The following is a 69,613-nucleotide window of genomic DNA, read 5'->3' on the forward strand; positions in this document are numbered from 1 at the left end:
GGGCTGGGTCACTGTCGTTCTGTGCTGGGGCTCTAAGAGCCGCTTCCATCAGCACCTTCTGCCTGGACGGCTGCTCCGGGCATGAGCTTCCCTCACACCCCTGTCTGCAGCCCGGACCAGGCACAAAATCCCTTGTTTCTTTCTGGATTGGAAATAGTTCAGTCCAAACAAGAAAGTAGCTTTTTTTTCTCTTACGGGTTTACCTTTTCCCAGTACAAGCCAGTTGTGCAGTGACGTCTGACAAAAAGGGTGAGGAGCTAGCACAGGAGGCTGAGGGGGTTCAATCCTCAGCACCGCATCCTGGGGCTCTTCTGTTGAACTGTCTGGCCCAAATGGCTAAGTACCATGGGGTACACACACACACACACACACACACACACACACACACACACACACACACACACAAAGTAAGTGTGTCTGGGTTAAATTACAAAAATATATATATGTACACAGTTCAGTCCAAAGTGGATAACGTACAAGGCTCATCAGCTTCTGGACTGTCCATCTGGAGTCAGCTCATACCTGTAAAACATAAATTTAGATCTGGGTTAGGACTGATGAGCCCAGTAACCATCCAGCAGCTATTTGAACCGTGGGAACGTGAAGATTATTACCCGTGTAGGGCAATGGATGCTCTCTAGATGTGTGCATGCAGCCTGACTAGGACAAAGTCACCCACACGCGCCATAGACTCAGTTATATGACAATAGCTAAGGGAGGCTGAAGGACTGCGCCTACGTACCTTAACGTAGGTGGCAAAGGGAGGCTCGGAAGAAGCTGCTAACGCATTACTTTAAGTCTCTAACGCAGAGGCAAGGGGGAAGTGCTGCCGACAGCCAGAGGTGTCTGCTTCCCACGGCCCAAGCCGTCAGCCGCCGGTAATGACAAGGCCAACTAACCTTTGTATTCTCTGGATATGTTGGGTTTCCCCAGCAACAGCTGTGGCCCCAAAGAAGTCGGGACCGAGGGTTCCCCCACAGGCCCTGCACCCTCCAGTGTCAAGGGGCTGTGCCAGGGCTCCAACAGGGCACTCCACCTGCCTGGACTTCTCTCTGCCCTCTCTGCAGACTGACACCAAGGTAGGTTCTTGGTGAGAATTATGGACCATAAAGCCTTTCAAAGTGATTCTCTTTCCAGGGCTGGAGCGATAGCACAGCGGGTAGGGCGTTTGCCTTGCACGAGGCTGACGGGGGTTCGATTCCCAGCATCCCATATGGTCCCCTGAGCAATGCCAGGGGTAATTCCTGAGTGCAGAGCCAGGAATAATCCCTGTGCATCGCCAGGTGTGACCCAAAAAGAAAATAAAAATGTGGTTCTCTTTCCCGCTTCAGACCTGAAACTCTGAAAACGGAAGTTTGGAGGTAGAATATGGAAAACTGGCTGAGGAGCTTAGTAGTGTTTTAACACAATAAAATTAAAGGTCACACTCACCACTGTGAGAAGCCCTTAATCAGGTCTTCTTTTGATAAGTCAATCAGTACCTAGACAATCACAGAGAATCAGAATGAGGCACAGATTTCTTCCACTTCCAGTAAAAGCCCATCACCACAGAAGCCCTGATGGGATGAGGCCGCGGCCTCGTGCTGGGCTCTGTGCAGCAAAGCAGCACTTGTTATTAGATTTAGATTCTAATAACTTGTTATTGGATTTAGATTCTTGCAGTTGTTAAAATGGAGTTCATTGGTTTAATTTATAGACCTATACTTTTCAGTCCTATTTAAAAATCAAAATATAAAAACCTCCCAGTGAGACTCCCCCTCCCCGTCCCGTGAAGTTAGTTTTGGTAATGCACTGGGGTGGAGGGACCCCAGTGGTGTGGGGTGGGGCAGGGCCCAGAGGTCTCCGGTGCTCACTTTCCCCAGCTCCTTCCTCCGGTGAGAGCCCAGCGGCCGACTGTTCTTCACCGCGATGTCCAGTGACCTCTTCTGTACTTCTTCCATGGGAACAAAAAACTCAAATCTTTAAGAAGCAAAAGATAGGAAAGAAGGTTTATGCACATTGTTGGACCTAATTGTGTTTCAGGGGGGCCAGAGCGATAGCACAGAGGGTGGGGCGTTTGCCTTGCACGCGGCCGACCTGGGTTTGATCCCTGGCATCCCATATGGTCCCCCAAGCACTGCCAGGAGTAATTCCTGAGTGCAAAGCCAGGAGTGACCCCTGAGCATCGCTGGGTGTGACCCAAAAAGCAAAAAAAAAATTGTGTTTCAGGGTCCAGGGGTCCAGCTGGTCAGTCCCCAGCCCAAGCAGCACCTCATCCTCGGGCCTGAGCCCCATCCACCTGCCCAAGTGTCCTCAGGAGTCTCCTCCGGGCCCTAACGTCAAACAAGACGAACGTGTTTCCTTCGTTTTCCTGCGTTAGAAGAGTAGCTATAACTAAAAGAGGATCCAAACAAGTACCGGCTCACAGTGCTCCCCAAATGCGTCCTGATGACGGACAATAACAGGGTGTCTGCTTTCTTCCAGTGCTCACCATCTGCAGCCCCTTCTGGGTGGTGTCTGCTCAGTCCCTGGTCGCAGCCCCTTCCTGCCCGTTTTTTTTCTTTTTGGGTCACACCCAGCGATGCTCAGGGGTCACTCCTGGCTCTGCGCTCAGGAATTACCCCTGGCCGTGCTCAGGGGACCATATGGGATGCTGGGAATCGAACCTGCATCAGCCGAGTGCAAGGCAAACGCCCTACCCGCTGTGCTATCACTCCAGCCCCTCTTCCTGCCCTTTCTAAGTGGCCTGTTCTGACAGCTTAGGCTCCGGCCACGCAGCAGAGAGGGCTGGAGTGCGCAGCAACCCTCCTGCTGAGCGAGGTGAGCCTTGGCCAAAGTGTGCTCACAGGAGGACGCTGAGCCAGGTTCGCTCCTGGGTCGGAGGCAGGGAAGCCCCCCAGAGAAGTAGCTTCATTCCTAGGTAGGGGGCTGGCCCCCTGAGAACTAGGCTCATTCCTAGGCTGGGGGAGTGGGGCTGTCCCCCAAATACTGCAGCCATGTTTCGCTGTCCCATTTTTAACAGAGATGGATTTCCTCATGAAAACCAGACCCCTCTCCTCTCATTCCCCCAAGCCCTCTGCCCCCGAGCCGCCTTGAGGATGGTCTCTTTTATTTATTTATTTATTTATTTATTTATTTATTTATTTATTGCTTTTGGGGTCACACCTGGCGATGCTCAGGGGTCACTCCTGGCTCTGCACTCAGGAATTACTCCTGGTGGTGCTCAGGGGACCATATGGGATGCTGGGATTCGAACCCGGGTTGGCCGCGTGCAAGGCAAACGCCCTACCCGCTGTGCTATCGCTCCAGCCCCGAGATTCTGACTTTTGTTGAGGCCAACGTGAGTAAGAAGATTTAGAATATGACCTGACATCACTGACCCATCCAAAGCAAGAAAGGAGGGCCCAGGGCGAGAGCGCAGTGGGCAGGGCAATGATCCGGGGTGACGCCCAGCACTCCCTCGGCCCCCTTACGTCTCGTCAAAGAGGGGCTCCAGGGTCTTGCGCTTCACTGAGGTCTTCTTCCGGCTCGCCCACCTCCTTTCCGGCAGCAGGTAGACGCGGACGTAGGGGTCAGCTCCGCTGCTGGTACAGGGAGTCAGGTTTCTGGGCCAGTTCCAAAGCGTCAGGGAGAGAGAGGATCTGGTCAGCATCAGGGCAGGCCAGGCACTGCCTTCGCTGCCCCCCTTGCTCCTACACGCCCCCCTCCCCTAGGACTCCCCCTGTTCATTTGGGAACCTCGGGGCTGGACGCCTGAAGGCGGTGGGCTGGGGCTCACAGACGCCCAAGCACTGACCTCAGCCCCGGGGAAAGGAAGGGGCTGGAGACTCTGCAGCCCACCGCCTAGGAACCCCCTAACAGCAACTGTGGAATAGAAGGGAAGATGAAAGAAAACCAAACTCAGAGCAGACTGATGGCTAACCAGGGGAGAGGGGCTGGGCAGGAGGGAAAGGCATTGGGTGGGGGTGGGGTGATCTACAGATGTCTACAGATGTCAAATCACAATGCTGAGCCCTCGAAATATACACTGAAAATCAATGACAAAGGCCAGAGCAGAGCGCGGAGGGCGCTTGTCTTGAGTGTGGTGGACGCAGGTTCCAACCCTGACACCCCGCATGGTCCCCTGAGCCCTCCAGGAGTGATCCCTGAGTGCAGAGCCAGGAGTGAGCCCTGAGCACTGCTGGGTGTGGCCCCTGAACAACCAAGAAAATCAAGGATGATAAATAGAAAACAGGAAAGGGGCGCCTGGTTTGAAACCTTGGTACTGTGGACAGAGCTGTCCCTGACCTTGGCCTTCAGTGCCAGAGCTGCCCGGCAAGGCCCGGCTCCCGCCAGCAGCACGGGCTGCTGCCCCGTTTAAGGAGCGCTCCTCAGCGCAGAAACGTCTGCAGGGAGTATCATCCAGGTCCTGACCACACCATTGGTGATGTCAGGGGACCAAGCGAGTCCTCGGCAGGACCTGTCCGGACTCGCAGCCTCCCCCAAGGCCGTGCCTGAGCAAAGCAAGGGGCGACCCAGCACTGCCATGGAGCATCTGGCTCCGTCCCCCCCCCCCCGCCCCCCGTCGGTGGCCGCCGCCCTCACCTGCAGCCATTGATGAGCACCCGGAGGCAGCGCCGCAGACACACGTAGCGCACGGTGAGCTGGATCTCACCCAGGCCGCGCTGCCGGAGCGCCCCGCCTCTGTGAGGGGACAGCGGGTCAGCGATCCTGGCCCCGACCACCCACACCGCGCCTCTGTACTGGGGAAACGAGGCTCTGATGGGACTGTCTGGCGGGAGCGCTGCCGTGGGCCCGCCTCCTGGCTAAACTCCGGGGAAATCTTGGCCACCAGCTGCTGCCCAGCCACGTCGTCCCGCATCCGAGTCTGCCCCGCGCGCACACCTGCCCCGCGCACGCCCCTGCCCCTCCGCCCCCCTGCCCCGCGCCCTTCTGCCTCCTTGCCCTGCGCGCCCTGCCCCGCGCCCCCTTCCCCCCTGTCCTGCACGCCGCCCTGCCCCCCCACGCCCCTACCCGCACCCCCGGACCCTGCGCGCCTGCGCTCCAACAGCACACCCCCTGCTGGAAATCCCCAGAACCCGCACACGTGGGGCCATGTTCAGTTCTACTGTGGCGGGAAGGGCCGGCGCGGAGGCAGAGAGGTGCATACTGGAGGTGGAGGCTGTCACTTGTCAGGTCAAAGCAGGAGGAGGCCAGGGAGCTGAGCGAGGCCATGCTGGGGGCCAGCCTCTGGGGTGGCCACGCGAATGGGAAGGCCGGGTTCGGCATGGGCCGGGGTGACTTGATGGGGCCCGGAGAGTGGGGGCCGGGGACAGTCAGGAAGATGGTGGCCGAGCTCCTCTTCTCCCCCTGGGGTGCACGGGTCCCTTTGGCGCTGTCCTTGCCTTTGGGCTCGGGGTGTGTCTCTTGGTGGCCCTGTGCGGGGACGGCAGTGGCGGTTGGGGTGCTCTCCGGGGCTTCTTCACTGACCGCAGGTGCTGGGGTGGGGGGGCAGGGCGGGCCTGCCTGGGCCTGGCCCGAGGGTGCAGCTTCGGGGCCCTGCTGGGTGGGCACCTTCTTAATGAACAGGGGGCCCTTCTTCTGGGCATCGGGGCCCGTGTACGGGCTCCCCAGCTCTCTCTCCTCCACGCGCAGGAACTGCAAGCAGATGACAGCTGGGTTAGGGGCACGGCCACCCCTTTCTCCCGGTTCCCGCTGGGCCGATGGGAAAAGGGTCTTCTCCCTTCCAGAATAATTTTCAATAATTTTCTCAGAGTTCAGCCCTTTGCTGCCCCTGGCTGCTCCCCACCAGGGCTCACCCCCTCACCCAGACACTTGCGCCAGCCACAGTCATGCCTGCTGGGCAGAATCACCCCATCTTCACCCATCAGTGCTGTCCCCTAGGTCTGGGGGCCTAAGCAGACACACGTCTGTGCTCCTGGTGCCCATCTCACTGCTCTGTCCCTTCCTATTTCGAGGGAATTTGCAGTGACCTGGCGTGCTGAAAACGGTCTCTTTCAGAATAGAGAAAGAGAGATAATGGGCAAGAGAGTCTCTTGTCCGCACGCCTGGCTGTCTTCCCCGGGGTCCCTCGGAGGGGATGGGCTCCAGCTTCCCTCCCTGCCCCGAGCAGAGCTCACGGTGCCCGAAGACCACCAGAACTTAGTCACAGCCATGCTCAAGGCCCCTCTCCACATGTTCAGACAGGCCTCACGCATGAAGGTACCGGCAGAGGAACCCAGTTGTGTGTAATCCCATCAACGGCCAACATCCAGAGACTTAAAAGCAAGCTCCCAGAAGATATTTTATAACCTACTTTTCCCTCTGGGAGAAACTCGCAAGCTACTGAGAGTTTCCTGCCCACATGGGACAGCCTCGCAAGCTTCCCATGGTGTATCCATATGCCAAAGCCAGTAACCAACTGGATCTCATTCCCCTGACCCTGAAGCCTTTAGAGGCTTCTAAAATCTCAGGGCTAGGACGAATGTAGAGGTTACTGAGACCGCTCGAGCCACTCAACGGTCAACGGAATTTCGTGATTCGTGATTCAGAATGAAGTAAAGTGAAACTCCGCGGTCATAGCGAGTCAGGAAATCCTACAGCGGGGAAACCATCTTTCCTGAGGGCACTGCATTGGGCCAGCCTGTCTCTGAGTTTGGGGGTCATGCGTAGACCACCTTTGGGGCCTTCAAACCCAGAGTTAAGATGAACAGACGGGAGACAGAGAGGTAGGACGGTGGGTAGGGTATTTGTCTTTCATGTGGCCGATCCACGTTCAATCCCCAGCATCTCATAAGGTCCCCTGAGCATGGCAAGGAGTAATTCTTGAGCACAGATCCAGGAGTAAACCCTGAGCACAGCCAGGTATGCACAACCCACCCCCCCAAAAAAAGTGAATAGGGGGACCAGAGAGATAGTAGAGCAGGTAGTGTGGCCAACCCAGATTTGATCCTTGGCACCCCGTATGGTCTCCTGGGCACCACCAGAAGTGATCCCTGAGTGCTGAGCCAGAAGTAACCCTGGAGCACCACTGGGAGTGGCCCCCAAGCCAAACAAACAAAAAACACCAAAACCCAAAATCCAGAAAAACAGATGCAGGTGTATGCTGTGCTCTGAGAGACAGACTGTGCTGCAGTGAGACAGACTGTCCTGGGGAGCAGACGCCACCAGCCAGGCCTGTCAACCATCCCCAACAGAGTCACAGAGAAACCACAAAGCCCAGAGGTTGCTCACCGAGCCGAGCATACACTTGGCTTCAACCCCGGGCACCACACGGGCCCTGAGCACAGAGCTGGGAGAAGCCCCTGCACGGCCAAGTGTGGCCCCCAAACAAGAAAGGCGCCTGCAGACACAAAAACACTTCGTTTCCGAGGTCTTCAGATCATAGGATTAACAGAGATGGTTCCATCAAGCATCCTCCAATGATTAAAGATAGAGTCGAAATGGAAAACTAATCTTTAAAAATGCAACACAAAAAGACAAGGTCAATTTGGAAAAAGATGAAATGAAAAATGAGGGGCTGGAGCGATAGCACAGCGGGTAGGGCATTTGCCTTGCAGGCAGCCGACCCGGGTTTGATTCCCAGCATCCCATAGGGTCCCCTGAGCACCACCAGGAGTAATTCCTGAGTTCAGAGTCAGGAATAACCCCTGTGCATTGCCAGGCGGGATCCAAAAAGAAAAAAAAAGAAGAAATTAAAAATGAGACAAATAGACATTTGAAATGAAAATGATGAGTTGGGTCCTAACTGGGCCCCATCTCTGCCACTGTCAGGCATAATCAGAGAAGGACTTGGTGGTCTAAGTGGTGCCCAACTGACACCCAATGCCCAGGGATACTCCAAAGGTCCACAGGAGAACATTGTATAAACAGGGGCCAGGGCACCAGACTAGAGGGGCAACTGGTGGGCCAACAGGAAGGAAGGAAGGCCAGAGGGGCCACGGCGAGGGAAGGATGGCAGACTCAGAATGGAGCAGTGGGATAAAGAGACGGAACGTGAAGGGGGTAGTGGGCCCGGGCGCACCAGCAGAGGCTCCAGCCAAGAAGTTCTATTCGGAAGAAGACTGAGAATTTGAAGAGGGGCGGCTGCGGGACCCCCGGCCGGAAGCCAGGAAGCGCCTTCCTGGCACAGAGCGGGCCCTGGGAGCTGGGTCCCCTCTTGCCCTCCCGCGGGTACCAAGGGCAAGGGGGTACCCGAAGCACCAGCCTCATGGAGACAAGGCTGTCCAGGCCCGAGTGGTCCAGCTGGAAGCGCTGCTCGAGGGTGAGGTCGGCGCAGGGCAGGATCTGGCACAGGTCGAAGTCCAGCACGCCCAGGGCACACTCCTGCTCGTCGTCCAGCACCTGGGCCGCAGCAGACAGTCACAAGCCAGCAGCGTGACCCCGCCTCACCACCACCCGAGCGTGACTTCAGCCCTGGGGGCTTCTAGTGGCCTCTGGGACCTAGAGCTCGGCCCGTGGGGCAGAGAGTGTGGCCAGGGGTGTGGCGGGGGGGGGGCTGGGATGGCAGTCATGGGCCCCGGGCTGCCCCGTGCCAGCGGCGCAGGGGCTCAGAAGCTGCCTTGCCCCTGCCCAGGGCATGCAGACGAGGCTGAGGACCCCAGGGACCCAGCTCCATCACTGTGGGCCAAGAGACCCAGGACCAGTCATTTGTCCCTGGGTGAAGCCAAGACACTCGCTCTCTTCCATGTGAAGAGGTTCTGTTTCTGGTCCATTAGTACTGACCCTGCTAGGTGGGTGCGCTGTGACCCTGGCAGGCCTGCCCACCACCGCCTCTGCCCCGCTCTCCCACAGAGCATCGGCCTGCTTTCCTCCGTGGGGTGCACTTCTGGCGACCCCTCCCCGACGCCTCCCAGCGGTGCTCCAGGAGCCCCCACCCCACCCCTCAAGCTCACCTTCAGCTGCAGCTGCTCGGCCGTCACGTCACTCACGAAGAAGGAGAAGGACTGGCTCCACACCGGGTCCTTGCTGCGGGGACACGTCTGGGACGGGAGGGAGCAGCACCGGGGTCAGGGGGAGCCTGTCTGGGTCAGCTCGGGGGCGCAGCAAGCCAGTGCCCAAGGCCAGGGAGCGTTAGGGGGGCCCAGTCAGACCCACACCAGGGCTCATTCCCAGGGCGCTGGGGCCCTCCAGGGTCTACACGGTGGTGGTGGCTAAGGGCCAAGCTGAGGGCACCCCCATCCCCACACCCCACCCCTGCTGCTGCCGGAGATGGCAGACACTGTGAGGCCACTCAGCGCCTGCACCTGCCCTTCTCTGGCTGCTCCCCAGGAAACGGCCGGACCCCCCAGCCCTCCCCCGGCTGCTCCCCAGGCGCTGACCTTGCTCGTGTGGGTCTGCCCGCCCACCGACAGCTTGACGTAGGAGGAGGGGTCTCTGCTGGCCTTGTTCTGCAAAGGGGGCTTGTCAGGGGCTGCTCACCCCACGCCCACCCCTCCTCCATCTCCCCCCACCCCCCCGGGCCACAGCAGGCCGACCAGGACTACCTGTGAGACGAGGCTGAGAGTCCCCCAGGCCCCTGGCCGGCCCCTGGGAACAAGCCCGAGGGCAGGGCCCGGTGGGGGGCGTCCACACAGAGGACAGGCAGGGCTTTGGCTGCAGGCCCCTGCGCCCCGGAGCCATGAGTCCCTGGTGTTCTGGCTCCTACCCTGGCTGTGCCCCAAATCTCTGGGCCCACTTGTAAGAGGGCACTGAGAAGGGGACAGAGCTGGGGCCTCGGCCATCATGCAGGTGGGTGGGGTGGAGCCGGGCAGCCCCCCTCGGGAGCCACAGCTCCCATCTGCCCCGGCGTGAGCACGGATGGGCGCCAGGGGGCCCGGGGCCTGCACACGCGCCCATAGACACATGTGGTACACACACTCATACACTCACCTTGGCGAACCTGGACAGCTTCTTGGCTCGATACTCTCCGTTAAGGTAGTCGAAGGGGTTTCTCTGCGGGACAGGAAGAGGCATGAGGGCGTGGGAAGGGGCTGGGTGGGCTGTGGGCATGGGGCAGGCTGAGGGCACGGGGAGGGCTGTGGGCATGGGGAAGGCTGAGGGCACGGGGAGGGCTGTGGGGGTGGGGCAGACTGTGGGCATGGGGTGGGCGCAGGGCAGGCTGTGGACATGGGGTGGGCATGGGCGGGCATGGGGCAGGCACAGGGCGGGCTGTGGGCACCCGGAGGGTTGTGGGCATGTGGCAGGCTGAGGGCATGGGGTGGGCTGTGGGCATGTGGCAGGCTGAGGGCATGGGGTGGGCTGTGGGCATGGGGCAGGCTGAGGGCATGGGGTGAGCTGTGCCCCATGGGGCAGGCTGAGGGTACGGGGTGGGCTGCAGGGGCAGGGCAGGCTGTGGACACGGGGTGGGCATGGGTGGGCATGGGGCAGGTGCAGGGTGGGCTGTGGGCACCCAGAGGGGTGGGCACAGGGCTGACTGTGGGCATGGTCGGGCACAGGATGGGCTGTGGGCACAGGGCGGGCACCAAGCGGGCTGCGCCACTCACCGGCAGATTGCAGGCGCTCTCCAGGAAGACCACGAGGAGGGCAGTGGAGAGGCCCCCATGGTCCTGCGGAAACACAGACCCTCCCTGGGTGCCTGTCCGGGCTGCTCTCGGGGCCCCCACACCCCAGCCTGCCCGAGGTGCCAGGTCCCACTGGCCTCTCCAGGGGCCGAGGACCCCAGTGAGGGTGCGGGGGGAGGATCCTCAGGGCGGGACCTGGCGCTGGTGCTGGTGCTGTTGCTGTTGCTGCTGCCTCCCGCACCCCCCACACACAGACCTCCTTCCTGTGGTGAGTGGGACCCCTGCACACACCTCGGTCAGAGCCTCGGGGTCTGCGATGAGGGACAGCCACTCCAGCCGCAGGTGCAGACGCCCGCTAACCGTGTCATTCAGCACAAACCACTGGGGGGACACGGCGGGGGTGCACACTCAGAACGGGGCTGGTGGGCTGCCCTAGATCCCTCAGACAGCTCCATCCTGGGGCGTGGGGGGAAAGGAAGGGGAAGGGGAAGGGGTCCCTCAGGCCTACCCGGTCTGCCGGGTGGGCCTGAGGGACGGGGAGAGAAGTTTCTAGAAGGCCCAAGCACCATGCCCAGGGACCGAAACAGCGCTGGGGGCAGGGGCACTCTACCTCATCCACCACCCTGTTGGTCCTGACGTCTCCGAGGCATATCTGCAGGCTGCAAGCACAGGCGTCAGCTCGGCCGGAAACCCCACCCTGGGATGTCGCCAGAGACCAGAGGGGACGCCGGATAGCACTGGACTCATCCCGCAGGTCCAGGGGTGACTGTGGGGGGCCCCAGCAGAGCCAGAGCTGGAGCCAGCAGGGAGTGGGGGCCTGGCACAGTGAACCCCCCTCTGCAATAATCGGGGACTAAGGAACTCAGCACACCCCACCCAAGTGCCAGCAGTCTTGGTCCTGGGAAATGCAAACCGGCCCGGGCGTGGCCTGGCAGAGCCACTGGGTGACAGGGACAGAGGGTCTGTGGGAACCTGGGTGCAGGCAGCGCCCCTGCAGGCCCGGCTCACCCTTCTCACCTGCCCAGAAAGTCGTCCCTGTCGGGATCCTCATCGTACAGGTCAACTTCCAGGTCCTGCCCAGGAACTTCGTGGACGATGAGCTGGAGGAAAGAGCAGCCCCTGTGGAACGCGTGACCCCAGGCGCCAGGCAGGGGCTGGGCAAGCCCACCTGGAGACTGTGCTGGGCAGGGCGGGCAGCTGTGGGCACTGCCCGGGGAACATAGAGACCTGGGCTCTGGCAGCCACCAGAGCACCTGCCATGCACGCAACCTGCCGGGGCCCCCACCACGCACGGGTCGTAGGTGTAGCTGGACTTTCTAATCTGGGCCCAGAGAGGTGACTCAAAAGGCTGGAGCACTTGCTTGGCACGTGGGAGCCCTGGGTTCTGTCCATGGCACCACACAGTCCCCGAGCACCACCATGGGTGGCCCCTGAGTATCGATGGGTGTGGCCCCAAAAAAGAAAAGGAAACAGAAAAAAAATGTTTTTGCTTCCTGGGTGTCAGCCGTAGCCAGGGAGGGCTGAGGCCAAATGGTGCAGTGAGTTGGCAGGAGGGGCTGGCCAGGAGTAGCCCTCACACGAGCCCAGCGACCTGGGCAGGACAGTCACAGGAACCTGTCCCTGTCACCCAGTGGCTCTGCCAGGCCACGCCCGGGCCAGTTTGTATTTCCCAGGACCAAGACTGCTGTGGTTGGCCCAGCGACCCCCGGGGTCTGAGAGAGCCACAAGGGTGAGGCCATTCTGGCAGGTGCCGGGCTGGAGGGCAGCAAACGTGGGCAGGGCTCTCACCTCGAACACCTCGTTCCAGGTGGGGTTCAGGTTCTTGTAGACGGTCTTGCTCCGGCAGTGCTGCAGGCCGATGCTCACCTTGGCGTACGGGTCCGACTTGCCCGGGATCCCTAGGAAGTTGTCCTTCTGGGCCAGGTTCTCCGCCTCCAGCAAGTGCACTCTGATCACGCCCTGGAAGACCACCCCCGCCCCACCCGGCTCAGGGCTGCTGCCCGGGCCGCGCCAGCCTCCAGCCCCAGCCCCAGAGCAATCAGATAACTAACACCCTCCGTCTCCTGGGCAGCCTGGTCAGTGCCCAGGGACGCCGCTGCCTCCAACCAGCCACAGGACCTCGGTCCTCCGCTAAAACACCCTCCGGGGGGCCGGAGCGATAGTACAGCAGGGAGGGTGTTTGCCTTGCACGCAGCCGACCCAGGTTCGATTCCCAGCATCCCATAGAGTCCCCTGAGCACCGCCAGGGGTAATTCCTGAGTGCAGAGCCAGGAGTAACCCCTGTGCATCGCCGGGTGTGACCCAAAAAGCAAAAATTAAATAAATAAAATAAAACACCCTCTGGACCCCTCCGTTAATCCTCCTCCTGCCATGGGGTGGGGTGTGCCCAGCCCTGTGGGCACTGCCTGCCACTGGGGGTGGGTCCCCGGGCTCATCAAGGCCAGCACGGGGCCTCCCCAGCCCCATCCTATGGGTTGTGCCTCAGGTAGAACAGGGTGCAAGATCAAGGACCCCAGCTCCCAGGGGGTGACTGGGTCTCCTGCCCCACCCGTAATCTCAGGTGCACCCCCCAACCCCTGCAAGCCTCCTCCTAGATGCTCCCCAAAAGTCGGTAGGGAGAGATGCTGCAGGCAGCTCCGGGCAGTGCTGTTCTGAGGGGGGCTCAGCATAGGAGGGCTGCCAGGGGCCCCAGCCACGACCACGCGAGGGTTCCATGCAACAGGGACAAGGCCAGAGGGAAGCTGCTGCCGCCAGCCCGGAGTGGGGGAGTCCTCTGGGGTCCCTGCCGTGTGCTGCTCTGAGACAGGAGGTGGGGAGTGGGGTGCCTAGACCACGGGGAGTCAGGGAAGAAGCCGGTTTCCTTAGAGGGAAGCTTGACAGGGGGGGGTGGAGGGCTTGAAAAGGGGAGCCGGGGAGAAACCCACCCTCCAGAGAACACAGGGAACAGTACCGGCTGCTGGGAGCCCCAGAGGGACTGCCCATGCGAGCCTACTGCTGGGATGGGAACCGCTCAGGGCACAGGTGCGGATGACCCACGCTGGAGGGAACAGCCTACAAGGGGGGGCAGGCAGCCCTCACCCGGAGGCCACCAGCCCTGAAGCCTGAAGCCAGAGCAGGACCGTGAGGCCATGCCTGGGGCCCCTGAGCAGAGGAGCCCCAGGGAAGCCGGCACCATGGGCTTGGGGACTGAGAAGGGGTCCGGAGTGAACACCCACAGCCCCCACCAGGCCTTGCTTGCCTCTCCCTAGGGGCGATCTGGGGGGCAAGTCACTCCACCGTGCCCAGACTCAGGCGCCGCCTTTGGCAGAACTCGGGCGCCCATGGGCGTCCCCCTCCCGGACACCGGCCCGGGCAGCAGCTCACGTGCGGCAGCGGGAAGCGCAGGCGCGTCACGTCCAGCCCCTTCTTCACGGGCACCGACACGCGGTTAGGCAGCACCAGGTGCGCGGCGATGAGGTCCTCCAGGAGGCTGTCGGACACCTCGCTGCGGGGGGAGAGGGATCGAGGCCGGCTACGGGGGCTGTGAGCCCAGGGGCCACGCGCCGCCCTGCCAGGCGGCGTCCAGAAGGGGCGGGGGCCGCGCGCTGTGTGCCAGGCAGTAGCACCTGCCCCAGGTGGGCAGTGGGGGACACTCCCCCGGAAGCCCGGGGCAGGCGTAGCCTCATTGTCCCCCCTGGAGCCCTACCCCACAGGCTCGTGTTAGGGCAGCCTTCCCAGCCTCGGGGCCTCCTGGCACCCCGAATCACAGTGGGGGTCTCCTGTGTGTCTCACTTCACTTCAGGTAAGGGAGGGGGTCATAGGGACACAAAGGAAAGGCCTGTGCCTGCTCCAACTGTGACACTACCCCACACCCCCACTGTTCTCCCAGGAACCTGAAGAAGCAGGCTCTGCTAATGCTGAAAAGAGGGTCGGTCACTTGTCCCAGGTGACACAGTCCTGAGGACCAGAGCCGCAAGCCTGGCTGGCCTGTCCATGTTCCTCAGGAGTGCGTGCATGTGTGTGTGTGTGTGTGTGTGTGTGTGTGTGTGTGTAAGGATTTGTGTGCACAGATATGCATGCATGTGTGTGCCTGTGTGAATGTGTAGGGGAATGTGCATGTGTGAAGGTGTATGCATGTATGTGCAAATGTACATATGTGGAGATGCGTATGGATGTATGTGTGTGGATGTGGGATGTACGTGTGTGCATGTGTGTGTGTGTGCGCGCGTGCGGGGATGTTCATGTGTGGATGCATGCGGATGCTTGTGCCATCCCAGGCTGTCCCTGCCCTGCAGGGCAGGGGGGGCAGGGTGGGCCTCCCCGTCCTCACTGTGGCACTGCCTGGCTGCTCTCCGGGACTCTTACTTGATTCCTGGTGCGTCCAGCAGGTTGGTCAGGCCCGTCCAGTTGATCTGCAAGTGCTGGGGGTGCGGGGCGGGGAGCGGTGAGGCTGGACGGAGGCAGCTCTGGCCTGAGAGCTGCATCCGCCCTCACTGGCATGGGGCCCAGCTGGGGGAGCAGGTGGCAGGGCTGGGCTCCTCTTTGTCCTGCTGAGGACAGGCCCTGTGGCCACAGGGGGCTCATACCCAGCCCAGACTGTGCCCCTGGGGCACTGCCCCGCCCGTCTGAGTTGGTTCTCAGTCCTGGGAAGGGGGGGGGGGGGCACCTCAAGGCCTTCTGGGATAAAGGGGCGGGGCTTCCGAGGGGCAGGGCCCGGGGCTCACCGGCTTCTGCAGGAAGAACACGGTCACGGCCCCCACGAAGGGCTTATCCACCAGGAGCGGCTCCAGGATGACGCGCAGTGTGCCCTGCAACTGGACACGCGGCGTGGGACATGCTCTGTACCCCGCATGCAGGGCCACTGTGTCTGAGCAGGGATCACGCCAGGACACCCCCACTTTGCTTGCTACCATGGGTACTGCCCCGCCCCCCCACGCTCAGCTGCCTACCAGATGCCCACCCTCCCCACAGCCAGAGCCCACCTGGGGGGTGTCTTTACAAACATGCAGGCTGGGCCCCACTGGCTTTCTGGACCCGTAGCCTTGTTCTGTCCCCACCCGCACCCCAGGCCAGAGAGGGAGGAGTGGAGGGGCACCCCCACCTGGATCCCATTCACACCAGCCTGGATTTTCTGCAGCTCCACGCTGATCTCACAGTCCCCGATGTAGCTGCAAAGGGTGGGGGGAGTGTCTTGAGGGGCTCGGTCAGAGCATCCCGTCCTGGCTCTCCAGCCTCAGCCTCAGAAGCTGACCCAGGCCCAGGAGGTATGCGCCTCTCCGCATCCCAGCTCTGACCTCAAGGGAGGTAACTCTGGGTACCACCTCACAGGCATGGGGAGGCTCCTGGTGTGTGCAGAGTCTGCCCCCCTTGGCGCCACCCCCCCAGGCCTCTTCCAGGCAAGTTTGGAATGGGGCGTTGGCACTGAGCAGATAAGGGGGCTCTGCTGCCAAGCACTGGGTCCAGGGAGCTCAGGACGCGGTCTCAGAAGATCAGACCGGAGGAAGCAGAGGTCAGCAGTGGCTGAGCATGGCGGGTACAGGCAGAGGCTAGGCCCCACCCACCAGCCCCAACCCTGAAACAGACCACGCCTCCATCTACAAACCACGCCTCACAGGCCACGCCTCCCTTGACCAAGCCACACCCCGGGACCCGCCCCCTGGGCCCTGACCTGAGCCTTCTGGTGTGGGGTCAGCGAGTGCGGCCATCCCGGCTTGACCACAGTGAGGCCCATTCATTCTGCCTACCCTCCTCTTCTCCCACGCAGGGGCTTGTGCTCACCCAGCCCCCATGAAGGGGGTTGCCCTGCGGGGGGGCTGCGTGGGGAGAGGCTTCCGCACCCCGAATCAGAGGGTACGCGGGCAGCCCCGTGCGGCGCATCCCTGCCCGTCCCGCCTCCGCGAGCGCTCACCAGATCTGCAGGTCCAGCACCACGCGCCTGCGGTTGCGCTGGTCCGTGTGGGCCTTGACTCCGTTCACGCGGGGGCACTGGTAGGGGGAGACACAGTCAGAGGGCTCTTCCCTCCTGCCACACCAGCGTCTTGTGTGTGCTTCTCCAGACGGGGACAGGAGAGAGCAGTGGCTCATGCCCCCTTTGTCCGCTGTGATTTCCTAGACAATCGTTTTGGTCCTAATTTCACATTTGCAGTGTTGTGTGCTTCAAGGGTGTCCCAACATGCTAAAGTCCCATGAGCAGCTTGTGTGCTGGCAGAACGTTGTAATCTGTTTGGCTTTTGCTCTTTTGGATTTGGGTTCTTACCCAGTGGTGCTCGGGGCTTACCCCTGGCTCTGCTCAGGAATCACTCCTGGTGGGGCTCAGGGACCTTATGGGGTGCTGGGGATCGAGCTCAGGTTGGCAAAAATCTGTTCAGGGAGAAGCTCCCGCTGTACTCTCACTCTGGCCCTATGGCCTATCCTAAAAATAAAAGTATCTTGGGGCTGGAGCGATAGCACAGCGGGTAGGGCGTTTGCCTTGCACACGGCCCACCCAGGTTCAATTCCCAGTATCCCATATGGTCCCCTGAGCACCACCAGGAGTAATTCCTGAGTACAGAGCTAGGAGAACCCCTGTGCATAGGCGGGTGTATCTTGGGGCTGGAATGACAGTACAAAGGGCAGGGTGTTTGCCTTGCACACGGCTGACCCAGGTTAGATCCCGGGCATCCGATATGGTCCCAAGTCTGCCAGGAGTAATTCCTGAGTGCAGAGCCAGGAGTAATCCCTGAGCATCGCCGGGGGTGACCATAAAAGCCAAAAAAATTAAAAAATAAGGTGTCTTGGGGAAAGTTTTTAAAGGGGCACCCCAGAATCACAGGGGTGTAGGCCACACATGCACTAGACCCTGCTGTGACCTCCAGGCTTGGGCCCAGAGAAGCCAGTGGGAGCCTGAGGTCAGGAGACCCTTCAGCAGCCCCTTACAGGCCATCTGGCGTGGGGGGCGGGCACTGTGAAAGCCACAGCCCCCATCTGCAGAGACTATAACGGGGCGGCTGCCACCTGGAAGCCTTCTCAAAGGAGAGACACCCACTAAGGGCCAGGCAGGGCAGCTGGCACAGGGTTCGCCAGGCTGGGTTTGGCCTCTGGGCCTCGGCCACACTCCTGCAGGGACTGTGACTCCAGCCACATGTGACATCAGGCCCTGTTCATGACACTGCGCCACCGTCCTTCCCTGGGTCTCCCCAGCAGGAGAAACGGGCTCAGAGAGGTTAAGTCACAGGCTCAAGAGCACCCCTTGGGGCTGGAGCGATAGCACAGCGGGTAGGGCGTTTGCCTTGCACGTGGCCGACCCAGGTTCGATTCCCAGCATCCCATATGGTCCCCTGAGCACCATCAGGAGTAATTCCTGAGTGCAGAGCCAGGAGTAACCCCTGAGTATCACTGGGTGTGACCCAAAAAGAAAAAAAAAAGAGCACCCATGTCCCGGCCTCTGCAGAGCCGAGGACCAGGAAGCGGGGCCATCAGGCATACACCTGTGCAGGAGCGGGGGTCCTGGCCAGGCCCGGGCGGGACCCTCAGCAGCTTCCACATGGAGACAAAGTGGAGGGGTTGGGGAACAGGTCGGGACATGAAGGCCACCTGGCCCGTCTGCAGGTCCAGAGCCGGGTCCTCCTGTGTGGTCCAGTCATCCCTCTGTCCCTGCCACCAGCAGGGGCTTCCTCTCCAGCAGATCAGCTACCTGACCGAGCAAGCTCCGCAAGCTCTCCTGAACTCTTCCGAAGCCACTTCTGACACCACCCCCTCCAGGAAGTCTTCCCTGACTGCTACAGCCCCCCACCCCTCCACTCCTGATCTCATGCATTCCTCCAACATCGGGCGTGCCTTGCCTGGGTGTCATCTGTCACTGACAGGACGGGAAGGTAGGGCCACACCCACCCATCTGCCCACAGTGCTTGCACTCAGCCGCACTCAGGCCCTGACTGAACAAAGCTAGAAATGAACAGACGGACCCACAGACAAGTGGAACTAGTGGAGTCGGAAGGCAGGCACCAGAGTGGCTGCGGCTCAGGCCTGCCTCTCCAACTCGACTCCGGGGACACACACTGAACCCCCACACCTGCTTGCCCCCGGGCAGACCAGACGCCAAGGCCTCTACTGGGCGGGTGACGATTGTCACGGGGCTCCGGCCCGGGGACAAGGCTCCAAGGCTCATAGTAAGAGTCACAAGAGGAGGGATGGTGCCAGGGGACAGAAGCCCAGCCTGGAACACAGGACAGATGTCCCCAAACAGGACTTGCCACATGGCTTGTAGGTCATTGGTGATTAGAAAATGAGACCCTTCCAGTCTCCTCTCTGCTCCCTAAAGAGTGCTCCCTGGCCGCAGGGACCGGCACACACCTTGGTCCCCGACACCTTCTCCCCCTCGGCACATTTCAAAGTCTTCTTAACAGTGCAATGAGCGTAAGGGCCAAGAGCACACCTTATTTTCTGGACCCCTGGGACCACGAGGTTCCCTAAGCACTGTCAGGCATAAGCCCTGAGTACTGAGCTGGGAGTAGCCCCTGAGCACCATGGGGTGTGCTCCCCAAACCGGAAAGACATGTGTGGATCGAGCGGTAGTCACAAGTGCCTTGCAGGGCTAAGGCCCTGGTTTGATCCCCGGCACCACATGGCCCCTCAGAAGTAGGGCGTGTAGCTCCCACAAGAGATTTCTAAAGTGTGGGGGTCAGAAGATCACACAGTGGATAGCGTGCTTGCTTTGGCATAGCCAGCCCGGATTGATTCCCGGAAATACGTATGATTGTCCTGAGTCCCACCATGAGTTACCCCTGAGCACAGAGCCAGGAGTCAGCCCTGAACACAGATCCAGGAGTGATTCCTGAGCACAGAGCCAGGAGTGATCCCTGAGAGCAGAGCCAGGAGTGGTCTCTGAGTACAGAGCCAGGAGTGATCTCTGAGCACAGAGCCAGGAGTGATTCCTGAGCACAGAGCCAGGAGTCAGCCCTGAGCACAGAAGTCAGCCCTGAGCACAGAGCCAGGAGTCAGCCCTCAGCACAGCTGGGTGTTTCCAAAATAAAACAAACAAGAAAAGTCCTGTCAACCAATACAGTTTTCAAACAAACGACCTAAGCTAAGTGGAGCCCGCCCCTGCTTCGCCCCTGAAGGCCTGGGGTGGGGGCTGATGGTGGAACTGAGTCCTGAGTCCTGATTCCTCCCCTCCCATGACCGCTTTCCTTCTTCTCTCCCAGCTGGTGCCCTAGAACCTGAGAGCCCATCGAGCCGGGCTGGGGGACGGGCCCGCGCCCAGAGGCTGGAGAGCGAGGGGGCTCCGGGGTACCCACCTTCTGTCCGAAGTTGAGCTTGGTGAAGGCGAAGGACCTCAGGTGGGTGCTCTTCTCCCGGATCTTGGGCTCGAGCTTCTCCCGGAACTTGCTCTCTATGATCATGCTGAAGTAGGGCCAGGTCTGCGAGATGATCTACAGGAAGGACAGAGGCGGGGGGGGCAGGCCCGGGCCCCGCCCCAAGGTGAGGAGTGCCCCCCTCATCTCCTGTCTGCCCGTCTGTCTCACGGACATCCCCGCAGCAGCTGCCCCCGCTCCCTCACGGGCTGTGGGACCCCCGGATTTGGTGTGGTTCTGCGGAGCACCAGGAAACAGTGACCGAGTGAGGTTGATGCTGTGATGGGCTCATCTGTGCAACCAGCCCCTCTGAGCCCACACAGTGAACTGGAGACCCCAGGGAGGCTTCCCGGGGTGGGGGGCAGTCACAGAGAGAAACCTGGGTTTCCTGTGGGTTAGACTGTTATGTCTTGGGGCCAGACCTGGCTGTGCTCAGGGTTACTCCTGGCTCTCTGTTCCAGGATCAGCCCTGGCAGTGCTCTGGAGCCCTTATACGGTGCCAGGGATTGAACCGGGTTGGCCACGAGAGGCCAGTGCCCTGCCTTGCCGCGCTATGGCTCGGGACCCAGTGGAGGTGAGCCTGACCCGGAACAGAGCAAAGGCTGTTGTTGGCTGCGTGCTGGGCCTGGCTCACGGTGCCGCTCAGGGAACTGAGCTCAGCACCCGGGGGCCAGGCCAAGGGGACGGCAAAAAAAGCACTGGAGGCTGTTTGAGGGAGAAGGCCCCGTCTCTCTGGGGCCTGAGTCTTCTATTAGAGAGGCAACTCTCCCCTTCTGAGCCCTCCAGGGAGGTGTAGTGTGGGGGCTTTATTGCCCCCGTCTCCCTGAGGGGCTCCCTGGGAAGCTGTTCCCTTGGTCCCGTCATCTGCCACGAGCACAGGCTCCGGGCCATCGTGTCCGAGTGGGCTGGGTCTAGAGCAGTGGGGCACCAAGATGATCCAAGGGCAGTAGCTGCCTTGGAGTGGGGACTCCTGGGGAGCACTTTCGGTGCTGGTTACCTGGGCACGTACCGAGTGATTTTTAGTCTGTGGCCTAGAGTGTGTGCTCCTGGGGCCCAGTGCTCACTCAAGAAGCGCATCTCACAGGTGACTGAGGGACCGTGTGATGCAGACAGGGATCAGGGCACACACTCAGAAGGGGCTCAGTGCTGGGTCCCACACCAACCCACAGCCGCGCCCACAGCCTGGGCACATGCTCTATGCACTTGGCAACGACGTTTTGGAAATGGAGGAAACCAAGTCTCTGTCCGAGCAACGGGGCTTGGCACAGAGGGCTCTGCGCCGACCCTTCACCCTTGGGGACAGCTAAGCATATCCGGTGGGGGAGACTGTTTCACAGGGCTGGGGCCAGCCAGGGTCTGCTGGCACGCACCCCGATAATGACTAGTCTGCTCACGGGGTGCGGGCAGTGGTCCAAAAATCTGCTTGCGGGGCTGGAACAATAGCACAGTGGGTAGGGTGTTTGCCTTGCACGCGGCTGACCAGGGTTCGATATCCAGCATCCCTTATGGTCCACCAAGCACCGCCAGGAGTAATTCCTGAGTGCAGAACCAGGAGTAACCCCTGTGCATCACCGGGTGTGACCCCCCAATCAAACAAGCACTTGCTTCCCACCTTCCCCAGGAGTCAGGGATTGTCAAGGTTTTTCCTCAGAAAAGAGGCACAGCTGGGGTCGGGCTGGGGGTGGAGGTGCTGCATTTTTCTCTCTCTGCTTCTGTGTTTTCTGCCTTTCGGAACAGCACTGTACAACAACTCCACACCGGACAACGCTTTCAGGAATGAAGTCAAGGGAGACGGACAGGCAGAGGGGCCCTCAGCCCCGCAGGACAGGGGACCCAGGGGCTTTGCCCTTGCTCCTCTGGTCACCTGGAGGCTGGGGAGAGGTGGTAGGGATGGAGAGTGGAGAGGACCCTCGTGGGGGGGGTGGGCAGCCCACCTGGCCTTACCTTGTTAGCCCACTCCACTCGCTCCACGTCAGGAAAGTGAATCTACAAGAGAAGCCCGAGGGCAGTTAGACTCAGAACCCACCAGAGGGTCAGGGAGCACCTGTACCCTCCCCGTTCTGAGCACCTACAGAGCAGGTTTGCTCATGGGCAGGACCCGTAGGCACTGCCTTTGCATATGCTAATAAACCAGGGTCCTTCTTTGCATATGCTAATAAACCAGGGTCCTTCTTTGCATATGCTAATAAACCAGGATCCTCCTTTGAGTATGCTAATCAGTCAGGGTCCCTTTCCCTGAAGAAGCCCAGAACCTCCCAGACGGGGGCTCCCTCTGGGTGACACCCAAGTTTCCTCCTTGCAAATTCCAGTTCCCTTATTCCTCATAGTGACACAAATGAGACGAGGCAGCTAAGCCAAAGGAACGTTCTTACCTGGTCCCAGAGTGCACCCAGCCACGGGGCGACGGGGCCCAGCCTTCCCCCCACTTCCCCTCAGAGGGGCCTGTGTTCTCTCCCGAGGTCACACACCCATCCCGTGCTGCTGCTGTCACTGGCCCATGCCCAGTGGGGTTGCTGTGGGTGACCCTGTCAGCTCCCAGGCACCCCACACAAGCCCCACTCACCCCTTCCCCAGGTCCCAGAGCTCAGGCAGACTTTCCTTCAGCCCCCAGGACCCTCCCCCACACCACACACAGCCTCTACTGTGTGAATCCCACCACTCACCACCCCGAGAGGGGTCCCTGAGCAGCTGGGGCAGACCCAATGGCAGGCCCAGTGACAGGGACAAAGACAGGCCCAGTGACCGATGCAATGGCAGAACTAATGACAGAACCAATGGCAGAACCAATGACAGGGTTGGGGTCAGGAGCTGGGGCCGGTGGAGACCTTTTCACTGTTCCCTAGGACTGTCCATCACCCAAGCAAAAATGACCATGGGCCCTGAGAGGGGTTCGGCCACACGGCTGCCCCCCACAGCCCGATGGCCTCTTCAGGCTTGTGCCCCTTCCTGGGGGCTGAGCAGACCTCCCCGTGGCAGCCCCGTGACCCCGAGCCCTGTTCTCCCAGGAGACCCACAGACGTGCTCCCTCTTCTAGGCTCGAGTGTCCTGATAAGCGTTTGTAGAATGAAGGAATGAATGTATGAATGAACAAATGAATGAATGAATGAATGCAAGGCTCTTGCCCTCAGAAGCTGCCAGGCTGGTATGGGAGGCAGCGCGGAGGAGCACCCTGTGCTAGCCACACGCAGAGAGGAGGGGTGCTCCCAGCTGGCACCCCGTGCCTCTGCCCCTAGCCTGGCCCCCGCCCTCCTCCTCCCGCCTTGAACTTCCCATCCCAGCCCGCCACGCCTCTGCACTCCCCTCCCCACCTCCCTGGGATCCTGAGGCTGGGTCCAGGGAGGATCTGGGCAGAGCCTGTTGGACCGGGATTCCCGAGCCCGGCTCACACCTCTGGAATTAGTGTCGGGCGGGGCCGCTAATTGGTTCCTAACAAGCTCCTGGCATGATTCTGGAGCTCCTGGCATGATGCTGGGGAGGAATCAGTGCCCAGCCCGCCCCATCTATCGCGGTGACCCTCACATTCACTCCCTCAGTGGGGACAGTGGGCACCCGGCCACCTGGCAGCTTCACTGGTCTCTGAGGCTGTCAGAGGTACCGGAAGGCTCTGCAGAGAGCAGCCATTCAGAGCCAGAAAATAAGGCGCATCGGTCACCCGCCCTGCTGAGGCCCGGGGCCTCCCCTCTGAGGTCCTCTTCTGTCTCCCTGACCAGGAGAGTCTGCAGTGGGCCTTTCCGCACCAGTGTCCACTCCATGGTTCCTCAGACGTGTCCGTTCTTCTGTTCTAAAGCACCTTCTGAAATCTTTCCCCAGACCAACTCAGCATCATTCTACTATTTCTTTTTTAAATTCTTTGTTCTTATCTACTGACTTTATATTTCAGCCTCCACATGTTGCCCCTCGGTTGCTGTAATTTGGAGCGGGGGTGGGTGGGTGGGTGTGGGCCACACCGGGTGGGTCTCAGGCCTCGCTCCTGGCTCTGTGCTCAGGGTTACTCTTGGCGGTGCTGGGATGGAATCCAGATTGGCTGCTTGTCAGGCAAGCTCCTCCATCCCCATACTGTCTGTCCAGTCCGCCCTGGGAGTTGGACTGGTATGTTTCTGAAAGCACAGATCAACTTGTAGGAGAACTGACATCTTTATAATAGTAAGTTTTCTGTGGGGAATGTGCACTGGTAGAGGGATGGGTCTTTGATCATTGTGAGATTGTAACCCAAACATGAAAGCTTGTAACTATCTCACGGTGATTCAATAAAATTTAAAATTTTTTTAAAAAAATAGTAAGTTTTCTATCTATAGAGTATTTCCTTTTTTTTTTCTTTTTGGGTCACACCCAGCAATGCTCAGGGGTTACTCCTGGCTCATGCACTCAGGAACTACTCCTGGCGGTGCTTGGGAGACCATGTGGGATGCTGGGAATCGAACCCGGGTCAGCCGCATGCAAGGCAAACGCCCTACCTGCTGTGTTATCACTCCAGCCCCCTGGAGTGTTTCCTTTTATTCACATCTTACTCTGTTCACGTTCAGAATCAGAAACTTGATACATTCTTGGACAGTTTTTTAAAAACTTTATGGGACTGCTGATGATTTTTTGGGAGACCCACACCCAGTGGTGCTGGGGGATACTCCGGGGTCAGTGCTCAGGGGTCCTTCCCAGCATTACTCCAGGAACCATGCAGTGCGGGGGACAGACCTTGGGAATCCTACACAAAAGCATGTGTTCAGCCCCTGAAGCTACCCTCCCCCAACCCCAACTCTGCCTTTTTTTTTTTTCTATCAAAAATGGTATCCCATTTTCCAGGAAATACTGTTGAAACTGTTACTAGTCCTAATTCTTTTTTTCCATATATTTAATTTTTGGGACTTTTTTTGAGGGGGGGGTCACACCTGGCGATGAGTAGGTGTTACTCCTGGCTTTGCACTCAAGAATTATTCCTGGCAGTACTCAGGGGACCATATGGGATGCTGGGAATCGAACCCGGGTCGGCTGTGTGCAAGGCAAACGCCCTACCCACTGTGCTATCGATCCAGCCCCTAATTTTTATTGAATTTGTTAATATTAGAGTTCTTGCACTGCCAAACCATGCCCGAGAATTCAAAGAAAGAAATGGTACAATGGACAGTCTCCTCCACCCATCACATGGCATATTAAAACTTGATTCATGTGCATTTTGATCATTTCACAATCTAGTCTAGTCCTAATTCTCTATTAACTTTGGGATGTTATTGGTATACATTTCTAATCGCAAGCCACAATAGGCCTTTCAGCTCCTCACCCACAAGCCTCTTTGTTTCTTGTTTGAGTCCCCCTCTCTGGATTTGAGCACACATGGGCCAGGCAGGAGAGGGCCGAGTCAGCATCTGCCCTGGTCCTGAGTGAAAAGGGAAATATTCATGGTTCTTGCCATCAGTTCCTGGAGGACAACCTCTATCCGACTGAAGTTCTTTTCAATTGCTGTTTCCAACCATTTTCATGATCAGTGTGTACTCAGCACTTTCACAAATCTATGGAGATGTTATTTTTTCTCTCCCTTTGTCTGGCTAAACTGAAGATTCTTTTTGTGCTTGTTTGTTTTGCAGTGGAGGGGATTAAACCCAGGTAGAGCATATACTCTACCACTGAGTCACATCCGGGGCCCTGAAGATGCTTTCGAAAGCAAAACCACCTCAAGTTCCTGAAATGTCTTTAGTCCCATATTTCCTTGAGTTTTTATAGTCGGGGCTCAAAGTGATACCTACAATTTTGTTCTCATACTGTCTATATTTGATTAGGTGCAAAGATTTTATTCGGTTGTAAAATGAGTATGAATGAGTGGGGATGAGTTTCCTTATTGTGTTTTTGGAATAACTTGTAAATATTGGAATTATTTATCCATCACACACACACACACACACACACTCCCACACACACATATACAAACATCTTATTTTTAAGCTTTTGAGGGCAAAATACCCTTTCTGGATTTAGTGACAAATGCTATATTCAAGATATACTTTTTTTTATCGTGGTAAAGCTACTACTTGTCTTTGTCCAGCAACATAACTGTGTAATTTATTCATCAAATACATTGATGAATACTATATCAATATATAGTTGTTTATCATCTGTCCATATGTTACATCTATAGTTATTTGTTCCTTTTACATTCCATGCTTTTATCTCTCTACTCCTTTCATGATGAAGCTTGACAGTGATTTTGCCTGTTTCACTAGTCTTTTCAGAGAACTAGCTTTTGTTGTTAATAATTTTCTTTCTCCCTTTAAAATTTCTATTCACTTTTTTCCGTATAGTTATTACTTCCTGCCTTATTTCTTTGATCTAAATCTGTGGCTCTTTTATGTTCTTAGTGTTGAACTCTGAGCCTGAGTTGAATCATTTTCAATTTTTGTTTTATGACAAATTCAAAGTCATAAATTCCCCTCCAACTTTTGGCTATGTTTTCATAGTTATTCCACTGTTTTTAAAATAAGTTCCAGTATGACTTCCTCTTTGTTTTCCACTTCTTAGACAATAGTGTTCTAAATATATTTTTAAAAAATATCTAGACAAGCAAGATTTTATAACCATCTATGACTATTTTCTAATTTATTTGTGGTCTGACCATATGTAGACTAGTTATTCACTGGGCTATATTGATCATTTCTTTGTGGCTTATTTCATGATTTCTATAACTGTTTCATGGATGATTAAGCTATTAATCATGTACTTCTGTATTCTTTATCCTTGCTTACTCTTTTGTTTATAGGATTTGTCATTTTTAGAGATGAATGTACTAAAATTTCCAAGACCAATTGCTGATTTATTTACTTCTCTATTAGCTGTCATAAAGATTTATATTTCAAGCTTACATTATGTGTTACATGGATTTCATGATTAACAGATCTTAGTTGTTTCTCTTTTCTGAATACATAACCTTCATTGTCTTTGCATGAGTTTTACTCTATTGCATCTAACCTGAGAATGGAAGCTTGACTTTTGTTTGTTTCACGTTTTGTTTCACCTTGTATCTGTTTCACATTCTAGTTTCATTTTTTTGAATTTGTGTCACCTCATGTCATTGAATGTTCACCTTAACCCCTCATTTATGCCATTGTACTGATGAGAAAACTAAGACTCACAGAACTGACTTACAAACACCAGCTATGAGGTTCTGAAACTGATCCACATCTGACCTCAAATCCATGCTTTTCCATCCACACCATCACCCACCATTTGTGGAGGTAGGTGGGGGTTGGAGCCATACCCAGTCAATGCTCAGAGGCCCTTCCTGGCTCTGTGCTCAGAAGTGACTCCCTAGTGGTGCTCAGGGGACTTTATGCAGTGACAGTGACCCAACTGGGGCCAGCTGCATGCCAGGAAAGTGCCTGAGACCCTGTACTACCTCTCCTGCCCCGCACCCCATCCAGACCTCTTACGAAAACTTTCCTTGCTCCTCGCGTCCGCTCTTACAGAAAGTCCAAGTTCGCAGAAGCCCGCTCTCATGGGACCTGAGTCTCCACCACCAGGCCAGGCTTACAGAGGACATTCCAGAGACACTTTCATCTGATTCTCACACTCGGAGCAGGTGGACAGCAAGGTGTAATTACTTTCCTTTTTACAGATGGGAAGAAGCTCGGAGGCCAGTTGGTACTTGCCAAAATCACCCAAGGGACCAGATCTCAGATTTTCTCACCTGATCCCACCCAGCCTTCAGATCTTTTTCTCTTCCATCCTCCACCACAACCATTCCACTGGGAGCACCCCCAGTTGAAGAACACCTGCTTGTGTTTTTCTAACCTAGTACCGAACATTTAAAATTTTATCAGCCTCAGTGTTCGCATCCACAGCATTGGTACAAAATCTCCCATTTTAACTGAGTTCCCGAGAACTGAGACCATGGGTGTGCCTGGTTCTCAGAACTCTCCCAAGTAAACGTTCCCGAAGTGGGAGCCATGTCATAAAACCACTCACATCTTGGACCTCAGGTCCAGGTTAAGAACTTAGGTTCTCTGTCCAGTTCTGTCAGCCGCGAAGCCTGGTAAATTCTCTGCTGGATGTCTGAGCGCGGGTGGCTCTGCCGTTTGGGAACCCAGTGAGATGGGAGAACAGAAAATGAAGATAAGGCACCAGAACGGATTAAAGGGAAGAGGAAAGATGCTGAGGGCTGTTTCCTGGACCTCTGCTCATTGGCTGGAGGAATCGTGTCCGAAGATAGACAGTCACTGATAGGCTGGGCCCAATACCTGGGCGGGGCTTCTGTGAAACTATCCAATGGGGGTACGCATAAGGATGTGGCAGGAGTCTGTCTCAGCCTCTATCTTAGGGTTCTGATCATCCGGCAAACCAAGGGAAGGCAGAGAAAGAAGGTGGGCTCAGCTCTCAGACTGTCCTCAAGGTCCCACGAGGCTGGACTCTGTAGGATCTGCTGCCCAGAGCACCTGGAAACGCCAGGACCTGGCCTCAGTGCTCTGCAAACTTCTTCAGCCCAAGCAGCACCTGGACAGCTGCATCCGTAGCAAGCTCCCAGGTAGTTTCCAGGCAGAAGGGCAGGGCTGGAGGACCTGGGAGAAACGGGTTCCTCTGCCTATTGGGGTTCCTGATCGGGTAGGGGGGACTTTGCTGTCCCTCAAGCCTTGGCAGCCACCTGCAGGCCTCGACTCTGAGAAACAGGGGTCACAAAGATGCAAGGGGAGGCTGACACTGGGGACAGCCTGGGCTGGCTCGGGACTGCCCTTCCCTAGAGGGGACCCCCTCGGCCCCACAGCTGCCTCTGAGCCAGGCAGCAGGAGTAGCCCTCCATTCCCTCAGAGCCCCATCCTGATGCACTTCCTGCTCATTCCCCCATCGTCAGGAGCAATCACAGACACGAATCTGCCTCTGCACGGTGAGGTATGTCCCTGGGCAAACACCCACTTGCTCCTGACTGTTGCACGACAACGTGGAAGCTTCCAACGCTGCCCCAGCCCACGGGCAGCTCAGGGTGGAGCCTGCCCCTGCCCCTGCAGAGCCTCGAGGAACTTCCCGAGGGGTCCCAGCACCCCACTCGCATGCACACACCTCACTGTGGCGGGTGTGCTGGAACCAGCCTGCCAGCAAGGTGGGCTGACATTTCCTGTTAGGCCTCGGGGGCCGCACCCCGAGATGTTCAGGGACTATTACTGGCTCTGTGCATGGCTGCGGTGCCGGGGATCAAACCGGGGTTAGCAGCATGCATGGTGGGCGGATGTTCTAACGGTGGCACTGCAGACCCTGTCTCAGGAGAGGCAGAGGCCAGAGAGCAGTGACCGGCCCTAAGCTTAAGGCTGAGGGTGACGCCCAGAGGCCAAGGCCACTGCCTTCTCCTGGAGCACACTCGACTTCCAGAGCCTTCGGAAAGCCAAAGTCTCCACAGCAGAAGGGAGAGGGAGCCAGGGGAAGGCAGGAGACTGTTGGGGGTCCTGCCAGCCCCGCTGGGAGCCTGCGGGCTGTCTCCCCACCAGGAAGCCAGGTTGGGGGTGAGGGTGTTTGCGGGGCTTCACTCATAGGGCGGCTCTTCACTGTCTGGGGGATCCTGCTCAGTCCCTCTCACAGGGGCGCCCCTTCCTGAGAGCCATGCGGACACACAGGCCTTCAGAGACAAGGGGCATGCAGAGACAGACACAGGCACAGACAGACACACCCCCTCTGGATGAGGAATACTAAGCCTCAAGCATGTCACACACATGCACACACACACACACACACACACACACACACACACACTCCCCTGCTGACTCAGTCCATGTGCCCATTCCAGCCTCCAAGAAAAGGGGCCCCAGCTCATTCCTGGGGTGCCAAGTCATGGTGGGGTGGTGACAGTGGGGTGCCTGCTGGCTCTGTTCTGCCCCGTCATCCTGAGGCAGACCTCACTGCCCTGTGGGGGACCCACCAGGGGGCCCTCTTTCCACCCACGTTCCTACTGAGAAAGCCCAAACTTTGGACCATGCCCCTTACTCCTGCCAGGCCATGTTTTATCATAAAAGCCATTTTTCAACCCGCCTCCTTATCTCTTTCAGACGACCTGCTCCAGGGTTTCTGGGAGAATCAGTGCTGTATCAACAGGAAATGCTGTTCTCGGATCTCAGGGGCCCTAGCCAGCAAATTAAGTCAGCGGGACCCTGCGGCGGGCAGCCAAGCAGATAAAACCCCAAAGGCAGCCTCCCTAGTGGCCAGGATGTGGGGGCCCCGGAGACCTCTGTGGGGTTCATGAGCTAGAGCGGAGCCGTCAGCCTCCCAGAAGGCCCGAGTAAAGGTAAGCCGCGACCTTAAGAACCTTCTCTTGCTTCTCAGACCAGTGAGAGGCCAAGCAAAACACGAATCCAGGCCGATGCTGCTGGAATCTTCAGAATGTTCCCAAACTCTGACCCCCCTCAGCAACTGAGGGAGTCTGGGGGGACAAGCTGGGGAGGACGGCGACCTGCCCAGAGCAGACGCCAGGTGCAGAGACAGGGCTGAGGGCACCCAGAGGCGCAGAGGGCGTGCCTGGCCACTCACGGGGAGGAAAATCAGCCCACCAGGAGGAGCCGGTTGGAACAGGAAGAAGAGAGGCAGTTGGGGGGCTGTGGGCCTGAGGAGGGTCCAAGGAGGTGCCTGAGGGAGGCTTGGAAGGATGGAGCAAAGTAGCCAGACTGGCAGGGCAGGGGAGAAACCCCACACAGGAAGCATGCCAGCCAGCCACGTGAATAGGGCAAGCATGGAAAAGTCTGGAATAATTTTGCTATGGAGATGGCAAAACAGCCTCAGGCATGCTCATTAGGAATCCTTAACGATCCCCTAACACATGTCTGGGAGATGTTAGCAAGATAATGTTAAGAACATAAGATGGAAGAAGAAACGTCAAAGAAGGAAAAGAACAAAAGTGTACAAGTTATGTAAAAGTCACTTCATACAGCGGGTAGGGCACTCGTCTTGCACACAGCTGACCCGGGTTTGATCCCTGGCATCCCATGTGGTTCCCTGAGCATGACCAAGAGCAATTCCTGAGCACAGAGCCAGGAGTAAGTCCTCAGCATCATTGGGTGTAATCCAACCCCCCCCCCCGCCAAAACCAACCAACCAAATATATATATATATATATATATATATATATATATATATATATATATATATATAAAGTCACTTCATTTACTAGCTTGACCAAGGGGGTGTTCTCACTCTAGCACCGTCTCTGCATGGAGGGATTGGAAATATCTGATTTGACTTTGACTTCTAGGCCATTTCAAATTAGTCTACAGCGCGACCATCTTCACCGTTAGATGCAGAGAAACGGGGCTTTAACATGGCATGGAAACAGCCTGGGCCCTGGAGAGGTTCCTTGACTTTCATTCCAAGTGTTACTGGGATGGAAGGGTCACCCCGACTGGTGGGAGCTTGGGGGCTGGGCGCTGACTCCCCGCCTCCTGGCCTGAGGGCCGCAGAAGTGCAGGCATGGGGCAGAACGTGGCTTTGTCTCACTCCTCACCCCACTGGACCGTCTCCGCTCTCCACCGTGGCGCTAGAGGAAGGGGGAAAGGAGAAGCCCTTAGCGCCGGCACATGGGAACCCTTTGGGTGATAAGTGCTACGTTTTGGGGTGAAAACTCACAGGAGGGGCCGGAGCGATAGTACAGTGAGTAAGGCGTTTGCCTTGCGGGCGGCCGACCTGGGTTTGATCCCCGGCACTCACTGCCTCCCCTGAGCACCGCCAGGAGCAATTCCTGAGTGCAGAGCCAGGAGTAACCCCTGAGCATCACTGGGTATGACCCCCCCCAAAAAAAACAACTTCACAGGAACTTTGTCAGAAGAAGCTGTAGGGGGGACAGAGGCAGCCGTGGCCCAGCTCCTGGCTCTGCCGCGTGGCTGTGCTATGGACATTGGGGCTGTTCAAGATCCCAGCAGCACCCAAAGCACAATCTCCGCCATTAAGGGTCTCAGCCAGGAGGTCACAGGAATCTGGGGTCCATGCACCAGTGCCCGAGCCCCAGAAGGAGGGAGGCCATAGCCCTCCCTGCCCCAAGCCCTGACCCTCTCCCCTCTCTGTGACTCTCCCTGACTCAGGCCCTCGTGCCCTTGACTTGGGGCAGAGGCGGCTGTGCATGATTATCTGGGCCCGGTGCTCCAGCCCCCTGTGAAGGAGGCACCGGGCAGTCTCAGGTGAGCTGGAACACCAGAGTCTCCCACCAACCGCTCAGCCTAGGCAGGTGATCTTCGGATGACCAAACCTTTAGTCAACGTGGAAAACTAGGCCTGGCGCCTCCCACTCACTTCCACAGCCAGCATCACCGTAGTGCCACCTCCTCTAGGAAGACTTCCTGGGTCACTTCCCGGGGTCACTTCCCTCCTGCCCTCGCGCTGCCATCCTGCTGGATTAGAAAAGACTCTTCCCTGGGGTCTGAATTTCCTGTTAGTCCTTGGGCTCCTGGGAGGCTGCATCGCTCACATTGTGGGTGTCACCTGCAGTACTGGGCCTGGCCTGTTGCAAGCCCGAGACAGATGTTTGGCCCCTGAGTAAAGGCACACACACACCAGGGTGCTTGAGATCCCCGTGCCAGGCCTGCAGGGAGGGAGTCCCCGCGTTCTGGGCCTCCTGTTGCCCAACCCTGACCCAGGATCTGACGAGTTGATGAGGCATCGCCACAATGTGGGCTCCGTGACTGCTGGACTCTTCCTTCCTGGGGACCGGCCGCCTCCACGCCACACGGGCAGTTGCCGGGCACTCGGAGCAAGGAAGTCGCTGGGTCCCTGAACCCAGAAAGCCGGTTCAAGCACGAAGCTTCCATCGCCGGAGCACTCACTGCCTCTGAGTCCTTAGCCGGAGCACTCACTGCCTCTGCGTCCTTAGCCGGAGCACTCACTGCCTCTGAGTCCCTAGCCGGAGCACTCACTGCCTCTGAGTCCCTAGCCGGAGCACTCACTGCCTCTGCGTCCCTAGCCGGAGCACTCACTGCCTCTGCGTCCCTAGCCGGAGCACTCACTGCCTCTGAGTCCTTAGACAGAGCACTCACTGCCTCTGAGTCCCTAGCCGGAGCACTCACTGCCTCTGAGTCCCTAGCCGGAGCACTCACTGCCTCTGCATCCTTAGCTGGAGCACTCACTGCCTCGTGACTCGGGCATGAGAGGGCCCTTCCCAGAGGAGGCCTGGCCTGCTCCTGGCGCTGCCAGCTGGCTAGTTTGGGAGGCTCGGGGGACGCACAGGGGAGCAGCACCAGGGGCGGGTATTGGGTCCTGGCATGCTCCCTGCTTTGGGGAGGGTTCACCGTTCCCTGTTCGCCAACCTCAGTTGCCATCACCAGGCTCACCCGGTTAGGTGGTGAGTTGACCCGGAAAGTTGGGGAGTGGGGTTCTGTGGGTGTGTGGCTCCAGAGAACAGCCAGCTCAGAGCCGGTTCACGCTGGCAGAGCTACAACTGAAGGGCTCCGGAGATGCTCTCTCCACCCACCAGGACCCTGAGCAGACACTGGGGTCCCCCAGGGAATCCAACCAAGTCCGCCCTGCTGCCCATGGTGTCAGCGCCCCCGTGGCCCGTGGTCACCGCATGCATGGGGTTGATGGCTCCTGTTCAAGCTGCCAAGTGGTCACTATGATTGATTGCCAGGAGAGCAGCCCCTCACCCAGCACCAAGATCAGAGACGACAAAGGGCCACGTTTCCCATTTCTCTGGGTCCCCAAGGCAGAGGAACCCCCCACTTACACCCCCACCCCCACTGCACACACAACTCCCTCCTCACGCAGTCCTCCTGGGCACAGCAAACCTACATCAACATACCAGCCCCCCGCCCCGGGCTCTGGTCTGAGCAGGAATTGGGGTCCACCTGACCATCCCCAGGGCTAGGAGGGGCATGGGGCGCAGTGAAGGCCCCGAGGGACTTCCCGCAGGAGGGGGCAGCTCTGTACGTCAGGAGTGCAGATCTCAGCCCCTGCAGAAGGCCCCTGCAGCAGGGGTCCCGGGGACACAGGGACAGGATCCAGGATGGGGGCCCTGTGCCCCCACACCCTCACTGCTGTCCCTCATCTGAGGGAAGGGGAGCCAGGGGCCCCCTGGGAGTCTGTTGTACCCCCACCCCACCCAGCAGCTCTGCTGACCCTCAGCACCCCACCATGCCTAGGGTTTACCCGAGCTACAGGAGTTGGGGCATCCCTCTTGTCACTGTGTTGTCCACTGTCCCCGGCTTTTCATTCCTTAAAAAAAAAACTCTCTAAAAGCTGTTCTAGAATATTCTGCTGGCAGCCACTCCCCTGGGAGTACCCTGCTGTCCTAGACAAGCGGAGCCAGGAGGCCCAGGCTGGGCGAGAAGCAGCCTGGGGGTGGGAGAGAGCTGAGAGGGCCACGCGGCGGGTCAGCTAGAGAACAACCGGATGACGAGGCCGCCACCCTGCACGGGTCCGAGTGAACAGGGCCGCAGGCGCACGCAGGGAACCACGTGACCGGGAGGCGGGTCTGACTGCCACAGCCCCAGTGTGAAGTTCAAGACCCCCCCCCCCCCCGCCCCTACTTTCCCTTAATCCCCCAACTAGGGACGTGCCAACAGTCCATTTGTAAAAGTATCTGATCCCAAGGGAGGGGCGTGGCCGTCAGCTCTGGGCACTCGTGCTCGCACTACATGGGGATGGACAGACGGGCGTGCGCCGGGTCAGGGCCAGCCAGAGGCTGCCGGCGCCTGCCCAGGGCCTCATGGCCTGCAGAATCAGGGCAGGAAGAGCAAAATTCAGCGGGTAGTTCCAGGTTTCCCAGAGCCCGGCAGCCATCGCGTGCCACGGCCTGAGCACTCTCGTTCACAGGGTCACCAGTGGCCAGACACCCTCCCCAGACCCGAGTCTCCTTCCCGATCCCCAGGCCCGGTTACAGGTGCGAAGCTACCCAAAGAGAAGCCGCTGAGATCTCTCCCCCAGCCAACAGCGCGGAGCCACTCTGCACAGTTCTGTCCCTTCCTCCTGCTCCCCACCTCAACCATCCTGGCTCAGACTGCTGCTGCCCAGCCCAGCTCTCCTCCAGTGCCGCTCCTTCCTCCATGCTGCTTTCCCCACGCTGGCCCAGAACCTTCCATGGACTCCTGCAGCCTTCCAAGTGGTGCCCAGTTGCACTGAGGCTGCAAACTTCCTCCGGGTCCAAACACATGGATTTCACTCCCTCCCTGGCCCCTGCTGTGCTCCTTCCTCTTGCAAGGGCCCTAGGAGCATCCCAGCCTCCTCCCAGTGGTGACCCCGTTTAGCCACAAACCCTGACCTTCAGACAGGCCTAGGTCAGAGAAAGGAGTGGTCGGGAGACTTGGGGGTCTCTGGCAGGTCCGCCAGGGTGGGAGAAGCCTAAAAGCACCAGAGGGGCAGGCTACAGACCAAGCCCTGCACCGACAGAGCTCCTAGTCGGCCAGTTTCCAAACCCACCTAATCCTAAGAATCAGCCGGGGGCCTCTCCCCACTTGCTGACTGTGCGGTGGGGCGCAGGGCTCGTGTGTGGTGGGTGCAGCAGGAAGTCCCCAGGGCCAGAGGCTGAGTCCAGGGGCTCCCGCTGGTTTACCGCTGCGGTGGGAGTGGTGCGCGCGCCTTGTTTGGGCTGTATCTGGGCATCCCTCGCCGGGAGAGACGGGTAGGAAAGCCCAGTAGCCGCGCTGTCCCCTGACCCTCACGGCACCACCCCGCACACCCCCTTCCCTTCCCCAGCGCCCCTGCGCTGTCCTGGCCTCTGCGAGGCACCGAGCCTGCAGTGTGCCAGTGTCGCGCCCCGCGTTCCTTCTTTGAATCAACAGGTGGATGGGTGGACGAGCTGCCCTCCGCCTCTCCGCGAGTCCCTGACGCCCTTGTTTTCCTCCTGGGTGTGGTCCGCCCGTGACTTTTCTCCCAGCTCTGCGCTCTTAGGTGGAACCAGGTTCCCAGCTCCCAGCGAGCGCGGATCCGGCGCTGGGACCAGGGTGCCCGGGCGCTCCAGAGCGCGGTCCCAGGCTGTATGCGCGCCCTTGACGGTGCGCACCGCGGACTCCCGCCCTGCCTGGGGTCTGCGCGCCAGCCGATTGCACGTTTGGGCCGAGCCTCACGAACTTTCCGGGGCACCTGCCCCACCCCCGGCCGCCGCGCGCGGCTGGGCCCGGCTCACCCAGGCTGGTAGGTGCTGGCCCCGCAGCTCGCGGCTGATGAACTGACGTTCGTTGTCGAGGAACTCGAAGGCGGCCGCCAGACGCCCGAGCTTCCCGCGGCGGTTCCTGCGCCACCACATCCAGAGCGCGGCGCCCAGCAGCAGCCAGATGATGCTGAGTCCCAGGTAGCCGGCGAGGTAGACGGGAGCCAAGTAGAAGAGCACGCGCGCGACGAAGGTGTAGAACTCGGGCAGCAGCTGGCTGGACAGGCGCGGTCGGGGCACCCGTGCGCCCTGGGCACCCGGGGCGCCGGGGTCGCAGGGCTCCTCCCCGTGCATCCCGTCCAGTGCCCTTCAAGAGCTTCAACAGGGCTCAGGTCTGCGCGCCCCGACGCCAGGGCACATAAGTCCCAGCCGCCGCGCCGTGCCCGCCTGCTCTGCGCCGAGTCTCAGCGCCCGGGAACGCGGAGCTCGGGAACGCGGCGCTTCTCACCGCCCGGTGCTGCCCCCAGTGACTCCGCCCCGGGGCGGGGCAAGGAGGGGCGTGGTCTCCGTGGGCGTGACAGAGAGGCGGGGTTACGGGGAGATAGGGTTTTGGGGCGGAGCCACGAGGGGGCGGGGCCAGGTGTAACTGGCGGCCTAGCCAGCGCAGCCGGACGTTGCGCGCAGGCGTCAGCAGAGGTCGCTGTTACCACACGCCCGTAGAAACCCGGGTGTAATGGGTGCTGGCCCGGGAGGTTTATGACTCAGGGAGGCATGTGCTCCAGTCATGAATAAACGTCACCGAGAACTATTTCCTATACCCACACTGCTTGCAACCCAGCGTAGGCTCCTAGCTGGGCATTCGAAGCCGCACGGACCGGCGTGGCAGTCCTGTGTCCTTCCCACCCCCCTCACTGGTCCCCACTAGAGAGCCTTGCATCGCTGTCCCCACCTGGGGGGCACCTGGAAAGCTTAGATCCAGCCTCCAGGCCCCCTGGTAAAGCTCAGGGCCCTGAGACTCAAACACTTACCGACCCTGGGAAAGGTCCTTAACTTTTAGCTGCTAGGTAGGTAACTTGGGGTTCATAGGTCAATCGTGGGGGGATTATGAGAGACAAGGCCTGTTGCAAACAACAGCCATAACAACAACAAAAGCAATAAAGATGTTACAGTAGGTAAGGCACTTGCCCTTATCCAGCGCGATCCCTGAGCACAGAGCCAGGAGTAAGCCCTGAGCACCACAAGATGTGGCCCCTGCCACCCACCCCGCTCTCCCCCCAAAAAAGACAAGGATGGGAAAGGTATGGCTCAATGAATGGGCTGAGCATTGCACAGAGGAGATCATGTTCTGACCTGGGACTCCCTGGTTCCCCAAGCAGGGAGGTGCACCCCCAAGGAGGTGTGGCCCCCAAACAAATCCCTAAAGGGCCAGAGAACGAAGTAAGGCAATTTCCTTGCATGCGGTGGCTCTGGTTTACTCCTTCCTACAGTCTATGGTGCCCACACCACACTCAGAGGCAGTCACGTTAAGAGGGAAGGACAGTGGCCAGGGGACAGCCTGCACTTCTCAAGGGAGAAGTGTCTGAGCGCAGTGATGAGCTCATAGGCTGTCCCAGGGCACAGACCCCTGAAGCCACAGTGAGACTCATCTCATGGCCCAGGGAATGGTGTAAAGGCTTGTCTGACACAAGAGCAAGCAAGTGCTAGGTGAGGATGTGGAGAAGAAACTTGGCACGCTATTGGTTGGTTGAAATTCCTTAAAAAAGTTTTTTTTTAAGATTTTTTTTTTTTTTTAGTGGGAGCAGAGAGCGTTGGGGGTTAAGAGGCTTGCCATGCACAATCGATCCTAGTTCCATCCCTACATCACCTGATCTCCTCAGCACTGACAGAAGTGGCCCCTGAGCACAGAATCAAGAATAGCCCCTGAGCACCGCCAGGTATACCTCCTAAACAAAAAATAAATAACTTGATGAGTAAAGAAAACTGGAATTATTCCGTGTAATCCAGCAACACTGCTGGATTTTATTTCATTTATCTGAAGGCTCTGGAAACATTCATCTGGAAGAGTATTCACCCTGTGACAACACGGCGTCTTTCTTCAGTTCCCGGATGGCTCCTGGCCCATCGCCAGGTGAGCGAATAGAGGGGCCATGGTCCATGAGGCCAGTGCTACTCTGCCGCTCAGAAAGATGACTGTGGGGATGCAGGGACCGCACGGGGACTCAGGCTCGAGGCTGCCTTCCAGCCGATCCTAGTCAGATCCCCAGAACCCACACAGTCTGCACACGGAGCCAGGAGTGACTCCTGAGCACTGTTGGGTGTAGCCCCCAAACAAACAAAAAGGTGAAGTTGTGCCTTTGGGGAAAAAATGGATGGAACTTGAGGTGACTACACGGAGTGAATAAGTGAGGATAGGAAAGGCAGTTCCTGGGAGATTTCATTCACATGTGGACAATGAAAGCAAGCAGAGAGCAAAACCAGCTCACTCCTGGCCTTGGGGGAAGCTTTGGTGGGTCTCCGAGGAGGAATGAGTGGATGGGTCTGGAGACGGATGTGTCGACTCCTGATATATAGGATGAGATAGTAAGCTCCTCCTGAAATTCTAAACTACTGATAAATTAATAAAAGGGAAAACACAAAAATAATTAACATTTTATATTTGTCTAAGTCCTCCTCCACTTCCTCCTCCTCTTTCTTCTTCCTTCTACCTTCTTCCAAGCTACAGCCTCTTTCAAAACTGGTTATGAAGTGATCTTCACTTAAAATTTCAATTTAATCTACATTTTTTTTTTTGCTTTTTGGGTCACACCCAGCGATGCACAGGGGTTCCTCCTGGCTCTGCACTCAGGAAATACTCCTGGCGATGCTCAGGGGACCATATGGGATGCTGGGAATCGAACCCTGGTCGGATGTGTGCAAGGCAAATACCCTACCCGCTGTGCTATCGTTTCAGCCCTTTAATCTACATTTTTAAATGAATTGGCACAGAGGTGTCCATAACACTCTTTTCTGAATGCCTATAGGATGCGCAGTTACTCTTCTTTTAAAGTCTTGTCATGGATCTTTGTGTTTTCTAAAATTTTTTAAATTTAAAAACTTTTCCCCTCAATGTTATTAAATTTTATTTCTCTTTTCAAATAACCAATTTCTTTGGACTTATTTATTCTATTCAGTATATGTCTGCTTCTTAGTCCTGTGATTCTACTTCTGTCTTATTTCCTTTCTTCCTCTGCTTTCGGGGGTTTACTTTGCTGGATTTTTTTCTTTGAGATAGAAATGAAGATAATTTCAACTTCTCTTCTCCTATCTCATATAGATTTAGAACAGCTTTAACCATAACCCAAAAGATTATAAGTAACAAATAGCTAACATTTCTTCAGATCATACTTTTTCAAAGCATTGCATTAGAAAAAAAGCATTTTCTAGTTCAGAAAGCACCATTTGCATAGAATAAAAGACTCAAGTCTGAAAGGTGTGATTGACAACTTTTTACCAAGCATACATCCCCGTGACCACATTTTTCAGATATGGGCCATCTTTATCACTGCAGGAAGCTCTCTTGCACTTCTTAGTTAATACCCATGTCCACATATACATGCTTGTTTATATCACCATTGATGAGATGTGCCTATTCTCTCCCTGTCTCTGTATCTGTCTCTCTCTCTCTCTGTTTTGGGGCCACAGCTGATGTTCAGAGGCTACTCCTAACTTGGGGGGGATTCTCTGGCCATTCTGGATAGATTCTGGGCCTCCTTCAGGCAGTCAGTGCCCAGTCTGTTGATCTGTTTCCAATTCCAAATATGTGTTCTTTTTTTCTTTCTCTCTCTTCCTTCCTTCCTTCCTTCCTTCCTTCCTTCCTTCCTTCCTTCCTTCCTTCCTTCCTTCCTTCCTTCCTTCCTTCCTTCCTTCCTTCCTTCCTTCCTCCCTCCCTCTTTCTTTCTCTCTTTCTCTCTTTCTTTCTTTCTCTCTTTCTTTCTTTCTTTCTTTCTTTCTTTCTTTCTTTCTTTCTTTCTTTCTTTCTTTCTTTCTTTCTTTCTTTCTTTCTTTCTTTCTTTCTTTCTTTCTTTCTTTCTTTCTTTCTCTCTCTCTCTTTCTTTCTTTCTTTCTTTCCTTTCTTCCTTCCTTTCTCCCTCCCTCCCTCCCTCCCTTCTTTCCTTCCTTCTTTCCTTCCTTCTTTCCTTCCTTCCTTCCTTCCTTCCTTCCTTCCTTCCTTCCTTCCTTCCTTCCTTCCTTCCTTCCTTCCTTCCTTCCTTCCTTTCTTTCTTCCTTTCTTTCTTTCTTTCTTTCTTTCTTTCTTTTTCTGTCACACCTAGCAATGCTTAGAGGTTATTCCTGACCCTGCACTCAGGAATTAGTCCTTGCAGTGCTTGGGGGACCACATGGGATGCCGGAAATCTAACCTGGGTCGGTCGCGTGCAAGGAAAACGCAGTACTATTTCTCCAGCTCCAGGATGTGCCTGTGTCTGTCTGGCTATTGTGTCAGCTGTATGTTCCTGATATTTCTCTGGATAGCTGCAGATTTTTTTCATGCTACATAGCAATCCATTACACATTCTACACATGCAAACTCTATAACTGATTGATCTAGTCTCATGAAGATAAAAACTTGAATTTCCCCCGCTAGTCCGTGCAATGGCAAGCTACCTGTGGCGTATTCGATATGCCAAAAACAGTAACAAGTCTCACAACGGAGATGTTACTGGTGCTCGCTCGAGCAAATCGATAAACAACAGGACGATAGTTCGACAGTGCTACAGCGCTGCAGTCTGGGGCTATTAGGGGGAAAAAGAGACTGCAGTGGGAGTATTTGGACAGGCCTCTAGGTGACCAAGCGCTGGCCCAGACTAGTGGAAAGTTGCTTGGTCCAAGGATTTGTGGGTTTTCAGTCTTACCAGCTACTTGCCAATGTTTCTAAATTTTACATCACAATGTACTAAATGAGCATTAACTTGACATTTTACAGATGTATGTAATTTTATATGCTTGTGTGTGGATATACTGACAATCAATTATTTTTTTAAATTATCTAATTTATTTGACAGTAAGGGAGTTCTCATATTTTGTCAAATAGTTTTTGTTATTTATGTTTGGTTTGGGGCACACTCAGCAGTGCTCAGGGGCTACTCCTGGCTCTGAGGTCAGGAGTTTCTCCCAGCTGTGCTCCACACAGGCACTGTGGGGACCAAAGCCACCCCGGTGAGCATCTCTCTGGTCCCTTAGATATTTTTAAGAGTCATGGAACAATTGTAATTTGGGGGATGCGGTGAGGACACACCTGACTGTGCTCAGAGCTTATGCCTGCTCTGCACCCAGGGATCAGTCCTAGCAGTGCTCAGGGGGCCACAGGCCGTGCCAGGAATCAAACCCAGGTCAGCTGCGTGAAGGTAAGCGCCCTACCTGCTGTGCTCTCTCTCTGGCCCCCGCAGTCATCATCATATCCGCTGAGGATTTTGATTACTAAGATTAAGATTTTGATTACTATTTTGCACACTGGTGTGAAAAGGGGACCGTGCAGCTGTGGTGGCCCAGCGCCCCTGGCATGGGCTGCTGATTAATGGCAAGACCCAGGACTGGCCGGTGCTCAGGAGACAGGACTCAGCAGAAGAAAGCAGAGATCTCGGGGACCTGCCTCGAATTCTGCCCGCGCTACCTCTCAGCCACATGTAGGTAGTTTGTGCTTTGATTGTGCTTTGACGAGTCTTGTAGCTTTGAGGAGACTTACTGTCTCATTTTGTCAAAAACATTATAAACTCGGGTGGGGGTGGGATGGGGGGTATACTGGGGTTCTTGGTGGCGGAACATGTGCACTGGTGAAGGGATAGGTGTTCGATCATTATATGACTGAGACTTAAGCCTGAAAACTTTGTAACTTTTCACATGGTGATTCAATAAAGTATCAAAAAAAAAAAAAAGAAAAAATCAACATATGGATCAAAGTATAAAAACTAACTTATAAAACTCTTTTTTTCATCTTTAATCACTTCACAAATCTAGTTTATTGCAAAATTCTAATGACTTTACCTTCACAATATATCTAGAAGTATACCACTTGTCAGTATTGTGCTTCCATTAATCTAAGACTATATCATCTTTAACACATATTATAATAGCCTTTTAATCAATATTAATCCTCATTGCTACACTTTCTCTTCTTGAATGTGTTCTCAAATAGGCAGACAAATTGTCCTTTAAAAAAGTCAACATTTTTATCCATTAATTTGCTCATTCCTTGTTCCACCCATAATAGTTTTATATTTTTTGGTGTTTTTTTTACCTTTTAAAAATTTATTTTATAAAGTAGTTCACAATATTTGATTACATTTAATATTTAAACACCACTCCCACCACCATTACACCTTCCTACCATATTTCAAATTTTTCTTTTTTTTTTAAGTCTCAGTCATATAATGATTGAACCCCCATCCCTTCACCAGTGCACATGTCCCACCACGAGGAACCCCAAAATACCCCCCTTCCACCCAGCCCCCACCTAAGTAGCTGATGATCTTCACTTTATTCTCCCTATAATTTGAATACATTCAATATTTTAATAGAGAACTCACTATTATTGTTTGGAATTTCCCCTAACAATCAGGCCTGCTGAAAAAGGCATCATTTAATAATTTCTTTTCATTGCTGAGAATGAAGACTCTGTAAACTTTTTTCGGATTTCTGATATTTTAGCTCAGTTCACAGTCTAGATCATTACTGTAAGAAGCCGCTCTAGGTGCCAAAATGGGTTAGAAGACCTCTGGAATCAAAGTCTTTAGGAGCAGAGGGTCAGTTTAGCACTCAGCAGCTGGGGATCTTATCTGGGCTGAGGGCGTGCCGGTAACGCCCACTTCCCATGATTGCCTAAATTATAAAACTCTTAAAACAAAATACAGGAGTAAATCTTCATGACCTTGAATTTGGCAATAATTATTTGATTATAGTAAATTACAAACAAAAGTAAATTGGGTTTGGTTTCATAAAAATAAAATTAAAAAATTATAAACTTTTAGTAATGTTTTTATTTATTTTGAGGAGGCTTTTGATTACTATCTTCCAATACCAGTTTTTAATAATATTTATTTATTATTATTATTTTATTGTTATTATTATATTTTGCAGAGCTGGGGATCAAACCCAGGACCTCACACATGCCAGGTAAGTACTCTAACACCGAATTACTTCCCTAATCCTATTGATTTAAAGGTCTAGTACTCTTTAGTCTATTGACTTTCTATGCACTGAATTAACCATTTAGTTTACTTCTAGATTCATTTGCATCTTCCAAAAATATCCCCATGTTATTTACCAAAAAGCATGTTTTCACTCTTCCTCTTGGTCTTTGTATCTGTTTTATTTCATAGCATTTAGAAATGACCGGGCCTTCCAGTACAACTCTGGGTAAAATGAGAAACATCTTCTCTTATTTCCGATCTTTGTGGGAGAGCATCATGTTTTATCATTATGCAAGATTTAGCTGTAATTCTTTAAAGCTGTTCTCCATCAGATTAAAGAACTTCCCCTTTTATACTGACATTGAATTTGATTAAATGCTTTTCTCTGAATCTGTGGGGAGGATCATGGGTTTTTACCCCTTCACTCTGTTAATGCACTGAATTATGTGACAGATTTGGAGATAGTTAATATGACTATCCAGATATTTTTTTAAAATTCTTAGGTCTTAGTTTAAATTCCAGTTTAGATTTTGTATGGTATCATTTCTTTATTCAGTTAAAAGTGACTCTATTTTTCACTGTGATTTCTTCTTTGATCTACTGATGATTTATAACAGGAGTGGGGAAAGTTTTCCGCAGAAGCCATTTGAATACTTACTATCTCTTATTTTGAATTTCAGCCAAATCCGGCAATGCTCAGGGTTTACCTCTGGCTCTGCACTTAGGAATCACTCCTGGGGGCTGAGGGGGTGGGGTGGACCATATGGAATGTGAGGGATTGAGCCTGAGTCAGCCTGCGTATTGCACTGCACTGTCTGTATTGTCCCGTTCTCTGAGAGGGACGGAGGAATCAAACCCGGGTTGGCCGCATGCAAGGCAAACGCCCTACCCTCTGTGCTATCGCTCCAGTCCGACGTACAAGGGAAGCTATGTACCCACTGTTCTCTCTCTCCAGCCCCATTTGTATATTTATAACATTATTCTCAGGCCAAACAATACAAGCAGAGGGGCCATGGACAGCCAACAACAAGCAATATCTGTGTGGTCATGGACCAGGATTAAATCACATGATTTCATGGGCCTTGACAACCCTCGGACATTCCACTCCTCTGATTTAGAAGTTCTTGTTTAATTTTTAAAATAGCTTTTTTTTTGGTTTTTGGGACACACCCAGCAATGCTCAGGGGTTATTCCTGGCTTTGCACTCAGGAGTCACTCCTGGCGGTGCTCGGGGGACCATATGGGATGCTGGGAATCGAACCGGGTTGGCCGCGTGCAAGGCAAACACCCTACCCGCTGTGCTATCGCTCCAGCCCCAAATAATTTTTTTTAAAAGAACTTTAAGAAAAATTGATTTCGGGGCTGGAGTGATAGCACAGCGGGTAGGGCGTTTGCCTTGCACGCGGCCGACCGGGGTTCAAATCCCAGCATCCCATATGGTCCCCTGAGCACCGCCAGGGGTGATTCCTGAGTGCATGAGCCAGGAGTGACCCCTGTGCATCGCCGGGTGTGACCCAAAAAGCAAAAAAAAAAAAAAAAAAATTGATTTCACTGTGGCTAGGGAACATACTATGTGTGATTTCAGTCCCCGGAAATGTCCTGAGTCTTGTTTCATGGCCCAGCATAGTCTACCTTCCCCTCCTGGGTGCTTGGATGCAATGGGGCAACCGGTCCCTTACAGGTATCCGAGGTCAGCGGGAACAGCGGGGTCTGGCTTTCAGCATGAAATGGCCAGAACAGTCCGCTTGGTCTGCAGTGGGGGTACCTCCGCTTGAGGGCTTCATCCACCAGTTCAGATTTAGCCCGAGTAGGGTGATTTGTGAAGCTCCAGGCCAGCAGGGTGTACACTGATTTGGGTGCGAGCAAATCAGTGGGAGGAAGGGGTGAAAGTAGAGGCATGCAACTAGGGGCGTCCTAGGGCCCCTGCGGGAGGAAAGTGACCTCAAGCCCCTCCCCCATCCCCTTCCCCCAGCTGAAGCTGGACACGGACCCTCTGCCCTGAGATGGCGCCACCTCGTGGCCGGGAGCGGCACTGGCCCGGGTCTGGGAGGCCCCACAGCCGGGAGCAGGGGATGCCGCCTGGACCACAGTCTGCGGGATCCTGCCAGGCTGACCGCGAGGAGCGCCAGGCACCATTGCGGGCTCCTTGGCCGTGTCAGAGATGGGATCCTCACAACCGCCGCAGAGCTAGGCGCTCCAGGAGCCTCATCTTCCCGGAGAGGGAACTCAGAGCCCCTGCGGTACTAGCACCCGGCCAAGGACTCCTAGTCCTGGCGGAGCTTCGCCCCCCCATTGGCGCTTGGCCTGAGGATTCCCTCCCCACCCCCATGATCCCCGCGTTGTGGCACAGAGTGAACCCGCAGGCCTTATTGCACACCTGGGGCAGCCCCCACATGGCACCGAGTTCCGGAAAGGTAAGTAATGTTGCAAACCAAAGTTTGGCTCTTAAGAAAATGATCTTTCAGGGGCCAGAGCAAGAGCGCAGGGGCTAAGGCACTTTGCCTCGGGTGCTCCGACCCGCATTCTCTACCCCTGGCACCGCACATGGTTCTGAGTCCTACCGGGAGTGAGCCAAAACAAAACAAAACTAAACAGGAATCTAGTCCCTGAATTCCATCATCCCAAACCTTGTGTTCGCATCTGCAGTCACCCGAGCGTGCAGTAGTTCTGACACTCCGCCTTCTTGGACTCAGGAAGCAGCAGTGGCTGGATGACCCCAGGAAATAGACCACCCCCCCCCAACACACTCACCCAGCACAGGTCAAAGGCATGCTGGTGGGCTGGGGATTTGCTAGTGGGCGGAAGAGATCAGTGGGCAGCTTGGTGGGAAGACATGGTGTCTCCGTGGGCGGGAGGCGTGAAATCCGGGCTGGCGGGCTGGGTGAGCAGAAAGTGGTGAGGCAGCACCTGGCCCTGCCCCGGCCTCAGGACGACTCTGGTCCAGAGACTTTGCGCTTGTCTCTGGAGGATTTCCAGCCGGCAGGTGAGCAGGGGCGTCTCAGCAGCTCTCACCCCCATAGCTCTGCATAGGGACTTCCCCTGGAGATCTGGGCGCACACCAAGATTGTGTTCCAGCCACAGGCTCTCTGATGAGTCGGGCTGGGATGAATAAATTATCCTGGGGTGATTGCTTTAGCACAAACTAACCTATTTCACACCCACGTCCTGGACAGCATTCCCAGTGAGTTAAAAAATTTAACTTCAGGGGCTGGAGAGGTGGGTAGGACATGTGTCTTGCATGCAGCCCACCTGGATTCAATCCCTAGGACCCCATATGGTCCCCTGAACCCAGCCAGCAGTGATTCCTGAGCCACCACTAGATGTGGCCCCCAAACCAACAATGACTAAAAAATAACTTAACATGCCAAATGTTAACACATTGGAACCATGTTATCTAAACTGTGATAGAATACAGTTTTTAATTATTTTTTTTTGCTTTTTGGGTCACACCCGGCGATGCACAGGGGTCACTCCTGGCTCTGCACTCAAGAATTACCCCTGGCGGTGCTCAGGGGACCATATGGGATTCTGGGAATCAAACCCGGGTTGGCCGCGTGCAAGGCAAATGCCCTACCTGCTGTGCTATCGCTCCAGCCACTGAATACAGTTAAAAAAAATTTCAACTTGGGGCTTATGGTCAACTTATGGTCCCCCGAGCATCGCCAGGAGTGACTCTTGAGTGCAAAGCCAGGAGTCAGCCCTTAGCATCACTGGGTGTGCCCCCCCCAAAAAAAAGATTCAACTTTTTAAAATCCAACAGTGACCAAATATGGGCCAGTTATTGTTTCTAGAGCATTCCATAAATTTGTTCATTTCATATTCACCCCAATTATATGAGGACTGGCCAATTCCATTTTATTACTTAATGGATTAACATGAGCTGCAGAGAAGGCACCAATGTGAAGAGATTAGAAGAAAATTGTATCTGCATGAGAAAGGGCTCTGCTAGCAATGGCATCAAAGACAAAAATTATTACTGGGAAATTTTCTGCTTTGGGTTGAAAATAAAAATGTGTCTATTGCAGAAAAAAAGAAGTGACACATAAAAAAGAGAAACTACCTGCTGAGAAAATCTTTTTCAATAAAAAACTTTGCAATAAAAATGTAAGTAGTCCTGGACAGGGAACTCGCTGGAGGGTGCCAGGTGATGGGGACAGAATGAGTCACATGCCCTGATGTGAGGAGCCCAGACTTGATCCCAGCACCAATGGTCCCCTGAGAATAGCCAGGACCATCCCCTAAGCACTGAGCCAGAAGTAGCCTCTGAGCACTACTGGATGAAATGAACCAAAAATGAACCAAAAATCAAGACCAGTAAACATAAAACCAAAGTCCATAAGAAAAGTGAAATATCCAATAGGAAATTAAAGAGAGTGTATTTAGGCATAAAGAATAAAAATTAACCATTTAAAAAGAAAAAACAATCATATGATTCAATAGCACTGTCGACTATAGCACAGTTCTCCCGTGGTTCATTGATTTGCTTGAGTGGACACCAGTAACATCTCCATTATGAGACTTGTTACTGTTTTGGACACATCAAATACGTCATGGGTAGCTTGCCAAGCTCTGCTGTGCAGGTGGGGTACTCTCTGTAACTTGTCGGGCTCTCTGAGAGGGGCGGAGGAATCAAACCCAGGTCAGCTGCGTGCAAGGCAAATGCCCTACCTGCTCTGCTATCACTCTAGTCCACGATTCAATAAAATTTTTTAAAAAATCATACTGGGGCTAGAGCGATAGTACAGTGGATAAGGCACTTGACTTGCACGAGGCTGATGGGTAAATTTCCGCCATCCCGTATGGTCCCCTGAGCACTGCCTAGAGAGATTCCTTGAGCACAGAACCAGGAATAAACCCTGAGCATCGCCGGGCAAGGCCCCTCCCCCCAAACCAAAAGGAAAAATCATATTGCTGTTCAAATAAATAAAATAGGAAGCAGATGGCATTTTCTCTCGCTAGCCCCGGATTTCCCGGAGGATGATGTCGGGTGGGGGGTGGGTGTGCAGGGGCTCGTGCCCGAGGCCTCCTGCTCTTTCATCTTGGGCTGGTTCCAGTGTGTGGCTGAGACCTGCCCCCCCCCCCCCCCGCACTGGTCCCCTACATCATTCCCTTCCATCGCTTCCAGAGTGGTCTCACGCACGCCAAGATCCTCTTGATTCATCATTCTTGGCATCTTTGATCATTTCACTTTAAAAAAATCAACTTGCGTGCCAACTTGCTTTCCAGGAAGGCTTGAATCTGTTGGTTGGTGGGAGCTGAGCTGCAAATGAACAGAGCTGAGTGGGGAGGGAGAGGGGAGGGGGGAGGGGCCCTCAGGAGAGTGAGGCAGGGAGGATGGGGCACAAGAGGGACCCTCCTGGAGGGGTGGGGGGGCTCCTTGCTGTGAGGGCCGCCCTGCCAGGGAGGCAGAGACCTGTAAGACCTGCGCCCCACTTTTCGGGGCTGCGGGGGGCTGCTCACCTGCCCTCTCTCTGCTCTCCTGGCTTTCTGCAAGAGCTCACGGGTCCCTGTCCTTTCACTTCCTCTCTTCTCTCAGAAACTACCAGAAAGGCCTTAAAGCCAGAAAAGGAGGCCAAGGGGCTCCCTCCTGGTGGCTCGGGGGTGGGGAGGGGGTCTGGTCACAGTGGGGTCTTTCTGGCACAGGGCTCCCATGAGCACAACTGGACACATAGTTTCAGGATGCCCAGCTCTGGGTCCCTGGCTGGGGTCCGAGGAGACCCCTTAGCCTGCGGAGAAAGGGGCCAGGAAGCCCCGGAACTCTGCTGCTATTTCCCAAGTGATGGGCACGGGGTGAGCTGTGCCCAGGGGCGGGGTTCCCCGGCCCAACCTGCACCCCACATGCGTACAGTGGTTTTCAAACTCTTGGAAACATCAGACGTTCCAGCAGGGCTCCAGCAGGAAAACCTTAGCGGGCCACAGCGCCAGCACAGCGGGCAGGGCTGGCCTTGCACGCAGCCGTCCTGGGTTCAGTTCCTCGGAACCCCCTACGGCTCCCTGAGCACCACCAGGAGTGATCCGTGAGTGCAGGAGTAAGCCCCAAGCAACACCAGGTATAGCCCAAAAACTAATTAAAAAAGAGAAACACAGAACCTCCGGTTTACTGGGTCTAAGATGGAGCCAGCCACTGGCATTGCTTTTTCTGTTTTAAGTTTTGATTTAAAGGACTGTGATTTACAAGGTGATTCATAGTTGCCTTTGAGGCCTACCATATCTCCACACCAGTCCCCTTCTGTTGAGGGGTCAACTTGACCCCTTCTCCAGAGTCCCCATGCTCCACCCAGCACCCCCTCCCCGACCTCATTACCTCATTCCAAAGTTCTGCGGTTAAAGCCAGATCTCCTGTTTGGGGCGTTGTTGAGTCTGTGGTGACATTGCTGTACCGTTCTCCCCCACCCTCGGGATATCCGAAGCCTCAATCCCTGTTTCTACCAAGACACCGAGGCTGAAGCAGCTCGTCTGGGCCCCATTTGAGAACCACTTGATTCACGTTTTAAAAATCAGTAACTTGCTTTTTTTTTTTTTTTTTTTTTTAATCAGGGCCACTGGGGCTACATCCTGGTACCGTGCTGGGATGGGAGGGGGCGCGGGTCCCAGGGATGGGACTCAGGGCTCAACCTGACCTGTGCAGGGCTTCGGGGCACGTCCCTGACCCTCTCGACACTTTCCAACTCTGCTTCTGTCCCTCTGCTCCAGGCCCCTGGCTGACTGGGGACCCCTTGAGTCAGACTCTGGCTCCTGTGTTGGTGGGAGGTCTTTCTCCCAAAGCACTGATAGTTCTCCCTGGGCGAACCGCTTCGCTCCCTCTGTTCCTCTTTCACTTTTCTCATTAGCACAATAAGGAGCTACTGGGCAGGACCCCAGCTCTGGGAGAGGCCTGGGGGTCAGGATCTGGTGCGCCCAGCCCAGCCCAGCCTTGGGTCTTGTGAGTGTCTGCCAGGCGGGCTAGAGAGGTATGACAGTGGGGAAGGTGCTGCATGCCACCAGCCCTGGGTTCGACCCCTGGCACCACAAATGGTCTGCTGAGCACTGCCAGGAGTGATCCCTGAGCACAGAGCCAGGAGTAAGCCCTGAGCAATGCCAGGAGTGATCCATGAGCACAGAGCCAGGAGTAAGCCCTGAACACTGCCAGGAATGACCCTGAGCACAGAGCCAAGAGTAAATCCTGAGCAATTCCAGGAGTGATCCCTGAGCACAGAGCCAGGAGTCAGCCCGGAGCACTGTCAGGAGTGACCCCAAGCACAGAGCTAGGAGTAAATGCTGAGCACCTCTGTGTCTGGCCTGAAAACCCAAAGGAAAGAGTGCTTGTAGCAGGGGCCCAGGCTGAGCCCGGCTGGCCTGCTTCTCCTGTCTGTGCTTCCGGGCATGTGCCTTGCATGCACCCCAGCTGGGTTTGGTCCCTGGTGCCACATGGTCCCCTAAACATTGCTGGCGTGGGCTGACGTGGCACCGCAACCTGGGGCCCCCACATGGCCGACTCTCTCCGGCAGTGCCCCCTGCGTGGGAGCCACACCCCCGAAGAGAGCAGTGCAGTGACAGAGCTGGGCGCACATCCAGAAAAGTGTTCCCAAGTGCAAGCTGGGCGCCCACTCGCCTCTGGGTGAAAATACCCCACGCCGGGGGCCAAGAATGGGTGTTTGGGAACGGAGGCAGAGAATGTGGGTACTGGGGCAGGGGCGGAGAATGTGGGTATTCACTTATCCTCACTGCCCCCCACACCCCCACACACTTTTTTTTTTGGGTCACACAGGCGATGCTCAGGGGTTACTCCTGGTTCTGCACTCAGGAATTACTCCTGGAGGTGCTTGGGGGAGCATATGGGATGCCGGGGATCGAACCCGGGTTGGTGGTGTGCAAGGCAAATGTGCTACCTGCTGTGCTATCTCTCCAGCGCCCCCATTCTTATGTACTCACACACCCGTATACCACATACACCGCTAACACCCCCAATATAGACACCTCCAGACTCACACCTACAGCCACACCCCCTCACAACCCCCACACTGCCCCACCCACATATACACCCTGCACCTCGTATATGTGTGTTTGTGTGTGAACGCATGTGTGCATGCACGTGTGTGCATGCTTTTGTGTGTGCATGTATATGCATGATTGTGCACCTCGTCTATGTGCGTTTGTGTGTGTATGCATGTGTGCATGTACGTGTGTGCATGCTTTTGTATAAGCATGTATTGCATGATTGTGTGTTCATGTGCGCATTCATGTGTGTGTACATGCATGTGTGCATGCATTTGTGTGTATACACTCGTGTGTGTGCATGCATGTGTGCATGCATGGGTGTGTGTGTGTGTGTGTGTGTGTGTGTGTGTGTGTGTGTGTGTGTTCGCACTGGGGGCTGTCCTTGGCCCTGACCTCAGCTTTCTGGCCTCTGGAATGTGAACGCCCAGGTCTGTCTCAGCTGCCCCGCTGTGGTGCTGTTGATACCAACTCCTCAGACCCCACCCTGTGGCCCTCAGGGCCTCTTCCCCAGACTGTGGCCTGGCTCTGGGATAGGGTGGTGCAGGGCCTGTCTGAGGACAAGGGGGCAGCCTAGTAGGCCCCGTGTCACCTACGCTCCCCTCTGTCCCTGCTGTGTGGGGGAGAAGCCGCCTGCAACCCCGGGCACCCCCCAACTCCTGCTCCAGCTTCTGTCACCTGCAGGTACGGGGAGAGGGAAGGGCCCACACACAGGGCCCCCCACACTCCAGGCCTGCGAGCTGCCCCGGGGCCCCACACTGGGCCCTGAGCGATGGTCTGGGGTCTCAGGAGGAGCGTGGCTGGAGGCCCGCAGGCTTAGCTAGAAGGATGGGGAGCGTCAGGGCCCAGAAACGGCGCTGGCCACCCACCCAGCAGGGGGTCCCTTCTGGCTCCTGAGCCCCCTCCCGGGAGCTCCCTCACTCAGCCCACTGTGGGGTCCGTATGTGCCACCCCACACAGGGGACCCGATTGCAGGAACACATGTGTCGCCAGCACAGTCCACATTTGTCCGGGGCTCACAGCATCAAGAGCTGGTTGGGGTCATTGGTGACACTCATTGTGCTGCCTTCAAACCTGGCGCAGCAGGGGGACGCCCTCGGGACCCACAGGGCCCCTTTCCGTCAGCTGCGCCCTGTCAAACAGGAGGAGGTGACCCAGGAGGGACATTTGCAACAAGGCTCGGGGAATGGTTTGGGTTTTTTTGTATTTTTTGTTTGGCTTTTTGGGTCACACACGGTGATGCACAGGGGTTACTCCTGGCTCTGCACACTCAGGAATTACGCCTGGCGGTGCTCGAGGGACCCTATGGGATGCTGGGAATCGAACCCGGGTCGGCCGCGTGCAAAGCAAATGCCCTCCCCGCTGTGCTATCGCTCCAGCCCAAGGCTCGAGGAACGTTTTGAAACAGGGAAACGGCACCCGCGAGCGTCTTCTTTTCTTTATTAATGACTGAGATCCACAAAGACTTCAGAAAAAAGGTACAGGAAAGGCTCCAGCCTGCCGGCTTCATGGCCACGGGCAGCCAGCTGTCCACGGGCGTGAGAGGAGCGGGGAGCCCCACCCGGGGCGGGGGCCGCGCGGGAGTCCAGGCCTCGCGCCTCCTCAGGGACCCCGACATGCAGTTTCTCCTCCCGTGCACGACTGGCGAGCCACTGGCTCCGGGTTCGGCCTGGCCTGCCCGAGGGGCCGCTGGTTAGAGCTGCCATGTGTTATTGTGACACGGGCCACACAAGGGCCACACGGAGACACGACCCAGGCAGGACACTCACAGGTTGGGATATTTGCAGCAAGACTCACGGCACGGGGCAGGGCAAGAGCTTGGCGTGGCCCAGGCCGGGGCGCGGTGGGGCAGACCATGGCAGGTTTGTCAGCCTTGGGGGGTAGGGGGGCACCAGGATCTGTATGGTGGCGTGGCACCCCTGCGCACGGTGGCAGGGGGCTGCGGGAGGGGGAGTTCAGGAAGCGCATGCTCCAGGGGGTGCCGAGGGTGCTCCAGGCAGTCGCCAGGGTCTCGTGTCCCAGTGGGACCCTTGGTCATGCAGCAGTGTGGCCAGCTGGTCCCCCGGCCCGACCCCATGGGGGTGCACAGCAAAGACGTGGCCTTGGGATTACCGCCCCCCCCCCCCGCCCCCGTGCAGGCAACTCTGACCCGTGAGGGTCTGGGCACGGGTCTCTGTACCACGGAGGTGACCCTTTAGGAAGGACAGCTTAGCTCACCTCTGTGGCCAGCGGGCCCTGGAGTCCAGGGCTGGCCACTGACAAGCTGCGGGACACCCCCAGGGGCTTCATGCGGGCTGAGTGCAGGGCGGCAGGAGAGGGGCTGGGTGGCCCGCGGCGCTGCTCTGTGGGGTGGAGAGAGGACGCTGCCCCTGGGCCCCGAGGTCAACTGCCAACACACCCTCCTGCTTCCTGCCACGGGGGCTGCAGGGGCGAGGCGGGCAGGGCTGTGGTGCTGGGCGGGCCGGCACAGGCTGCAGGGCTGATTGCAATTCCTCGTCCTCCCCACCAGTCCTCCCTGCAACACCCGCCTGTCTCCCTCCTCCCATCTGCCTAGCTCCCCTCCTCTCCTTTCCCTGCTCCGTCCTCCCCATCCCCTTCCCTTCCTCCTCTCCTTTCCCTGCGCCGTCCTCCCCGTCCCCTTCCCCTCTTCCTCTCCTTTCCCTGCTCCGTCCTCCCCGTTCCTTTCCCCTCCTCCTCTCCTTTCCCTGCTCCATCCTCCCCATTCCTTTTCCCCTCCTCCTCTCCTTTCCCTGCTCCGTCTTCCCCGTTCCTTTCCCCTCCTCCCCTTTGTTCCCAGGTCTGCTGCGCTCCAGGCGCCTCAGGGGTGCCTGAGGGCAGAAATGAGCCTGATCTTGATGGTGTTTAAAATGCTCATTAACAGGAGGGGCTCTCAGGCGGCTCTCAAGTGCCTGACCTGGAATGTTCTTAGCTCTCAGGGACGGACACACACACACACACACACACACACACAGACACACACACACACATGCCTGCCAGGCTGGGCTGGACTCTCCCATCCCGTCCCTGGGGTTCCTTCTCCAAACAGTGCCCAGGCCACCTGCGAGGAATGTCCTAGCCTGGCTGCCAGTGGGAAGTCAGGTCCTCAGCCATGACGCCTCACTCTGGGGTCACTGCACCCCGACTCTGACGGGAAGCTCCCAGCCCCCAGGAGTACCACATGGCGAGCCCCTGTCCCCGGCCTCCATGGCGAGGGGCCCCGCTGAGGTCCACGAGGCCCGTGCCCGAGCCGTCACCTCTCTGAGCCTGGGCCGGCGCCTGAGGGGGCAGAGGGGACCGGGTCCCGCTGTTGAAGACACTGCCAACCCCTGGCCCGGGCTACGGTGGCGGGACATGGAGAGACGGGCACTCCTCGCAGCCCCCCGCGCGCCGGGGAACCAGCGCGGCCCACGGGGAAGCCCACCCCCGCCCACCCTTGCCCGTCTCTGGGAACGCCTCAGGAGGGCACTTCCTTGCAACGAAATACAAATCTGGGCCTTGAAGGTGGCGTCCGCACCTGGAGCACGCTCACTGAGTAACGCCTCTCCCTCCCGACTCACCGGGGAGTGGGGTGTGCAACCTCCCTCCCCCCGACCCGTCCTGCCACACACAGGTAGGTCCCACTCACTTCTGGGCTCTTGGTCACCCCACTTTTTGCATTGAACTGGCTCTGGGCACGGCTGGGGAAACTGAGTCAGAAGGAGCCGCAGCACTCCAGACAAGCCATCATAGTGGACTTGCTAGAGACTCGGAATCTCACCAGGCAGTGGGCCTAGGTCCCTTTAATAAAATAATAATCACTAAAATAATTTAAAAATCTATAAAAGACACCCAAGCTGGGGAAGGGGGGTGGCGGGGAGGGGGGTGTGTGGTTCATGGCTTGTTTGTGTGAGGGTGAACACGACCCGCACGGGGCCCCGCGGTTCAGAAATGTGACCGCCCGCGCCCCCCCCCCCCGAGACAGGGAGGGCCTGGGTGCCGCCTCGGTTTACCCCCCACCTCCTTGTCTCTCGTGAGAGGTGGGGAGGCCCCGAGGGCGAGCCAGGCCCCGCGCACCCCCGCTGCTCCCCCTTCCGGCCCCAGGTTCTCGGCGCGGTCCGGCCGCCGCGGGTTCCTGAGGCCCGGCCAGTTCCCGGTCCCTGCGGCCCGGCCTCGGGCCTGTCACAAAATCACGCACTGCAGTTTGTGGGTGCCGGTGGCTCGGTCGCCCCGCCACTTGGCTTTCTTCTTCTTCTTCTGGCTCTTTTCCGGAATCTGTTGCCTTTGGAGACAGAGACAGTCCAGTGAGCGACGGGGCATCCGCGCCAGCCCCGTTGCCCAGGCTGCGGGCAAAAGCCCAGCCGCCCGGGCACGGAGACCCTCACGCAGCCTCACAGCTCCTCCTGTGTCCGAATCCCACCCTCAAGGGAGCCCCAGGCCGGAGCAGCTGGGGTGGGTGGCGGGGGAAGCGGACGGAGAAGCCAGAGGACGAGCCCGGATTCCCTCGGCCAGGACTCGGGTGGGGAGCGGGTCCCCGGGGAGGCCGAGGCACTCACCTGATGACCCGGACCAGGTCGTGGAAGGCTTTGTCCACATTCAGAGGCGGGTCCTTGGCACTGGTCTCGATGTAGGGAATCTGCAAGGCAGGGCGTGGCTGGGTGGGGGGGGTGAGAACCCCCAGGGGTGCCTGCCAGCCCCCCAGAGCCAGCCCCCTGTGTGTCTTCCTGCTCCTCTAGCTGGGAGGTTCTGCTGACCCCTTTCCAGTTTCTCCTCCTCGTTCAGTGCTCACGGAGACACCTACTAGCCACTACAGAGGGGACTTTATATATACGAAAAATGGTCTTTTTATAAGCTTGAAGAACTAAGATTTGCACCTGTCCAACAACATCAGCATCTAAATCCAGCCTTTTCTCCACGGTCGGAGTGATGATATCGTGGAGATGGTGCTTGCTTTGCACGTGGCCAACTTGGGTTCAATCCCCGGCATCCCATATATCCCTCAGGGCTGCTGGTAGTGATCCCTGAGCACAGAGCCAGGAGTAAGCCATGAGCACTGCTGGGTGTGGCCCTCAAACAAAGTCTCTCCCCGTTTTTTTTCCTCTTTGCAGGGGGAAGGGAGCTGGGGGGGAGAGGTTGGGGCACAACCAGCGATGCTCAGGGCTTACTCCGGGCAGTGTTCTGGGGACCCTAAGGGATGCCAGGGATTGAACCTGGGTCGGCTGCGTGCCAGGCGGGTGCCCTCCCTGCTGCCTGCTGCTCCAGCCCCGGAACTTCCATGCTCTGTGGCCTACTCCAGACTCCAAAATCACCGCAGGGGGGCGACTGGAAGAGGCGAGCAGAGCAGGGAGGCAGAAGAAAGGCTGCCCCTGGGGTCTCAGGGGAGCCAGGGAACCATTACCGTGTGCCCCCTCAGGCCACCGTGAGGGGGAGATGCCACTCACCGCTGGGGCTCCAGGGCCTTCCCTGGGGGCTGCTCTGTGAGCTCTGTGAGGTGGGCGGCCTGTCCCTCCATCCCGACCCCACCCTGTGAGTGAGTCTCTGCGGGAGAGGGGGGGGACTTTTGCCTGTCCCCTCCACCTACAAGCAGGCCCTCAGGCCTGACCAGCTCCATAGCAGCAAGGGGACCCCTCGGTGCTGGGCATGTCTTGGGACACCCAGAGTGGGAGTGATAGCCTTGGGGCCCCAACCAGTGAGAGCCAGAATGGGGGTGGGGGTCCTGGGGGCCGTGCCAGCCGCTGCGTCCCCAGGCCACTCCCAAGCACGGGAACCATCCGGTCTCCCCGGGGCCCGCCCGTCTCTGCTGCGGGAACACACCTGGGTACCTGTCACCGGGGTGCCCAGGTTTTAGCAGCAACAAGATGCAGGTGGCCGGAGCGGGGGGAGGGGGGTAGTGGGGACATCCCTGCCCTAAATGCTGGGGTCAGCCAACCACTCCCCCCCAGGCAGGAGCAACATGAGGATGGGGGGCCGAGGGAGGTGGCCTGAAGGAGGTATGTGGGAGCCTTGGGGCGTCCCCACAGCCACACGGTCCTCTGGCCCTGCCACAGCCCCCAAACCAGAAACAAAAAGTAACAAAACCGCTAGGATGCCGCGACAGAGACAGCGGCTGCTGGGCTGGGAGGCGCAGAGACCTCTGGAAAGACAGAGAGAGAGACCAGCGCCCCCTCCTCCTCGGCTGTGGGAGCACTGCCTGGGGATGGGAGCACCATCGCCTGAGGGGAGGCCACTTCTGCCCCCATTGCAGCTCCTTCATTTGCAGATTGGGGCTATTTGCTGCCCCTCTCGGTAACACCCCGGGGCCCCCCCACCCCCACTCATGCAAACACACGTACACACAGACATGTGCACGCATGCAAATGAACGTGGCTACGCAAGGCACGTGCACACGCAGGGCACGTGCACACGCGCGCGGACACGCGGGACCTACACTGTGTTTGGTCGCCATCTCCTTCCCTTGCTCCCTCGTGATCTTCCTCAGGTGCATCAGATCCACCTTGTTGGCCACGAGGATCATGGGGAAGGACTCCCTGGGGAGAGAGGGCAGCGGCTCCTGGGCGCCTGCGCACGGCCCGCCCGGCCCCCCTCCCCCAGCCCGAGACACTCCTGCCTGGGAGGGAGAGAGGGGGCGGGCCCCAGTAGGGCGGGTAGAGGGGGCTGGCCTTGCCCGTGCCCACCGGGTCCCCTGGGCCCCACCAGGAGTGAACCCTGAGCACCGAGCGAGGAGGAAGCCCGAGCTCTGCTGGGCGTGGCTGCGAGGGGGCTGAGGGTCCTGGGCTGGACACTGGCACCCAGGCCTGCTTCCCCCATCTCCCCCGCCCCTGACAGCCCCAGCTTGACTCCAGGAGGGGCCGCAAGCCCCCAGACGCCCCCCTGTGTGGGCACAGCAGGACGGGCAGTCTCCCAAGAGGCCGGCAGATGGGGTCGTGCAGGAATACCCTGCAGCGGGCGCACGGGACGGTCCCCCTTTCCCTCTGTGCTCTGCAAGGGGGGCCAACGGTCCCCACCTCGGGTGGCTTTTGTTCTCTCCTTGAGGGCCTTGGAGGCAGGGCGCGGCTCACACGCTCTCCTGAGCTCTGGCAGGGGCGAAGATATGAACATGAATGTTTGTGTGACTGTAAATATGTGTGAGTGTGTGTGTAAGTGTAAGTATGTGTGAATGTGTGTATGTGAGTATGTGTGAATGTGTGCATGAGTGTGTGAGTGTGATTGTGTAAATGTGTGTGTTTAAGTATGTGTGCATGTGTATGTGTGTGAGTGTGTATATGCGTGAGTACGTAAGTGTGTTTGAGTGCATGAGTGTGTTAGTGTGTGTTAGTGTGTATGAGTGTGTATGAGTGTGTGCATGAGTGTTAGTGTGTGTGTGCATATGTGTGCATGTATGAGAGTGTGTGTGAGTGTGTGTCTGAATGTGTGAGAGTGCATGAGAGTGTGTGTGTTAGTCTGTGTGAGTATGTGAGTGTGTGTGTTAGTGTGTAAGTTTGTGTGTGTGGGGGGGGGGGCCCTACCCTTGTGTATCCCTTTACTGGGGCCGATTGGCGCCTCTCCTGGCCCGCTGCCCTGAGAGCGGCTTGGAAGTCGCCGCTCTCTGTAAAGTCCCTTATATGTGCACGCGGCTTCTTCCAGCCCCTCCTGGCCCAAAGGCCCCTTCGCCTCCTCAGTCTCTGGGTTACTCACTACTCTGAGTCCGGTAATGCACAGGCAGCTTTTCCTCAGGGCCTGAGGTGACAGCGGGCTCCGGAGCGGGGGCTCCAGAGTGGCACCTTAGGGAACAATGATGCCGAGGAGCCAGGAGGTCACTGTGTTGGCCTGGCCAGCGCGGGGTTGGGGTGGGTGCCCAGGGACAGGCAGACAGACGCACAGCCAGCCTGCAGTGCCGCCTCACCTGTCCTTGACGCGCAGGATGAGCTGGTGGAAGCGGTCCACGTGCTCGAAGCTGGCCTTGTCGGTGACGGAGAAGACGATGAGGAAGCCGTCGCCCGTGCGCATGTACTGCTCCCGCATGGCGCTGAACTCCTCCTGGCCCGCCGTGTCCAGGACTGTGGGGAGCCATGCGGCCGTCACCCCGGGCAGGCACCCTCGCCCCCGTGCTGTGCCACTAGGGACCCCCGGGGGGCTGACTCATCTGGGGTCCCCCGGCTTTAACACTGGCCAGCAGCCCTGAGATGGCCCCCTGGACACAGGAGTCCCCTGTGTCCAGCCCCCGCGCTGCCGGGAAGGAGGGCTCGCGGTGTCTGAGCACAGACTCCGGGTGACTGGCGGGAGGAGGAGCCCTGGGGAGCAAGGCAGGTTATGGGGTGCTGGGAGCAGAGGCTCAGGGCCTTCCCCATCCACCCACCCTCACTGCCCCCCTGCTGGCGTCAGAGGCCACCCCACACCTGGGAGGCCCCGGCAGGGGTCTCCATCTGAAGCGCAGCCTGACCCCCTCAGTGTCCCGCAAGTCCCCGAGCCCCCCCTCCAGCCCACACGTTCAAGTCACACGTGGGGAGGGGTCGGAGGTTACAGGTCAGGGCCCCGGGGCTGAGCTGGCAGCTCATTGCTGAGTGTGACCCCACCAAGCTCATCCCTTCAGCCCTCTATGCAAGTTTCCTGAAAAGGGGGCACACAGAGACGGCCCCCAGAGTCCTCCTCAGGCTCCTCCCTTCCTCTCCCTCCTCCTCGAGATCCCTCTCCCCTCCCCACAGCCCCCCCAGATTGATGAGTTGACTCAGGACTCTGTTGGCGGAGCCCCATGGCCCGCCCCGCCCTTTCAGCTGCCCCCCTTGCTGTCCCTTCCGGGGGACCCCAGCTGGACGGTCAGCTCCCATCCGTGAGACACGGGATCTCTCCCGGGCGTGAGCGGCTGGAGGCCTCAGTCATCCCCTGAAGGCAGGTGCCAGTCTCCTGAAAACGGGGTGCCCAGGGAGACTTGGCATGACCGTGCTCAGGCCTGACGTGGAGAAGCTTCCAGAAAGGTCTGTGGTGAGCCTGGTCTCCTCATGGACCGAGGGCAGAGAGGCAGAGGCCTGGACTGGGGTGAATGAGGGAGCAAAGGGTAGAGATGAGGCCCTGGGCTGGAGTGACCGGGGCCTGAGGGCAGAGAGGAGGGGCCTGGGCCGGGGTGACCAGGCGACACTGCGGGTTGACAAGAAGCCGCTCCCGGGGCCCTGCCACACTGTGGGGGTCTCTCTTCGTCTAAGCAAGAGGCAGTAAGACCTGGAGGCCACTGAAATCATCGACTCTGGGACTGGGGACGTGGCTGTGGCAGGGCAGGTGTGTCAGGCCTTGGGCTCGCTCCCCCCGCCCCCCCAACACACACACACACACACACACACACACACACACACACACACACTGCAACAGTAACACGGGGAACTGAAGGACCAGATTCCCGACACAGAGTGAAGTTGGCCTTGGCTGCGGGGAAACCCAGACGGCAAGCAGAGGAGTGAGGAATGCAGGCGAGGCCAGAAGGGCTGGGCCGAGGGTGTGAGCGGCGGCCGCACTGAGGGCACTTTCTGAGACAGGAGCCTGGCTTCGGGGAGGGAGACGGGGGACGTGAGGGTGACAGGAACAGCCTGAAGACAAGGACTGTGCGGGGCCTGACGCGTGGTGGTGACACAGGCTGAGGTGAGGAACAGCGCGAGGTGCTGGCAGAGGTGGGTCAGAACCAGGAGAGAGGAGGACCGGGAGCTGGAGCGGGAGGATGGAGCCACCAGGGGGAGGACTTCCGGCCCCCGACTCTGTGTCCCCTCAGGCAGGCCCCTGCAGCCCTGACTCCACAGCTCAGACCCTCCTGCACAGCCCTGCGGGCCTCGGCTCACCAGGACACGAGGGGCAGGGCCCCGAGTCCTCCCTTGGGCGCCGAACCTTCCAGAATCACTTCATCTGGATGCAACGAGAGGCCAAATGGCCACGTGAGACGGAACTCTCAGTCTCAGAGTGGGGAGCGTCTGGGTTTTCGGGACAGATCAGAAGCGCCGTCCATGAAAAACGGCCGCCATCTGGGGGAGGCCAGCGCGGGGAGGCCTGGAGTGTGATGGCAGAAAGGGAATAAGGTAGGGAGGGGCCTCGCGGGTTCCGGGGGCACAGCGCGGCCACAGCACTGACAACAAAGCTAAGCTGGACGTCTCCAAACAGCATCACTGGAAACGGAGCTGATGGGGGAGCTTCAGTAGGGGGTGGAACATCTACCCGGGTCCTCTGAGAAGGAAAAACTGGCATCTCAGACAGCGAGGGTCCGAGGAACTGGACCCCCTGCACGCCCAGAGAATTCGCCCAGGGTCACTCCCAGGTGAGACGCGGCCCTGACCCGAGGGGGCTGAGCAGAATTGCAGGTGAGCAGAATTGCAGGCGAAGAGGGGCCGGTAGGCGTTTGCCTTGCACGCGGCCGACCTGGGTTCAATCCCCGGCATCCCATATGGTCCCCCAAGCACTGTCAGGAGTGGTTCCTGAGTGCAAAGCCAGGAGTATCCCCTGAGCATCACTGGGTGTGACCCAAAAAAGAAAAAAAAAAGAATTGCAGGCGAAGAGCAGAGAGCAAAGTGTGATCCCTGAGCACAGAGGGTACAGGGCACAGAGCGGCACCGGCGGGTCTCGGTTTCTCCTTCCGGCGCTCTCAGGGTCTGAGCTCTCAGTGCCATGCGTACCAGGCGAGTGCTTGAAGCCACAGAACCAGGTTCCAGGCCCCGCCAAGGGGAATTCAGGGCTCAGTGCCCCGTAGGCGAGGGCCCGGCTGGGCTGTGTCAGCCCCGGGCTCCCTCCAGCGCTGCCAGCCAAACCCGCATTGCGCCAGCACTGGCGCTGGTTAAAAATCAGATGCAAAATCCCCAAAGGGAAAGGAAAACAGAACAGAGGAAACGGGAGTGATCCAAACGGAGGACAAAAATAAACGAGGCCAAAATAGGAACGTTTCTAAAGAAGACCTGAGGTGAGAAGCCACGGCTGGACCACAGGGGGCCTGGGTGGCACCTCTGTGAGCAGACACGTACCACGGAAGCCGGGGGGAGGACAGAGGACACGGGCAGAGGGGGAGGATGTGCCACGGAGGGACGACAAAGATTGGCGCCGCGAGACAGAAATAAAGTGAAAGTGTGAAACGGGAGGAACCAGCCGCTCTGTGTGGACTGGTTTCAGGGCCCGCCAAAGCCAGGCAGCAAAAACATCCGAGAATGTGGCCTGGATGTGCAGATGGTGAGGCCAGCACGACATCACAGCGGGGAGGGCGTCTGCCTCGCGGGTTCCATCCCCAGAACTCAATATTGCCCCGAAAGCACCGCCAGGAGTGATCCCTGAGCACAGAGGGCACCACTCGGTGTGGCCCAGAGCAAGCCAAAAAATAAATAAATGAATGAATAAATGTAGATGGAGGGAAAAAAATATTTTGAATTGTTTGAATTGTAGGACTTGACAAATCCCATCATCTTTATGGAAGACTTGGTCTCAGAGATAGGACAAGTGGCAAGGATGTGTCACTAAGTCACGAAAATTAAATTGCAAATGTCCCTAAATCAAGCAGCCAGATCTAAGAGACAGAGAATAGATTTGCCCTGCACCGTGAGGTCGCGTTTTCCAAGACACAAGAGCTGGCAGGCAAGACCCGCACACGAGTTTGTTTGGACATTGTTTGCTTTTAGGTTTGGGGCCACATGTGGCGTGAATGTGCCTCCTGTTGAAATCCTGCCCCCAAGGACGTCAGCCCGCTGCAGAAAGCAGAATGCTCACCTTTCGTGCAACAACAGAAATGGGCAGAAACATGAATCTAAAAGAAACTATTTTTTTAAAAATAAAAGGTAAGAGCCCTATTCCTTTCTGCTGAAGGAGAAAAGCAAACAGGAATTAAAAGCATCTACCTCTCGCTGACCAGGAACAGTGATAAAACCTCTGGTGTAAGGCCAAAGTGGTAGATAAAAGAAAATTCGAGTTTTACTGCACTTCAGAAAATGAAACGAGAAATTAACTGCCCATTTGTTTCCCTCCTTCCCTTTCCTTCGCTCTCAGTACAATGGGTAGGGCCGGATGCTTGGTGGCGGTGCACCAAAGACCACAATCGTATAGGGGTGCTGGGGACCCCAAAGAGCAGTGCTGGTGGGTGACACTGGGCACGAGGGGCGGCACTGGGGGGACAGGCAGGTGCTCAGCCACCGAGCCATCCCCAGGCCCCTTAACGAAGCATCGGAATCATCAGACTAGAGAAAGAAAACTGAAACAGAAGCAAAGAGAGAAGAAATCTCAATAGAAGTCCAAACTGGGGGGAGGGTTGGGCAGAGCCTGGCGGTCACCCCGGGCCAGAGGCCACTTTCCCTCCCAGAGGAGAAGCCCCTCCAGAGTTCCTGCCACAGGAGAAGGGGGCACCGGCCTGCTCTGCTTGAACCTCCCTCTCCGTGGGGGACCCCAGGAAGTGCCCGCCCCAAAGCCGGTCCGCAGAGAGCTGGGCGCAGGGTCCCGACAGCTACGCCTCTGGCCCCTCGCAGAACGCTCCACAAAGGGTCCTTTTCCCGGGGCTGCCCGCCCGTGTCCTCCTCCCTTTCCCCGCCCCGGGAAGAATGTGGATTCAAGTGTTGGGGTCTGGGGGGGAGCCAGGCCCGGGCCTTGCTGAGAGGACAACAGCACTTGTGTCTGAGGCTTGGGCGGCAGCCAGGGTGGAAACGTCCCAGCTTGCGAAGCTGCAGAGGAGCCGACCTCCTGCCCTCTGCACAGGCGAGGGAGGGGCCGAAGAGCAGGGGGGGGGGGAGGGGGCCCATGGACCCCCATGGAGGGAAGGGGCGCCTGGGGGCGAGGCGCCCGCTGCGCTTCTCTGACTGATGGGAGATTGAAGGAAGATTCCAGAAGCTGGGTGGGCAGAGGTTGGGCTGGCAGCTGAGGGCAGGGAAAGCTCAGAACCACCTGCCCGAGCTGTAAGTGGGCAGAGGGCGGGCCAACGTCTGCCCCGCAGGCACCAGTCATGGCCAGGGCAGAAGGGAGGGGGGGTGATGTGTGGGGGCTGCTTGTTAGTCCAGAGGCCTCGAGGTCTGACGCTGAACTTGGCAGGGGTTCAATCCCCGAGCACCTCCAAGGATGGCCTCCCCCAATGTCATGTAATTAAAAAACAAAGAAAACACAGATGATACCTGGGACTTGTCACTGAGCGTGTCCAGGCCTCATTCAGCCCTCAAACATGTCCTGAGGACCTGCTATGAGCTCAAGCAGCGTGCAGGATGCCAAGGGCACAGCAGGGCACAAAATAAAGTCCCTGTGCTCGTAGACTTGTATTCTGGTGCGGAGTAGCCAAAACACGAGCAAATAAGTATATTGAACAAATATGAGTGTATGCACAACTGTGAAAGGCAGAAGGAAAAACAAGAGGCGGGTCAGCTGACACTGGAGCAGGCACTAACATGAAGGAGCAATGGGATTCTACAAGAAGAAGGTTCTAGAAAGCCCTCAAGATGGGAATGGGTCTGGCACTTGGTGGAATAAACTGGTCCAACTGCCAGGACTTTAGATAGACCCCCAAGGATGGTGCTTTAGAAAGTGGTATTATTATTTTTGTTGTGTTTGTTTTGTTTAGGGACCACACCTGAAAGTGCTCAGGGCTCATTCCTGGCTCTGTGCTCAGGGATTACTCTAGGAGGGGATTGGGAACCGGGGATTGAACTTGGGTCAGCTGCGTGCAAGGCCATTGCCCTGCCTGCTGTGTTATTGCTCTGACCCAAACATATAATGCTAATCCCATCATATTCACACAACAACAATCACAATATCCTGTTAATCACCGATTTCTCAGGCGGGCTCAGTAACATCTCATTTCGTCCTTTCCCTGAGATCTTAGAAGTCTACCTCGACTTGGCCCTTCTAACGATGTTGCACTAGGGGCTCTTCAGGGTCAGGGGAATGAGATCCAGCTTGTTACTGGATTTTGCATATGAATACACCATGGGAAGCTTGCAAGGCTGTCCCATGTGGGCAGGAAACTCTCAGAAGATTGCCAATTTCTCCTAGAGGGAGAAGTAGGCTAAAGATATCGCAAAGCGGCCTCCTGCTTCTGAGAGCTTGCTTTTAAGTCTCTCTGGATGTTGGCCGTTGATGGGATCACACACACCTGGGTTCCTCTGCCGGTACATTCATGCATGAGGCCTGCCGAACGTGTGGAGAGGGGCCTCCAGCATGGCTGTAGCTAGGTTCCGCTGGTCTTTGGCCACCGGGAGCTCTGCTCAGGGTGGGGAGGGAAGCTGGAGCCCATCCCCTCTGAGGGGCCCCGGGGAAGACAGCCAGGCGTGCGGGCAAGAGACTCTCTGCCAATATATATATATATATATATATATATATATATATATATATATATTTCCATCATATTCACTCCCTTTGAAATGTGCAATACAGTGTTTTTACATACATGATACTGCATGTTTTCAAAAGTGACAACTTGCTTCTGGCTGCGATGTGGTAACAAGGACTGGATTTACTTTCTTCCCTGAAACAACTGAAAATAGACCATGGTCTTCAAGACACTGGACATCAGGCCCCTGAGGACAGGGATTCCTGGGAGGTCAGGGCTAGAGGCAGGGAGGGCACCTGTGCACCTGCAGCCTCACGCCTGCAGAGGGTTCTGAGGTAGAGAGGGGTTGGGCCGAGAGGGGTTGGGCCAAGAGCGCCACTCAACACCAACGAAGGGCCAAGTCAGCAGAGCACACTGCATCCGCCCCCAGCACGCACGCACTTCAAATCTCATTTGAAAATAAATCTGCCTAATTATACCCGAAATCTAATACTCCTCTCTCACAGAAAATTAAGGATACAGGAAAATGCACAGAAAAAGAAGGATACCGGAGATTTGAACAGCACCATCCCCCAGGGTGGTGTCACAGACATTCACAGGCTCCCAGGAGTAAGGGGGGCACACTTGCTCTTTATGGGCCCACAAGGCGTTATCCAGACAGACCATCTTCTGGGCCATCAGGCAAACCAGGAAAAGGAAAAGTTTTAAAGAATTCATATACTCTTTGTTCTCTGACATAAATAGGGGGGAAAGTGACAGAAACATCTCTAGAAAATTCCTAAGCATTTGAACACTAAATCATATGCTTCTAAGTAGCTAAGGGGTCAAACAAGAAATCAGAAAGAAAATTAGAAAGCACTCTGAACGGAATGAAAACAAAAAGTCAAGATGTTAAAAATGTGTGGAATGCGGCTAAGAGAGAGGGTAGGGGGAAGTTATCATGCCAGACGAAGACCTTAAAAAAAAGGACACGTAGTGCCATGGAGAGACCTCACAGGGTGAGTACTTGCATATGGGAGGTCCAGGTTTGATCCCCAGCACTACATGGTCCCCCAAACTCTGTTGGGAGCAACCACTGAGCCCCAGAGTAGCCCCAAGTATCACTGTACATAACAAAAAACAAACAAACAAACAAACAAAACGTTAGAAGAAACGTGCAGATCCATGACATCACCTTCAATTTCACAAGGTTTTTTTGTTTTGCTTTTTTGCTTTTTGGATCACCCTCAGCGATGCACAGGGTTTACTTCTGGCTCTGCACTCAGTAATTATTCCTGGCAGTGCTCGGGGGACCATGTGGGATGCTGGGAATTGAACCCAGGTTGGCCTCGTGCGAGGCAAACACCCTACCTGCTGTGCTATCGCTCCAGCCCCTTGTTTGTTCCTTTAAAGACCAAATGAAATCCAGAACAGGTTAGCAGAAGCTATTACAAAAAAGAATTCCAGGAAACCAAGTGGGAAAAATCACGGGACTCAAAAACCTGCTCTTTTCAGAGACCCATAAATAAATCTCAAAAGAGATCAACAGCCAGTTACTCTCAGACCCGCAAAAGGCTGAACCAGACCGGGGGTAAATTGAAGGGGGCCAGGTAAGCATGGTGCCCATGCAAGCAGAGCCCCTGGCTACTGCTTGCTTCCACAATTCAAAAGCACTGCCATACTCTGAGACTGACTCCACCGTCTCAGGACGGAACTCATGGAGATAGAATTTGCTGAAAATTCAGGCATGTGGGTTTTGTGGCTGAAATCTCCAGGTTTTCTCGGGGTCAGGATGGGCTACCTCCCCCACCTCCCTGTACTTCCGGAAGCCTCGGCAGTCACGTTCACACCCCAAAGCTGCCACCAGTTAAAAAACTACTCCAGCCTTACCATCTCAATAAAAATACTGAATTCCCTGACAAACATGATGACCTCTTAGTACCTGTACAGCAAACCATAAGGAAAAGGAGAGAGAGAGAAAGAAGAAAAGTGCCTGCCATAGAGGGAGGCTGGGGTGGGGGGTGCAGTGTTGGGAGATGGTGGTGGGAAATGTCCACTGGTGGAGGGATCAGTGCTGGGTCATTGTATAACTGAAACCCAGTCATGAACAGCTTTGTAACTCCAGTGTGCCAACCCTGTGAAGGGGTGTGTCACGACCAAGTGTGTGACTGACCGCAAGCTCTGCACAAGCACAGTGCTAGTCACCGCAATAACAACCACATCCGAAGGAGAGAGGGAGAAGTCAGAGACATTTGCTCTAGAGAGACAAAGGAGTGGGTAAATTCATAAGGCATTCAAAGAATCACAAACAACTATGCCAGTCATTCTGACGAGCTGAAGAAAGTTTGGAAAGACAATCTGCCTCGGCTTAGCCAAGAAGTTGGCGGCCTAAATGGCCCGATAGAAAGAAACTGAACATGCAGTTTAGAAACCTTCCCACGGAGAAAACTCCAGACTCAGATGCCCCATGAGTCCTCCCAGACATTTAAGGAAGAAAAAAAAAATACAATTTTGTGCACACACTTTTAGAAAATTGAATAGGAGGCATACTTCTTGACTTCTCCTGAGAGGCCAATATTACTCAGCATCACAAAGAAACTCAGAGCAATATTGCTCAAAAGTACTGACACAAAAATTCAAAGAGCATTTTAGCAAATCAAAGCCAACCACCACACAAATGGGTGGATGTCATCAAGTGGAGCTTACCTGGGAGACAATGTTGGATTCACATGAGAAAAAGCAATCAGTGCAACACATTAACAAATCATATTCTTATCTCAGGAGACACGGAAAAAAACATTAGACAAAATTCCTCATCATTCCTGATAAATATTCTCAGCAAGCTAGTTATAAAAAGACACATCTTCAACATGATAAAGGAAATTTATGTAAGTCCAGAGATGACCCCATAAAGCAAAAGCCTGAAACATGCTCTTTTACATAAAGAATAAAACAAATAGTGTCTTTAGTCAGTGAAATAAGGCAAGAAAAAGAAAAGCCAGCAGATTGAAATAAAACTATCTGCTTGCAGACACAACCATCAATGCAGAAGACCCAAGAGTTTACAAAATAGTCACCAAAACTAATGAGTTTTTTGAGATTGCAGGCTGCAGATTAATATACATAATTGTCTTGTAGTTCTTGGAATTAGCAAAAAAAAAAAATCCCTGAAATTTAAGAATCACTTGTAATAGAGGTGATTAGTAATCTGATAAGATATGTAAAAGGCCCACAAGTACAATGCTAATTCATGAGAGAATAAAAGAAAGGGAGAGACACCCATGGAAAGAGCTGTGTTTGTGGACTGGAAGATTCAGGATTTTTTTTGTTTTTGTTTTTTGCTTTTTGGGTCACACCCAGCAATGCTCAGGGGTTACTCCTGGCTCTGCATCTCAGGAATTACTCCTGGTGGTGCTCGGGGGACCCTATGGGATGCTGGAAATCGAACCCGGGTCTGCCGCGTGCAAGGCAAACACCCTACCTGCTGTGCTATTGCTCCAGCCCAAGACTCAGCATCGTTAAGAGGTCTGTGCTCCTCAAATGTGATGGACAGACGCAAAACTTAGGCTTTCCAAATTTAATTGATTCTAAAATCTGGGTGGGAATGGCAAAGGACCGAGACCAACCCAGGTAAGGTTGAAAAAAGAACCTGACCACAACTTTAAAAAGTACAGTTCTCAAGAGAGTGATGAGCTGGTATGATGGTCAATAGAGGTATGGAGGGGCTGGAGCAAGAGCACAGTGGGTAGGGTGTTTGCTTTGCACGTGGCCAACCTGGGTTTGATGCTGGAGGTCGAAACCCATATAGTCCCCCAGGACTGCCAAGAGTAATAACTGAGTACAGAGTCAGGAGTAACCCCCGGGTGTGACCCAAAAAGCAAAAAAAAATAAAATAAAATAAAAGGAGAAAGAGATGGAGGCAACAGAACATTCGGACAAGTGATTTCATCAATGGTACTAAAGTAACTCAGTGGGAAAAGGAAAACTTTTCGACAAATAGTTGAACATTGGGAACAACTGCATATTCAAATATCAAAGTAATCAAAGGAGCTGGAGAGATCGTACAGGTCTTCAGGCACTTGCCTTGCATATAGTCAACCCTAGTTTCATCCCTGGCATCTGTGGTGATCCCTAGTTTGACCCCTGGCATCCGTGGTAAGCCTACTACCGTGAGTGATCCCTGAGCACAGAACCAGGAGGAAGCCCTGAGCATAGCTGGGTGTGGAAACTAAATAAATCACAAATGAGCAGTGCTCCATAACTTACATCCTATCTGAGAATTAGGAAACGTTTTTGTGTGCCCTGATGCCTAACGGGCGGGCACACATGCTGGCATGCTAGAGGCCCCCAGTTCAACCCCCATCACCACATGATCCCCCTGCAGCCCCGCCAGGTGTAGCCCAAGCAGCCCCCGTCTCAAGAGACCCAAACACTGAACCCCAACACTGACCCCTCTGAACCCCAGAGCCGGGCCAGGCATCACTCAGAGCGGCCC

The 69,613-nt window shown here is 56.1% G+C and overlaps 2 protein-coding genes across 2 annotated transcripts in view; both read right to left on the reverse strand.

Annotated features, from left to right (window-relative positions):
* Positions 1-405: 405 nt before the first annotated feature.
* On the reverse strand, positions 406-36,147 carry ESYT3 (extended synaptotagmin 3). Its single transcript, XM_055128250.1, has 23 exons — positions 35,830-36,147; positions 21,715-21,756; positions 19,714-19,848; positions 16,347-16,423; positions 15,540-15,606; positions 15,163-15,252; positions 14,804-14,859; positions 13,823-13,943; positions 12,248-12,418; positions 11,477-11,559; positions 11,070-11,118; positions 10,751-10,840; positions 10,442-10,504; positions 9,828-9,890; positions 9,278-9,346; positions 8,852-8,938; positions 8,151-8,300; positions 5,128-5,615; positions 4,563-4,661; positions 3,453-3,584; positions 1,854-1,959; positions 1,432-1,481; positions 406-522 (listed from the first exon to the last, which is right to left on the reverse strand). The coding sequence occupies exons 1-23, from the start codon at positions 36,145-36,147 to the stop codon at positions 486-488; spliced, it is 2,643 nt and encodes an 880-aa protein (XP_054984225.1). The 3' UTR covers positions 406-485.
* Positions 36,148-52,353: 16,206 nt separating this feature from the next.
* MRAS (muscle RAS oncogene homolog) overlaps positions 52,354-69,613 on the reverse strand; it is a 33,712-nt gene continuing 16,452 nt past the window's right edge. Inside the window, exons 3-6 of the mRNA XM_055125743.1 lie at positions 58,789-58,942; positions 57,334-57,433; positions 55,463-55,542; positions 52,354-55,188 (exon numbers count right to left, since the gene is read on the reverse strand). Of these exons, the coding sequence (XP_054981718.1) occupies positions 55,089-55,188; positions 55,463-55,542; positions 57,334-57,433; positions 58,789-58,942 (434 nt within the window). The 3' untranslated portion in view covers positions 52,354-55,088. The remainder of the gene's footprint in view (positions 55,189-55,462; positions 55,543-57,333; positions 57,434-58,788; positions 58,943-69,613) is intronic.

Source organism: Sorex araneus, chromosome 2 (genome assembly GCF_027595985.1).
Source record: "Sorex araneus isolate mSorAra2 chromosome 2, mSorAra2.pri, whole genome shotgun sequence".
NCBI classification, from domain to species: Eukaryota; Metazoa; Chordata; class Mammalia; order Eulipotyphla; family Soricidae; genus Sorex; species Sorex araneus.

Excerpts from the sequence above, each read along its gene's own strand:
- ESYT3 (XM_055128250.1), bottom strand. The coding sequence starts at position 36,147 with ATGCACGGGGAGGAGCCCTGCGACCCCGGCGCCCCGGGTGCCCAGGGC. Across the intron at positions 10,841-11,069 it reads CCAACAGGGTGGTGGATGAG|TGGTTTGTGCTGAATGACAC; the intron begins GTAGAGTGCCCC and ends GTGTCCCCCCAG. Across the intron at positions 4,662-5,127 it reads AGTGACAGCCTCCACCTCCA|AGGCGGGGCGCTCCGGCAGC; the intron begins GTATGCACCTCT and ends GTCCCCTCACAG.